Here is a 72,089-nt window from a genome sequence, read left to right as displayed (position 1 = left end):
GCTTGGCAAGGAGAAGTCACCTCATTTTCACAACTTCATGGCATTTTTTCACATCATGAAAATGCCCTCATGTTTGTCACTCATACAATAAACAAAAGCAAGAAAGCAAATCCATCTGCAGAAGAGTGCCATATGAAGCTAAATTAAAATGCTAATGGGTGAGCACAACACAGAGAAAACAGCGCACTGCTGAGAGTGAAGGGAACATGGATTTCATGCAGAAAGGTCCTTCGAACTGCGGTCTGTTCAACCCTGCTCCATTTGAGGGTCTATAGACAGCAGAAGTAGGACAGAAGCAGAAGCAAAAACCAAACTTTTCACGCCTCCTAATCCCAGTTATTGCTTCTTTTGATTCTTTGGCTTGGGTTTTCTTGGAATAAGGTTATGTGAAGTCTGAAGAAACAGCCCCTGGCAATGCTTTTTCACAGAAAATATCCTTTTTCTTTTCTTCCCCCTCCAACCATTTATGTGATGGAATTGCTTTGATATAGACAATAAGATGCAATTACCCTCCAGGGCTGGGAAAGAAGAGAATAAACCACCAAGATGAACACTAGACCAAAACTAAGTCACTTATCCTTACAATACTAGACAGAATGCATGCCTCATATTCTCATCACTATTGAGTCAACTTATTTAGTCTATAGATGTCAGATGCATTAGGACAGTTCTTCTCATTGCAGCGCTATCCCTTAGGTGTTAAACTTGTGAACAATACCTTGGTGAATCAATTTCAAAGATCTTTGGGAGAAAACTGAATTGGATCCAATGCATTCAGGGATGAAATTTGGCAATGAAATGTGTTCCCATTAAGAAGCTGCTGCAGGGGCTTCCCTGGTGGCGCAGTGGATGGGAGTCCGCCTGCCGATGCGGGGGACATGGGTTCCTGCCCCGGTCCGGGAGGATCCCGCATGCCGCGGAGCGGCTGGGCCCGTGAGCCATGGCCGCTGAGCCTGCGCGTCCGGAGCCTGTGCTCCGCAACACGAGAGGCCACAACAGTGAGAGGCCCGCGTACCGCAAAAAAAAAAAAAAAAAAAAAAAGAAGCTGCTGCAGAAATGAAGTAGAACAAGGTATGTGGGAAATTCCAAGCACGTCTGTCCACAGAAAGATGTGAGAGGTATGTTTGAAGAAAAAGTCTTAATTCCCTGCTGCTTTTCCAAATGCGAGAGAGAGAGGGAAAGATAAAGGAAGAAAGAGAGGGAGGGAGGAAGAAAAGAGAAGAGAGGAAAAGAAGAAACCCTCCTAGATGTTGTGCATTTATTGAATAAGTCCAAGCCCTAAGTGTGCATTGATTCTTCAGTTGCCATGGCAGAGGGAATGGTTTCTATGTTGTGATGGCAGTTGCCATATGTTCAACTTCAAGTCAACTGATTCCATTACAAAAGGACAAATGAGCAGAGGGGAGTCATGCAGTCTCACCTAACCCAAGATTCCAGGTAGCACTGAGTTGTCTTATGAGCCTCTGTTCTGACCGTAAATATATGCCATTGCCATGGTCTCTAAGCAAACACATTTGCAAGGGATTCTTACACACAAACCACTACCCTAGCAGTCTGATCAGCACCTGACCCAAATAAAGTACTTATACGTTGAAAAAAAGGCCTATGAGGTGATCTAGAAAGATTTATAGTCGACAAGGGGACACATTCTTTGGGGTGGGGGGGGCAACTGGAGTGACCAATGCCCTCTCTTAGGGAGCTGAACCTCAAGACATGCAGAAGGAATGTGTGAATTCTGGGACCACAGGTAGAACTGAGAAGTGTTTAATATAGGTGATAAGTCCTAAGTGAGTCTTAAGAGTTAGAAGGTGTCTGGAGCCTTTGAAGCAACATCTCAGAGGGTAAGTTGGTCACATTCTTGCCCAAACTCTTTCTCCTTAAAGAACTTCATGTTTCATTGTCTGACTCAATGCAACAATCATGTATGTGATTATGTTGCCAGTTAGGACTGACTATGTCTGCTGTCAGGACACTAATCAGTGTTTTGAATGTCCAAGAGATTACTTTTTGGTATTCTTCCAGGGTTCCACAAGTAGATTGGCTATTCACAGATAGAGGAATTTATTTCTTCCTGGAACTCCATGGTACACATGATTAAGTCCCTGCTGCAGCCATCAAGTGACTCTGGAAGCAGCCAGAACAGCCCAACTATAAAAAAGAAAGGACTTTTGATGCTAAGAGATATGGCCCCAACCTAGGCAACCTACACTGATTTGTTGTCTTTATAATGATTAAATTATGTGAAAGCACCAGATCATAGTGCTGGGTACTTTCTAAATAGACACCATGATAGGCCTTTCATTTATCATGGCATCAAATCAATCAGGAAAAGACAGACAATCCACTAAACAAATGGGCAAAGGACTTGAAAAGATGCTTCACAAAAGAATTCCAAACAGCCAACTAAAAAGTCAAATGCATGCTTAATCTCATTCATAATCAGAGAAATACAAATTAAAACTATAGTAAAATACCACCACACCCCACCAGATTAGCTCAAATTTAAGTCTGGCGTTATCAAGTATTGATGAAGATGTGGGGCATCCAGAGCTCTCTTACGTTGCTGGTAGGAATGTAAACTGTGTAAAATGGTAACACCACTTTGGAAAACAGCTAGGCATTCCCCAGTAAAACTGAAGAATTGCAAATATTATGACCCAACAATCATACTCTACAGTATGTGTTTCAGAGATACAAGTGTATACGTATCTCTCTCCAATGAGAATGCTCATAGCAACATCACTTGGAAGAGTACTAAATGGAAATTTCCCAAATATCTGTCAGTACTAGAATGGATAAGTAAATCCATTTATCCTCAGAATGCTATATAGCATTGAAAATGAACAAACTCAGGCTAAACTTGAAGACACAGTTAACTCTATGGGGTACGGAGTGTTGTTGTCAGGAAAGTACATAATGTGTGCTTAACCGGGATGGTGGCCACATAGAATTTTATTGTTTTATGTATACACACACACGCACACACACACACACACACATTTCACTCCTTGGTAAGTTATATTTCACAACAGAAAAACCTTTAAAGAAAAATCAGTATCCAACAAGTGCCTCAAGTAGAAAGTAACAATAGTTTGCTTTTGTGAAGACTTTATCCAAAAGTTTGGAGTGTGATTCAAACAAACCTCAGTAACCATCTAGGAATGCATTTTTCACTCATCTGTTTCAGCCTTTCTTGGAGCTGCTTATATTGTCTACCTAACAACTCTTTGGGATAACGAGTTTCACAGAGACACATGGCAAGAAAAATTGTAGAGGGGCCAGAAGAAGAGTTCAGAGAGCTAGGGTTCTTTAGGAAGGAAAAAAAAAAAAAGAATTACGTCCTCCCTCTGCAAGGGGGCAGGACTCAGGAACAGAGGATCCTCATCAAACTGTGTGTTTCCTCTGATGAGCTCTTGTTATGATAATTATTATCACTCCAAAGATGTTGATAATTATATTTACACAGTTTTTAAAGCAATATTGTATATTTTCTTCCATTTATCACTAGCGTCAGAGCTGATGAATACTCAGCCAGATGAAATGCAGGCCTGCTGGTTTGTCCACAAAGTGTTCCCATCAACCGTGTAAGTGAGTTTTATAATGTATACATTAGAGCAGGGGGAAAAACACACTCTTTTGGAAAGGACCGATTCTTGGCGCATAATCAGTTCCCACTGAATTTAAATGACTTTTGGTCCTACACTGATGCTGATAAAATACTTTCAAATGTACAGAATATTAACCAAATGTTTATATTAAACATCTCCTTTCAGGTGAAAATGCGCTCAGTGAAGCATAGCTCCCTGGAGCAAGTTAGTGAATATTAATGTTCAGCAGATCATAAGCAGCTACAAGTCCTCTGATGTAAGAGGCCGAGGGGGAGATAAAAGAGCAAGGTTGGTGGATGGGCCCTGCCAGGGGAAGGTACAATCACATTGGACATAAACTCATTGAGATGGAAATGGAGTTTGAAATACATGCAGTTGGGGCTGCCAGGAACGAGGAAGCAGATGTGGCTGAGGAGGAAGAGCATTAGGCTCTGGCCTGTGTTTCCAAACTCAACCATGCTGCAGACCTAGGCTGTCCTCAGACCTGCCTGGGGTCCCATCAGCAGACAGATTACAGGACGTGCCTCATAATTAATACTAGCCAACTGCCAGTTAATCATGGGCCTCGATTTCGGGTAAGTGAAGGTTGCTTATCACAGGAAGCATTTGGACTTATATTAAGTATTACAGTATTTCAAATCTGCCAAAGCACACTGTCCATTTTCAATTACCATTGTTTATCTGCAGGTTTCAGGAAATCACATTTCTTGTATGGGACACATAAATACACAGCAATCCAGTAAATATACGCATATTTCAGAGGGAAGACAGCTTTTTTTTTTTTTTTTTTTTTGCGGTACGCGGGCCTCTCACTGTTGTGGCCTCTCCCGTTGTACAGCACAGGCTCCGCACGCGCAGGCTCAGCGGCCATGGCCCACGGGCCCAGCCGCTCCGCGGCACGTGGGATCCTCCCGGACCGGGGCACAAACCCGTGTCCCCTGCATCGGCAGGCGGACTCTCAACCACTGCGCCACCAGGGAAGCCTGGGAAGACAGCTTTTATCAGCCAGGCTGGAGATCAAAATGAACATCCTGCATACCTGTTGGCGGGGAAAAGGCCATACTGGGGAGCATGAGGTTGAGCTGCAATGCCCAGCTCTGACTAGGATATTGGGATTTTGGTCAGCTAGCCCCACTCTGGATTGCTGTTCCCCTAACCATAAAATGATGATATCAACATTTCCAGTAATCAATCTGAAATGCTTTGAGCAGCTTGGAAGAACCATACTCTTAAGCATGAAGTACTACTTATTAACCTAGCATTAGTAATGCTTTTGAGTCTGACGCATGTTTAAATTCTTTTGTTGTTATGGTTATTGTCTAATTATATTTCTAGCAGCTACTTTTAAAATTACTAAGGCTACCTCTCCTCAGATTTATCCAAGTTCAGAATGAACAATGGTAGAGGGAAACATGTTACTATTACCATTTTACAGATCCCAGAATATCAGACCTGAAACTCTCTCTCAAGAAAAACTTTGTGTCTCTCACAGACACTCTGCGGGAACACCTGCCGTTTGTGTGGACCCTCATCAAACAGACATTTGAAAAGTATTACCGTAGGTATCAGATGCCTTTTTAAATATTTACTCGGGTTCTAGGACATTTCTTGACTACTAAAGGAGAAAATTTTTGTTCTTCTAACCAGAAAGGGATTATAATAAAAAGCTTTGATAACATTAACAACTGAAAGAGCAGAAACCATAACATTATTTATCAGTTATAACTAATATAGGAGACCAGAGAAAAATCATTAAATAATTCTCTTTTTAAATAAAACTCAAAAAAAAAAAAAAAAAAAGAAGGAGAATTTGTGTAATGACCTTGGGGCAACTCTCCTCTAAATTATTCCAAAATATTGACTTTAATTTTCAAACACTATTTCCAGGAAAGCAGAGTACAGAATTTTCCCTAAAATTAAATTCAAATCTCTCTTCATGTACCTGAAGGATCATAAGCTTGCAGGTCCAGACTCCATGGGAGACTGTCACCCAGTGACTATGCTTGGCAGATGAAGTGAATGCTGGGGCTCAGAGAGGGCAAGTGACTGGCTCAGAATCAACAAAGCTAACGGCTGAGCCAAGATTACAATCCCCATTCAAATGCCTTCCCCTTTGGGATTTTTGCTAAATCCCCTTTGGTCCTATTGTAAATCAGATATTTATCAAGCACCCACCAAGCCTCTGCTTGCTTGCAAGGCAGATGCTGGACAATCATCCATAAATACTTATTAAGTGCCAATGTGAAAGTGAGAGTAGAAAAACAAATAAGCACAAGAGTCTTCCTTCTGCTCTGAGAGTTTACAGTCCAGTTGAAAAGTTAGCAAGATGTTCAATAGTTAAATTGCCAGATAAAACAATACAAACACAGTCAACAGACCAGACAAAATGAATTGTAAACTTATGGGGCAGGCTCACTAAGCCATGTTCTCTGTCCACTAGGCCACCATTCTCAAACATTAATGTTTATATGAATCCACCTCAGGATATTGTTAAAATGAGTTTCTGATACAGTATATCTGAGACAGAGTCTGATATCCTGATTTTCTAACAAGCTTCCAGGTGAAACCAATGCTGGTCCCAGGATCACACTTCAAGGCCACAAGGAGATAGAGCTCACTCAAGGGTGTGATACTTTTCACCATAGATCAAGAACAAAGTGCTGTAGCAACAGCAGGGAGGACATGATTCATTCTGCCTGGATGGGAATGGAAGAGGTTGTTTGAAGAGTGAGTGGCATTTTTCCAGGTAGAGGAAGGAAGGATGCATGGGTTGAGCGAACAGCATGAACTAAGCAGCAGAGCAAAGCACGGTGCATTGCACGTTCAGCGAGCAGTGAGGGAGAAGCACACGGTACTAAGGGGTACAGGAAGGAGTGGAGCAGAAAGCAGGAGCCAAGTCTAGAAAAGCTACTGGACTGGACTGTGAAAGTCACTGCACTTGAAAAGTCCAAACATTTAATGGTGGATCCCAGAAATGGTAAACTGATGGGAGAGAAATCGTGGTGGGTAGGTGGAGGCCTTCACGTTGCCCTTTCAACTAAACCATGTGGCCAGCGTGGACCCTGTCTGATCCTGGATTCAGCTCTGTTTTCAAATTTTAATGGGATGTCAGAGAGGTCTTCAAAATCCCATGACTGATAAGGCATAACCAGTCCCTTTCACTGGTTGGGAATTATGCTGTTTTCAAAAAGCACTTAGCATTTCAAGGGTTCTTTTATAGGCATCTCTACAAATCTATAAAGCTACAAACTTTATTTAGCAGTTACAGACAGACTATGACTGCCTACAGGGTTCTTTTCTGCCATTCTGCTTCAGATTTCAGTCCAGCTGTTCTGGGATCTTTCATTTTAGAAACTGGAAAACCAGGGCTATTAATAGGCAGCTAATTTAAATCTGATAATGTGCTGACACTTGGCTGCGTACTTCAGCACAGATGCCCATGTGTACAATGTGTATTTATATCTGTACAAATGTGTACATGCATATGTATAAATAACAGCAAATACTATGAAGTCAACACTTAATATTTCACAGAGCCACCTGGGAGTTATTCTCTGCCTCATAAAGAGAACACTCTTTGACATGTAAAAATCATCTAGAAGGTAATTTAAACCTGCAGGTTCAAGGGTCAGAATTACTAGACTATTGGAGGATTATACACAACCCTTTTCTGGGTGGGAAAGAGATCCATAAAAAAGCACAGAATTCTAGCTATACTTCCCTATTCTTTCCCCCATACAACTTAAATCACAGTCAAACTATCACTATTGATGATACACATCCTACAATTTCCCTCTTCTTGCTCATGTTATTCCCTCTGTATACTGGATAAGAGTTTGGGCTTCGGAATTATCCTTGGGTTCAAGTTCTAGCTGTGTCATTTTCTAGCTGTGCGATTTGGAGCAAATTACTTAATAAACTGAGCAGTTCCCTCATGTGTACAGTGGTGACAGTCTCCTACATCAAAAGACTTTTGTGAGGATCAACTGAGATAATGTAAGTGCGCACTTAGCACAATGTGCAAACCTAACTTCTGGTGAGAGAAATCAGATCAGAGGTTGCCTGCAGTGAAGAGTCACAGGTCGTTGCTTGGACAGAGGCACTAGGAAACTTTCTAAGGTAATAAACACATTGTGTATCTCGATGGGAGCAGTGGTTGCATGGGTATATCTTCTTTGTCTAATAAATGGGAGTAATTATTATTATAATTCCATCCTCTCCATATCTAAATTCTATCCATTTCTCAAAGTTTACCTTAGACACCTTCGCTTCCATGAGGCCTGTGATAGTTTCCCTAATCAGGTCAGATCCTGTTTTACTTTGAACTAACAGTCTTATGTTTGCACTTTTAAGACACTTAGATTCTCCCTGGTGCTAAGGTCTAGCTCTTTGTACATATCTCACATCTTTATGACTAGACTGTCAGCCCCTGGATGAGGCACGTCTGAGTGATTTTGAGGTCCTGCACAGTATAGAGATCCATTCATTCTTCATCGCTCCATTAAATTATTGTAGAAAGAGTGAATTCCTATAACCTTACTTGTGGGACACATGATATCACCTTGAACCCCATTTTAGAACCTTAGTATGTTCAAAGTCCTCTCCAAGATTTCCATAATCAGTTTCCTTCGGCTTTGGCTATGTATGTTGACTCTGTTACCTTGAAGCAATCATAAAATTCCATGCTATTTTTTTATAATTGACATTTGTACACATATTTGCCCTAGACACACATGTGTGAAAGAGACTTTCCTTGAGACTTGGGAAACAGGTTTGCAAAAAGGTGGGGCTCATATCACAGCAATGTAGAGTGCTGCAAACAAAGCCAGCCTGTTCTTAAACATCCTTGCGGGCTCCCTGTCACCAGAGGCTTTACACTGGCCCTTCACCTCATATAGCTGCCCAGGCTTTTACCATCACCTTGTCTGTTCTCTGCTCCTTCCTGTCTCTCTTCTTCCCTCTCAGGAACAGAAACAAATATCTTGCTTTGTCTCAGGTAGAGAAGTTCAGCCGTTATCTTATTTTGCATAAGTCCCAGCCAACTCCTGTATTCTCAGTCTCATCTTGAATTCTAGCATTGACTGACATTATTTTTCCACATCAAGCAGCTTCCTCCCCCCAAAAAATTTTGGTGACAGTATTGAAGATCATTTTTATCCCCATTACAGAATGCCCAAACAAAAGCACGGAGGGTGGGAAGAATGAAATAAACAAAACCAAAGACTGATGGCTCCTTAAAATAGGTCACAATGAGGAAATGGTAGCTGAGAAGCCCACCTCATAAGTCATCCACCTTACTTGCTACCAGCAGTAACATCACACTGGAAGTACCAACTTGAAGAGAAGAGATGGAAATCCTGGAGTTGAAAACAGCTGAGTTGTTTTAACAGCCAATGAGGCTGTGAGAGTAAAATAAAAGCCAAAAAGAATTACTTTTATCTCATGATAAGAAGACTTTTGCCAGTGACCGAAAGAAAAAAAAATACATGGATTTGATAAGAAGGATTTGCCTAGAACAGGTAGGAACAAGGAGATAGTTTAGTTACATCCAAGAGACCTGTAAATTGGGTACAGCTGTGTGAACAGTGCACTAGACATGAAGGAATGTTAACTGGAGAATTCTTTGCTGTCTTCCTGAAACAGAGAATGGAGTGGTCATCCCTTGGGGAAGCTTCCATCTCTACTGATGGCTGGCCAGATACCCATGCCCATTCCAACACCAGCCATTCCAAATTGGTCTGTGCTCGTTTAGTCTAATTTATTAACTTTATAACTAAATACATAATATTGAACACATACCATGTTCTTGACACTGCATAAAATGTAGAATGTAGTCAGGAAACGAGGGAAACTTTTAAGATCAGTGGTTCTCAACCTTGACTGAACAGCTATTTGGCCTTTCTAATTCTGTTTGAACTTATCCTGCTGGTTCTCTCATTAATGAATCAAATAAGTTTTGGGCAAGTATTCTATATTTACATGAGAGTCAAACTTTCAACTTTTAAAAATTATACTTTGACACCGGGTGGTAACAGTGTGCATCCAAGATTGCGATTCACTGCTATAGACAGAAGCCAAAATCCTGGGAGGCATCCAAAGAGAACCACTGTTTTCTCTACACCAAGCATAATGATCCACTATTCCTGTAAGTCTTTGATGAATCACACCTCATAATAATAAAAATTATATTTATTGAGTGTTTACTATTGCCAAGCACTATTCTAAGAGCTTTACATGCATTAACTCTCTATCATTACACAATCCTAAAAGATAGGTACTGTCATCTTCATCCCAGTTTTACAGATGAGAGAACTGAGGCACAGAAAGTTTAAGTAACTTGGCCATAGTCACACGGTTGATAAATGATGGAGCATGGATTCACACCTAGGGAATGTGAACAACATACTTGGTACTGCCTATGCCCTTCATGGCTAAGTCATGCCACTCTTCTCAAGGGAATTGGACAGATCCATCTTGAGGGTCATTTATCCAGATTCATGGAAGCCCTCATCTGGACACCTGAATTATTTTTTAAAAGTCAAGGCAAGCCAAAAATTCATAGCATTATAGCTGCTTTCTTTGGCAAGGCTATAACATATCCCCTCATTTTTCTCCAACCCCTATATTAGGAATCATCTTCATAAGGTCAGGTGTCCAACATCTCAACACAAATGTCTTGTAAACAAATTCGATTGTAAGCCGAATAGAAACCTTGATTGGTATCCAAGAGGAGACACAACATTGTATGGAAATTTGAAACCCTTGTCATGTAATTCTGTGGATTCCCAATGTGCAATAATAAAAATATAAAAATAAAAGGGAGAAATGTTTCAAGTTTCCTCCTAATTTAAAGTCATACCCAAATCGACATTTGGGCAGGTCCATCAAAAAGCACTTGGTGAGAAATCATCTGTGCACTAAGTGTTTTTATACCATGAGCAAAGGTCTGAATTGTAAGTAATATTGGCAAGAACAAGCTATAAGTTAAGATGCAAATCCAAATCGAGTGTGCGGTGTTCTGGCTTCAAGCCTGGTAATTGAATTTCCAGTTTATTATCCTTAATGTTTTTTAATGTGAGTTTGCAATTCAAGTCAAAATGGAAAGCTGCTCCTCCAAATCTTTCCCCTGAAGCACTTCCAGGAACAATTTCTTTTCAGAATCAAGAAATGGTTTGGGGTCAGCAATATACTTTGTAACTTTTTCAAATTCTAGAAAAGTCTGTTCCAGGGATGCCCTAAACCATGGATCCACTGAAGGACACTAAGCCAGAGACCAGGGATTCTAGAGTCTGAACCTGAAACTGGAGCTTCTTATGAAAATGGGAAAGCTAAATACTGTGAGCTGGTTAAGAAGCCATGTCTCAGCTGGGAATTCCAAGGGCCACACATGAGCTTGTTTCAGATGAAATCTGCTGCTCCAACATACTTGGTTTATCCACCCCCAACAGTCTAAGTCTTTTGGTTAAAACAGCTAGACCTTATCGGAAGCCCAGTCTTGCATTTCTTTTTCCTAAAACTAGCCCTGAATCAAGGCTGAGGACTCCATTGCCTTGAACCAGTCTTCTTAATGGAGAAAGAGGTTTAAAGGTGTTGGTTATCTTATAGTGATAATAATAATAACAAAAACAATAACTATAAACCTAACTTAATGAGGGTTTACCATTTTGCAAATTATATTCAGCTTTATGCATTATTTTATTATAAAATATAACTCTTAATAGGCTTGAAAGGTAGGTTATTGTCCCCCAATTTCAAAAGTAGTTTATTCCCCCCAAAAGGTAGTAAAACTGAGGTTTAGAGACTTCAAGTAATTTTCCCAAGGTAACATAACTAGAATGGGGGCTGAGCTAGGATTCGCACCCAAATCTGTGTGCTCTGAAGATTGTGCTCGGATAAGGGACTGTATACTTCTGTTTTTCTTTAAAAATTATTTAAGTATTCTTGTGTGTGTGAATGTGTATATGTCTGTGTGTGTGTGTGTACAAAAGAGCATGAAAGAAGAAAGCAAAAATGTACCACAAGCCCATTGCCTACACATGTACATGGCATGAAAATACAAGTGTAGTAGTAGCCTAAGATGAAAATTAAAAGATTTCCCCAATGGTAACTACTTGTAAATTTTCTTATATATCCTACCAATAAAAAGTATTCTCTATTGACTTGTGAAATACATATGTTTCCTCCTCCAGTTTTTTGTTTTGTTTGTTTCCTCCTTCATATTGTTCTTCATTCATGAGACAATCCAATATACACTGGCGTACCTTAGCTTTTATTTTCATGTTTTATATCTTGGTGCTCTTTCCATATATGTATGTTTATATATATATAAACATATTTTTTAAACAATCATTTAGTATTCCATTAACTTATTTAAATAGCTCCCAAAATTTAATTTAGATTATATAATTTTTTCTAATGAAAAACTTTAGTACAATGAATATTCTTAAGCATATATTTTGACATAGTTCTGTGAGTATATCCATAGGGTAAATATACAGCAGTCAGATATATTTAGTCAAGGATCCTCTGCACTGCTTAAAATTCCTATAGACATTGCCAAACATCCCTCTAAAAAGGCTGCATCAATTCATCCTCCCACTAACAGACTATGAGTAGTGTTTTTTACTGTGTCTACTTTACTTTCACATTCATGTCACTCGATGCTCCCACCAGTGTTATGAAGCAGGTGGAATATGGATGTCACCCCTGAATCTAGCATGAGTCAAGGCTAGAACCCAGATGTTCTAAGTACAGAACGCTTTCCTTGGACAAATTAACTTTAAAGACACAAAGATAAATAAAAGGTCAGTACCCTCTGTTTCTACCTCTGACAGTTGAAGAGAGCAAATACAACTGGGAATTTGTGGTTCAGGGCTCTGGGATAAGGGCTATAACCAAGTTTGGAACCTACTAAAATACCACTTACTTGGAGTTTGGGACTGAGCCATAACCTTCTATTGTTCAAAGGCATTTTCCTTTGTAATAATTCCATGGAAAGAAAAATGACTTGAAAGCTGTATTTATTAAAAAGCCCCAAAGGCATTTGAACATCTATTTACATTTTTCTTTTTTATAGAAAAAAAATAACACAGTTAAGTGTAAATGAATGTCAAACATGTGGTTTACATTTCCTTTAAGATGCATGTGGACTTTAAAAACTAATGGAAAGGGTTTCCCTGGTGGCACAGTGGTTGAGAGTCCACCTGCTGATGCAGGGGACACGGGTTCGTGCCCCGGTCCAGGAAGATCCCACATGCCGCGGAGCGGCTGGGCCCGTGAGCCATGGCCACTGAGCCTGTGCATCCAGAGCCTGTGCTCCGCAACGGGAGAGGCCACAACAGTGAGAGGCCCACGTACCGCAAAAAAAAACAAAACAAACAAACAAAAAAACTAATGGAAATACCTTAGGAGAAACAGACTCCACAATACGGTGAATCTAAAATATGTAGAACATTTGGAGCAGGTTGGTTCTTATAGAGGAGATATTTTGACCTCTCACATGAGATTTCAAAGAGGGAGTCAGCTCTTTGAACCCAGGGTCCACCCTTGTTTGGGTTCATGACTTAGAGGGATATGAACTATTCAAAGTTAAGAAGGCTTTTACCATTACTCCCCGTCCATTTTAATGAACATTTCTTCTGTTCTGGGGATCAAAGAAATAAAGACAAATTAGAGACAGACTTGTCCTCAAGGAGTTGAAGTCCTAGTAAGAAAAAACTAGCTATGGAAAGAGATAACAACAATGCAATGTGATCAGTGTAGTATAACATACTGTCAGGACAGTACAAAGAGGGACTTTCACGCTGCCTGGGGTGAAGGAAGGGTGAGGGAAGACATCGTAGTACCTTCTAATGTCATCCTAATGACATCTACTCAGAAACCTGGAGGATGAACAGGAGTAGTTGGGCAAAGAGCTTACTGACAACATCACAGCACTGACAGTAGCATGTATAAGGGCAGAGACATGGGAAGCTTGGCTTTACAGGGAGTGCTGGTAGTTCCATTTGACTGGAATGTAGAATAGATTGTGGAGGGACTAGTTAGCAAGAAGGCTAGAATAGCAAGCAGGTGTCAGACCACGCTAAGGTGAACTTTATTGGGAAGAGCCAGTAAAGAAAGGGTTTAAAGAAGAAGAGTTTTGAGTTTTAGAAGGATTATTCTGCACTGTGAATGGAACACAGATTGGAGAAGAGGAGTACTGGGGCGAGGAGGATTTGCTCCTGAAATTCCATAAGAAGTGATGAAGACCCAGACTAAGGGACTAGCAGTGAGGATAAAGAGAAGAGAATGGGCTTCCCTGGTGGCACAGTGGTTAAGAGTCCACCTGCCGATGCAGGGGACACGGGTTCGTGCCCCGGTCCGGGAAGATCCCACATGCCGTGGAGCGGCTAGGCCCGTGAGCCATGGCCGCTGAGCCTGCGCGTCCGGAGCCTGTGCTCCGCAACGGGAGAGGCCACAACAGTGAGAGGCCCGCGTACTGCAAAAAAAAAAAAAGTTCACAAGAGAAGAGAATGAATTCAAAAGGTTTAGGCTGGGATGCCTAGGTGTGGTCAAGGGTAAAGGAAGAGTTCATGGTAACCCCTGGATGTTTTATTTGAACTTGGACATTCAATCTCAATAATGGATATTTAGTTGGCAACTGGATAAGTCAATATAGCCTATTAAAAAAGGCACTTACATTAATTCATTTACTTTTCTTCTAAACATATATAGAAGGCAATAGAAATGGGACATATGACTGTCCACATAAAATGTTAAAGAAATCTGAAAATCCTTTAACATTAAGTATTAAGGACTCCCAGCAGACTTTACAATGTAAAAGAAGGAATATCTCACAAAAATTACAGTTGACGATATCACACTCTGGAGAAGGTGTGAGGAAATGGAAACTCATCTTCATTGTTTCTGGAAATGCATATTGATACAATCCAGAAATTTGACTTCTCTGTATAAACCTTAGAGGAACTCTGCTGTACAGGTACATGTACAAGGATATTAATTGAATCACTGTATTTTAAATAATATTCAAAGGTGAATGGATAAATTGTGGTATATTCATAGAACACTATTCTGCTGTTTAAATTAATAAACTATGTTTAAATTTATTTTTAAAGTGGATAAATCTCAAAAGATAGTTTTAACCGAAAAACATCAAACTGCTGAATGATATTAAAATAATCCATTGCATTACTTATAGACACTTACATTAGTAGTAAATATATTATAGTAGATATATAAAAGAATGCCTAGAGACATCTACTTCTAAAGAAAGAAGTAATCAAGGATGGATATTAAAGGGCTTCAAAAATGTCTGGTTTATTAAACCATTTATTTATTTTTTCAACCATTGCACCATTGACATTTTGGAACAGATAATTTTTTGTTGTGGAGGATTTTCCTATGCAAAGCCGGATGTTCAGCATCCCTGGCCTCTACATACTAGATGCCAGTGCCACCGCGCCCCATCGTGACCATCAAAAATGTCTCTAGACATTGCCAAATTGTTCCCTGGGGGCAAAATCACCCTTGTTTGAGAACTACTATTTTTTAGATTGATATTCCTTACATTAATCCTTATATTTTTCTTTTTTTTAATGTTTTACAATAAAAGGGGTGGGGGAAGAAGGGCACTCCTTCAGCTATTATTTTAATCAACTATAGCACGTGCTGGTGTTCAGCCATCAAGATGCATAAAATAGAACCCTGTCCCCATAAGAATTCTTTACCTAGTCAGGTAAGGTAGTGTGGAGGTGAAGAGGCCTTGGAGTGGGACAGATCAAGATCTAAGGATGGGGCTTCCCTGGTGGCGCAGTGGTTGAGAGTCCGCCTGCCGATGCAGGGGACACGGGTTCATGCCCCGGTCCGGGAAGATCCCACATGCCGCGGAGCGGCTAGGCCCACAAGCCATGGCCACTGAGCCTGTGCGTCCGGAGCCTGTGCTCCGCAATGGGAGAGGCCACAACAGTGAGATGCCCGCGTACCGCAAAGAAAGAAAAAAAAAAAAAGATCTAAGGATGGATCTAGGACAGATCTAAGGACAGCTCCTGACTCTGCCACAAATTAGCTATGAGAACCTCAGCTTCCTCATGTCTACAATAAGTATTTTTCTTAAAGTGAGGTTTTATCTGCTGAAGAATAGTAAGCATGCAATAAAGGGCCATCATTATATTGCTCTTTGTTGTTTTCATTATTATTTGTACGCACATAATGAATCATATAAGATTCAGAGCTCCTCAGCAGGTCTGCCTTTGTGTTGGTAGTCACAAGGAATAGGAGAGCAGCTTGTTCACAGCAATTGCCTGTCAGATCCTACAAGCTCAGCCAGCTGACAAGCACTCCCATTTTGCAGTCACATAAGTATAAGTCACAGTGAGGCAAAGGGAGAGAGAGGGTGTGGGCCAAGCAACATGAAACAGCTCACATGGCTCACGACACAGAAGCAGGTACCCAAGAAGTTCTTATATACTCATTTAAATTTCATACTCATTATAAAATCAAAACCCCTCCTTGTTTTTTCTCTCTTTTAATACTACTTAGATTCTCCTCAACTCATTTGCAGGCCCTACAGGGCAATATCTGACAACACCGCCCCTAAGTGCTGCCTATTTGCATACTCAAATAAAAAATAACACATTGTCATGTTTTGGGAAATGTTCTGGAGTCTTGGGAAAACTTGTCTGGCACCTGAGCAGCCTTCCTTAGTAATAGTCCTAATACTAGTTGATTTTCTTCCAAATACGTGCAGGTTGTTTTATATTTTTATAACAGGATATTTGCAAGAACCAGAAATTTAGTTTCCATTATATATCGTTTACTATTCTTCACAAGTCATTGTTGAATTCAGTACTGAAAATACTGACATATGCTATGATCAGCTATATGCCACAACATTACATATGACAAACAGCCAGAAAGTTGCTACAAGGGTTGAGAAAGGAAAAAAATTCTTCCCTCTGGAGCAACCAAAAAGCCTAGAATAGAAAGGAAGCCTCTGAGCTGAGTCACAAGGAATGGTTGTGATTTGGTTAAGTAGGAATGCAAGACAGGTGGTCCATGTCTGTACAAGAACAAACATGAATTAAGGCAAAGCAATAGGAAGTAAGTCATTGTAGAGGAGAACTATGATTCTGGTTTTACCTAGAACATCATAATCATAGCACCACAGAATTACTTAATTAACTTAACAATTCATTCAACAATTAATTGTGTAGCACCTAAAATGAATCCAGCACCTCACTAGGTACTATGATATATATAACCTGGATCCTTCTATAACACCAGGGAACAAATCAATAATTATGGAGTTGTCAGGATCAATTGGTGGGAGGATGGGGGAAATGTTTGTATTCTAGAAATGGAGTAAGGACTCTAGAGTGTCCTTTGTATTACTCTATTTTTATTACTCTAGTGCCATATAGTGTCACTAGTATGACTCAAATATGTCATCTCAAATTTGGCTCTGTCCACTAACATATGAATTTATACATCATCATTGCTTTGTATCCTCCTGGATAGAACATGACCCAAGATGTACCTTCACTAACCTCCCTTTCCATCACAATTCATGGTTCCCAAGGTCTGTCTCTGTCCTAATGGATGAATTCAATTCACAGAATTTAATTGTTTTCAGAGTTCTTCTCATCTCTTGAAATACAGAGTATCACAGTGGGCTGAGAAGCTGTAAGAACAATCTGTATTGCTGCTAAATAATCATATTCACTGGGCTTTATATGGGCTGCACATACCTTTAATGTGCTTTTAAAAACATCAAAACTCATTTAATTTACTTCTAAAAATGAAAAAGGAAATAGAAAAGGAACACATTAATGACTATCCACATAACTTGTTAAAATTTTAACCCAGTTTATTATTTAGTGTACTGTAAATCAAATTAATTACAAATATTGGTATTATAATGTACACAAAATTAGTTTCTAATCTTTACCACTTTAACACAGTTAAGGCACCAAAAAAAAGACTTCTAAGTGCCATCTGAGCATATTATAGACTGCTTAGAATTAAACTGTTATAATTCATATGCATTCTATTCACATACAACTCTCTGACAGATCTATTGTGATACTTAATAATCCAATGCCAACATGGATTGAAATGGTTTAGCAAGCACTTACCAGAAATGAAAATTAGTATCTGCCAAGAGATGACATGATTTTAAAGAAACACAACTTTCCAAGTTACTGTACTACAGCATATGGTTTTCAAAGATTAATCCAAATGTACAAAATCAGTGTTCTATTTGTATGACTGGAATTCTGTAATCATCAATCTAAATTAGTGCACTGTTAGATAATATGGCACCCCAAATCTACCTTGCTGCTGGAGGGCACCTTCGAGATTGAAACGAAACTCTTCCTTCTACAGATGAGAATATAGGGTACTATCAGGGAAGTTGTGTCTTATCCAGGTCCTACTGATAGGAAAGTTTGTCAATTCTAGTCCAGTATTTGCTCCTCCATGCCTCATGGACACTCCAGGGGTCCCTATAGGGCTTCCTATTGTGCTACTGTGAGACAAAAAAAGGAGTGAGGTAGCATCCTCCAAGATGTGATTGATAGGTAAGGAACAGGATCCTCTTTATAAGCCAGAGCTTGGAATTTCATCATCATTAATTATCCTTTGGGGATCTTACAAGATTTAATAAACTATTTTTTCTAAAATTTCCTGTTGATAGAATAGTCCTTATAGAAGAAAAGCTTAAATCAGCAGCTAGCACCTTGGTAGAAATGCTAGCAAAATAAGGAAAGAATTGCCATAAGGCCAGTGAACAGAGAGGTTGGCTGTTTGAACACACAGAAAGGGAAATGATTTGAGCCAAGTGTCAGAAAAATCATTCTCACAATCAGGGCAAAGTTAAATGGATGGAGGCAGGTGATACAGGCAGTAGATTTTCCATTATCAGGTGTGTCCGAGTACCAAATGGCCTTTTACTTGTCAAGGATGCTATAGAGATTATTTAAGAATCAGTTAAGGGTTACCAACAATAACTCTAAGTTCCTCTCTAACTCTGCAATCCCATGAATCACTGAAAGAAAACTGAACAACAGAGATGTTAGAGAGTTGAGGGGTCCTAGAGATGAGAAGTGGGATTAACACTGAAGACAAGTTCTACTCGCTTTGTATTTTTTATAAAGTAAAATTACCTTGAGAACAACTGACTAGAAAGAGAGAAGACATGCTTGAAACTATGGAGTTCCTTACCATATCCTATCAAGTGGCACCCACAAGTGAGGGCTGTGGTACATCTAGATCCCTAAGATGTCAGAGAGACCTCTAAGCCTTGAACACCTTACAAAGGTCATAGATCCTAAGACTGTTTTCAATTCCCATCACCTCTGTAAGGAGGTGTTCAAGTACAGGATTTTTTTTTTTTTTTTTTTTTTTTGCAGTACACAGGCCTCTCACTGTTGTGGCCTCTCCCGTTGCGGAGCACAGGCTCCGGACGCGCAGGCTCAGCGGCCACGGCTCACGGGCCCAGCCGCTCTGCAGCATGTGGGATCCACCCGGACCGGGGCACGAACCCGTGTCCCCTGCATCAGCAGGCAGACTCTCAACCACTGCGCCACCAGGGAAGCCCAGGATTTATTATTTTAATTAGGGGTAGAAAGCAGCAGACTTATTCAGTGGGCACTGAAAATTATGCATTATTATTATTATTACACTAATTGTATATATGATTATTCTATTGTATATATGATTGTATATATGATTATTATATTTCTCTAACCCTTGATCCAAAGGGATTATTATTTTTATGTTTTAGAATTATATACAGGTATGCTTAGTGCTCAGTTATACATACACAAACTAGTTAATGTAAGTATGTATGCATTTATTTATTTTAAATGACAAAGGGCCAAATTTTTATGTACAGAGAAGCTCATCACCTTTAATCCATGACACCCCTAGTGGCTACTGAGTGAACTTCTAATACAGAGCCCAGTATGAACATACTATAGGTTGGAACTTCCCAAAAGTGTGCTACACATGAGTTATGAGCAGGGGTAGAAGTCAGTGTTGTGGGGCCTAAAGTTTATACAATTTGGAAAATCTTTCAAGAAAATGAATTAAAAACTATGGATTCAAGACTTCCCTAGTGATCCAGTGGTTAAGGTTCCATGCTTCCAAAGCAAGGGGTGTGGGTTCGATCCCTGGTCAGGGAACTAAGATCCCACATGCCACACAGCATGGCCAAGAAAATTTTAAAAAACCAAACAAATGAACTATGGATTCAAAATTAGATGCAGGACTTTGGATGGAGCCCGTGAAAGTGAGAATTTCTGAAGTATAAGTTTTGTAAGTATTCCAAACTATTCCAAAAAACTGCAGAGAAAGGAACACTTCTGAACTCATTCTATGAGGCCAGCATCACTCTGATACCAAAAACAGACACACACACATACACACACACATACACACACACAAACACAAATTACAGGCTAATATCACTGATAAACATAGATGCAAAAATCCTCAACAAAATATTAGCAAGCCTAATTCAACAATACATTAAAAAAATCATACACCATGACTAAATGAAATTTATATCAGGAATGCAAGGATGGTTCAATATATGCAAATCAATCAATGTGATATACCATGCTGACAAGTTGAAAAATAAAAATGATATGATTATCACAACAGATGCAGAAAAATCTTCTGACAAAATTCAACACCCATTTATGATAAAAATTTTCAACAAGTGTGTATAGAAGCAACATACATCAACATAATAAAAGACATACATGACAAGCCCACAGCTAACATCATACTCAATGGTTAAAAGCTGAAAGCAGTTCCTCTAAGATCAGGAACAAAATAAGGATGTCCATTCTCAGCACTTTTATTCAACATGGTATTGGCAGTCCTAGCCACAGCAATCAGACAAGGAAAAGAGGTAAAAGGAATCCAGTTTGGAAAGGAAGAAGCAAGTAAAACTGTCACTGTTTGCAGATGAGATGATATTATTCATAGAAAATCCTAAAGACACCACCAAAAAACTACTAGAACTTATTAATGTATTTGGTAAAGTTCAGGATACAAAATAAATATACAGAAATATGTTGCACTTCTATACACTGACAATAACCCATCAGAAAGAGAATTTTTTTAAATATCATTTCTAATCACACCAAACAATAAAATACCTAGAAAGAAATCTAACTAAGGAGGTAAAAGACCAGTATTTGGAAAACTGTAAGACAATGATCAAAGAAACTGAAGATGACATAGATGGAAAGTGTTCATGAACTGGAAGAATTAACATTGTTAATATGATCATGCTACCCAAGGCAATCTACAGATTTAATGCAATCCCTATCAAAACACAAATGGCATTTTTCACAGAACTACAAATTATTCTAAAATTTGTATGGTAAACACAAATGACCCTGGATAGCTAAAACAATCTTGAGGAAGAAGAACAAAGCTGGAGGTATCACACGTCCTGATTTCAAACTATACTGCAAAGCTACAGTAATCAAAATAGTATGGTACTGGCACAAAAAAAAGACAATAGATCAATGGTACAGAATAGAAAGCCCAGAGTGAATCCATACTTATATGAGCAATTAATCTATGACAAAGGAGGCCAGAATATACAATGGGGGAAAGACAGCCTCTTCAATAAATGGTGTTAGGAAAACTGGACAGCTGCATACAAAAGAATCAAACTGGACTGCACAAAAATAAATTCAAAATAGACGAAAGACTAAATGTAAGACTTGAAAGCATAAAACTTCTCGAAGAAGACATAGGCAGTAAGCTCTTTGACATCAGTCTTAGTAATATTTTCTTGGATATGCTTCCTCAGGTAAGGGAAACAAAAGCCAAAATAAACAAATAGAACTACATCAAACTAAAAAGCTTTGGCACAGCTAAGGAAACTACCAACAAAGTGAAAAGACCATCTACAGAATGGGAGAAGACATTTGCAAATGATGTATCTGATAAGGGGCTAATATCCAAAATATTCAAAGGACTCATACAATTCAACATCAGAATTAACAAACAACCCAATTAAAAAAATGGGCAGAGAATCTGAATAAACATTTTCCCAAAGAACACATATAGGTGGTCAACAGACACATGAAAAGATGCTCAACATCACTAATCATAAAAGAAATGCAAATCAAAACCACAATGAGCTACCATCAGAATGGCTATTCTCAAAGACACAACAAATATCAAGTATTGGTGAGAATGTGGAGAAAAGGGAACCCTTGTGCACTGCTGGTGGGAATGTAAATTGGTGCAGTCACTATGGAAAACAGCATGGAGATTCCTCAAAAAATTAAAAATAGAACTACCATATGATCCACTAATTCCACTCCTGGATATTTATCAAAAAAAAAAATGAAACCACTAATTAGAAAAGATATATACACCCCTATGTTCATAGCAACATTATTCATAATAGCCAAAATATGGAAGCAACCTAAGTGTCCATCAATAGATGAATGGATAAAGATGTGATATATATCATATATATATGTGTATATATATTATCATATATATCATATATATTATCATATATGTGTGTGTGTGTGTGTATATATATATATATATACACACACACACACATATAATGGGGTATTACTCATTTTGAATTCATTATGAAATGTATAGAAACACCGAATTACTATGTCGTGTAACAGGAAGTAACACAGTGCTATAAGTCAATTATACTTAAAAAAATAAAAAACGGAAAAAGAGGTAAGATTTGTGGTTACCAGTGGCAGGGGCTTGAGGGAGGGAAATTTGGATGAAGGTAGTCAAAAGGTACAAACTTCCAGTTATAAGATAAATAATTACTAGGGATGTAATGTACAACATGATAAATATAATTATCGCTGCTGTATGTTTTATATGAAAGTTGTTAAAAGTAAATTCTAAGGGTTCTCATCACAAGGAAAATTTTTTTAGTCCTTTAATTTTGCAGCTATAAGAGATGTATAGATGCTCACTAAACTTACTGTGATAATCATTTCATGATAAATTTAAGTCAAATTACTATGCTGTACACCTTAAACTTATACAGTGCTGTATGTCAATTATATCTCAATAAAACTGAAGGAAAAATAATAAATAAATAATTTTTTGGAAAAACTCCTATGGATTCAAAATTAGGTGCAGGATCTTGCATGGAGCCCACGAAAGTGAAGTTTCACAAGCAACCCAACAAAGAAACCTCTGGTTGACAGGTGTGGCAAGAATCTGACCCACTCATCTCTCAAATTGGCCTGGTAGACTCGAGGTGGACAGCAGCTCCGGACTAACTGCCTCCATTCAGCCATGGATCTATTTACCCCTTTTCGCTATAGCCATTGAGCACTGTTCCTGGTAACTTGAAGACAACTGCGCTTTCTGTGACTACAAACACATTATCTTCTTTACTTTAAGCTAGAACTGGAAGGGAAGACAGAACACACCTCATGTTTTCTAACTCTCCAAGGAATTATAATCTCTTACCCAATTTATACCTCAAAACAATTCTGTAAGGCAAAACAGGTTGTATTATCCTTGTTTGATAAGAGACTAAACAGAATTTTTTGTCATTTTTAAATGAATGTCCTTTTCATGTGCTTTTTTCTCCCTCCTTTTCTTAATCTCCTGTCTCTCATCTCCACTTCCACCAGAAAATATCAAATGATATCTTCATCATTTCACAGGAGTGTTTTTAATGTGATTGCCATTTGTGTTGTGAGAGCTAACTACGTGAGCATGTTCACCTATGCAGAAGGAATCCCAGTACCCTTTTGAGTCTTTCAGTAAAGACTCCATGAGCACATAAGGCATCTTGTAAAAACACTTAATATATTTGCTATATACTGTGGTTCTGAATGTGTCATTTCCAAAATGCTCATTTACCAAGAAATCTGCATAATTAGCAGGTGCCAAAAAATGCTACAGAAGAGTATTTCCAATCTGCGGAATGACAATTCTTTTTCCCCATGAAGGCTGCAATGGCTTAACAAAGAGATATTGAATTTTCTGTGCTGAAAAGTCACATATGCTCCATCTGGGCATCAAACACTATGGTATTTCCAGCTTCTTCTGTTCTTTCTAGGAAGATCTGTGAGGCAGGTGAGCTTAGGCCTGTAAAAATCTGGGTTAGCATGGAGAGCTTTTTGTCCCACTTAGTGAAATTAAATGCTAATTGGTCCCAGAGCTGCAGACAATTCTGAGATACAAAACAGTGTGCATTGTGGACATTTCTCCTTGGACTAGTGTGAAGTGTCCTCAAAAAGCACAGACGCTGGCCTACAGTAGGTATGCTCCTTGTTGAACTGTTGAAGGAAATAAATAAATAATGAATGAATGAATGAATGAATGAATGAACAAATAAAGAGAAAATCCCCCACTGGTTTCAAAACTAACTTTTGGCCTACCAGAAGCTGTTAGTGATCACAGTATTATTCACAACCAATAATATGAATATTATTTAACTCGTATGTATAAATCTCATCCAGCCATTTGAAGGGTAACATCTCCACCTTTGGCCTTTCCACACCTCAGAACTTTTACCTACACTATTTGACTAGCTCCTTTGAGGGTAGATATTTTTATTCTCATTTTTCAGGTAAATAAATAAGCTCACTTGATGAGATTGGATTACTCATTATTATAAACTGAATATTTGTGCCCCCCAAAATTCATATTCTGAAACCCCAAGCTCCAATGGGATGGTATTAGTAGGTGGGGGCTTTAGGAGGTAGTTAGGTCATGAGGGTGGAGCCCACATAATGGGATTAATGTCTGTTGGGAAAGGCAATCTCTTGTACACAGTCTTTTGACCCCCACTTAGCCACAGAAGAATGGACCTTGGTCCTGTAACACTTCCTTACCAAGAGATAAAGAGCCCTCACAGCCTGTGTTGGACTTGTCACCTTATGTGGGAATATCTTTCCCTGTTTCAGGCTCAATGTGTACTCCTTTGTTCTGTTTAAGCATGTGTGTCATGCGGCACCTGACCAACCCCACTACCATATCTGTCCTCTTTGAGAAAGAAACAAGGTCTGTCTGCTACAGCACAAGAGGAGTGTGTGCAGACTGAATGCTGCTGACAGGGACCTGCTGGCCCCGGAAGACCGATGCCCACAGTTGAAGCAGATCTTGCTCTGTCTCTTCCCTGTGTGAGTAAAGCATTGTTCTATCCATTGCTTGCCTGGTTTGTCTTCTCCTTGGTGACTCCAGTACCGAGATGCAGTGAGCAGAAGTCCTTGAACTTCTACCGCTGATAGTGGATAACAGATGCTAGACAGTATCCTCTGCCATGTGAGGATACAAGACGAAGTGAGTGCTCTCCAGACACTGAATCTGCTGGCACCTTGATCTTGGACTTTCCAGCCTCCAGAGACATGAGAAGTAAGTGTTTGTTGTTTAAGCCACCCAGACTATGGTATTTTTGTTATAGCAGGTCAAACTGACTAAGACACCTGTATAAGTTTGAGAACAAGGAGAGCAAATAAGTTTTACTGAAAATGTCATCTTCAATCCATTGGTACTGGCTTCTTGGAGTGTGATGCTAAGAGGAGAAGCTACATCCAAGTTCAAAAGAAAGGAGAGGCCTGAGTGATTAGCAATGTCTGCCATGAACACTGAAGAGGGAAGTAGTAAGTTGGTGTGCCACATTTTGCTGATCCTAACTGAGAATTAGACTTTACTCACTCTACGTTTCTAACGCTCTAGTTTTTTTATGGAAAAGAACCATCACTTTTCTTTAATCCTCTAGAACTGAACTTAAGAACATCTTAGGTGCTCAGTGTGGATTCATTCATTAAATCAACTAAATTAAAATGGCCTTCCATCACACTAGATAGCAAAGATCAAGATTCTATGACGGTAACAAGAGCAACAATAACAGCAAAAACCACAAAATGTTTTGGGTTTTATGAGCACGATTTGAATCTAAGACATGCAAATTCTCCATAATGTGCAACATTATTTCCCCAATGAAACCAGAGGAATTTAATAAAATAGCATTCTTTCCCATGGAATGATCTCTCTCCCCTATCCTCTCACTTTTAGTTGAAAATCAAATTTGAATGCTGGGTCTTCTTGTGCATCTTCAAGATTTATTCATGAGTCACAGCTGAGTGCTGTACGTGTTGTATTTATGTGAACAAACACACATAAAAAAAAGGAATCAGTTCTATTATCTAGATAGATGTGTGTTTGTCAGCATCTGAGAGAATATCCATCCTGGAAGGTATAAGTATTCAGCCACTCTTTTAAAAACATCAGTCTGGCATTGTAAGACATATAACTACAGCATAAACAATGACCTTTATATGTGTCTTTCCTCCTATTATCTACACACTGTGAAATAGAAACAAGTTGATATTGGAAATCTCTGTTAATATCGGTTTAGAAGCTATTTATTTCAAATGTATTCTGCTTGGCTCACCAACCATAATTTTATTAACAGTGGCGATATACCGAGACATTATTCAAGGGAATTCTGTTCATTCACTCTACCCCACTACCCTCAACACACACACATATCCTTTTGAGAAGAATCAGAGGACTCTGTTTTTTTCTAACAAAGGATCCTATGGTCACTTAAAATCTTTATAATATTTTTTCAATTAAATTTCTAAAACCTTATCAGGAGTATGCCATCTTCAAGGGATGTAGCTTTCACAGGAACTATACTCTATAAGCTTTGTAGTATTTCAAATGACTTAGCCACAGTGATTAATTTACCCTTCCATTCTCTAAAAGGTAAGTGGCACTTAGAACAACAAAAAAAAAGGAGGTTTATTTTCAGCAGAAATTCTTCTAGGATTTTTCTTTAGATGTAGGTCATATTATATTGGTGCTCTAGACAAACTAAATTCCTGCTACCACTCCTAGCAACACTGAATGACTCCCAACATTAGAAAAACTGGTGGCAGAAACACTGTTAATTACACTCCACGAAAAAGAAAATCATAAGATAATTTGGATACAAACTTCGGAAATTAATCAATTTTGTGCCAACTGGCCATTTCATATCATCCACCTTAAAAAAAATCCATTGACCATAAAAGCGCTCTGCCTTCTTCACAAGAGAAATCATGACACAATTTTCCCACTAACTACCTGAACACTTTACAATGCACGTGTGTGAGCTGCCACTGATCTTCCCCAGGCCGATAACATAATAGAGCCAAAATGTACTGTTTTCTAAACCAAGCATAAGCCTACAAATGATCTCATTTCTTCAACACCTAGTTTCCTATTACCACTGTAACAAATTACTAGAAGCTTAGTGGTTTAAAAAACCCCAAATTTATTTTCTTGTAGTTATGGAGGTCAGAAGTCTGAAAAGAGTCTTACAGTGATAAAACCAAGGTGTTGACAGGATTGGTTCCTTCTGGAGACTCTGAGGGGAGAATCTGTTCCTTTGCCTTTTCAGATTCTAGTGGATACCTGGGTTCTTTGGTTTGTGGCCCCTTCCTCTTTCTTAAAAGCACCACTCTAATCTGCTTCTGGCATCACATTGCCTTTTCCTCTTCTAAGTCAAATCTCCCTCTACCTCTTTCTTATAAGGACACTTATAATTATATGTAGGGCCCATCCAAATAATCCAGGATAATCTCACCATCTCAAGACCCTTAAATGAGTCACATATGCAAAGTCCTTTTTGCCATAAAAATTAACATTCACAAGTTTTAGGGATTAAGACCTAAATATCTTAGAGCGTTATTATTCCACCAACCACATCAACTAATTAAGTTCCTTGCCAAAATAAGAGGGAAATAAAATTGACTTCTCTTTTAAAATTAGACACCACTCACAAAGAGAGTATACAGAATAGACGTAATAACTTTCATGTAACTTGCAGGTTAGAATATAAATCTAACCTGTAATATCAAGCGCAGTCTTTAATATGGTATTTTAAGCAGTTTCGTGGAAGTGAATAAGGATCAGTGTTATACAATTAAGAACTTGGAAGGAGACCCTATGAACAAACAGGGTTTTTAGTTCTAAGCAACTGTATCTAACTTCAGCTAACTTAAGGAGAAAAAATATTCATTAAAGGATCAATAAATCAATGAGAAGCTAGAGGGTTCAGCTCTGACTCTGAGGAAAAAACCAAGAGAGACTGGACATAGGAAATATGACTTAGGTTACATAATAGGAACAGATTGATTCATATGATGTTTCTGGACTTTTGCTAAACATGCTTGGGTTTTTAAAGCTAAGATGCCTAGGGTTTCATCTAGAAACATGCCTTACTAGTAAACTGAGACAAGTTAATTAAAATCTCAGCCTCAGCCTCTTCATATGTAAAATGAATAACATAAGAGTACTCAATACATAAAGTAATCATGAGAATCAAATGAGATATTACATATAAATTACTTACAATGAACAATACCTGCCACATACTGTGGAAAATAAATTGGAAAAATCACTGACCCTTATTATTCTTGCAAACCCAACCATGATTAATTTCTTAACTGTCCCTGAGCCTTTGCCTCACCTTCCCAAGATTCAAACTCCTGAATGGGATCACTTGAATCCCCTAGCTCTTCAAGGACAGAAACAAGAAAAAATCTTTCTCTCTATTTCCATAGGAAAGCAAAGCCCTATCTCACCCTTTGAGCAGTATCCCTCTAAATAAGAAGACGATTTGGACCTTGAATTGAAGATAAAGGAAAAACAAATGGCACCATGGCAAAATCCAATTTAGAATAGGAGCAGCCAACTGGAAGTAACCCAGGGCCAGAAGCCACATCCAGCAGAACAATCCAACAGCCACTTGACCATTCCCCCACCTTTGCCTGTTAACTTGGTGGCCTTAGTTCATTATCCCAATCCTTGTTTAGTTGGTTACCCCTTGATAGAATTTAATTCTAAATTTGATTTTTGGTATACATTAAAAAAATAAAACACAAAAATATACTAATATAATTTATGAAACTCTATTGTACATGTTCATTGGATATTTTTAATTTGGATAAATATTGTTAAAATTGATGTATTTCCTTTTTTTTCTTTTAAATGGATGAATTTCAAATTTGGAGATGGAACACATGATAAGGAGTTGGAGAACAGACTTTCAGTAGTGATCAAAGGAAATTTTACATTTATTAGAAATGATTTTATTATTTTATTAAAAGTTTTAAATTCACAGAAGGCAGACAGTAGAAGCAAGAAGAACTACACCCTGTAGCCTGTGGAACAAAACAACATTCACAGAAAGACAGACAAGATGAAAAGGCAGAGGGCTATGTACCAGATGAAAGAACAAGATAAAAACCCAGAAAAACAACTAAATGAAGTGGTGATAGGCAACCTTCCAGAAAAAGAATTCAGAATAATGATAGTGAAGATGGTCCAGGACCTTGAAAAAGAATGGAGGTAAATATTGAGAAGATGCAAGAAACGTTTAACAAAGACCTAGAAGAATTATAGAACAAACAAACAGAGATGAACAATACAATAACGGAAATGAAAAATACACTAGAAGGAATCAGTAGCAGAATAACTGAGGCAGAAGAACGGATAAGTGACCTAGAAGACAGAATGGTGGAATTCACTGCTGAGGAACAGAATAAAGAAAAAAGAATGAAAAGAAATGAAGACAGCCTAAGAGACCTCTGGGACAACATTCAACGCAACAACATTCGTATTATAGGGGTCCCAAGAGGAGAAGAGAGAGAGAAAGGACCAAAGAAAACATATGAAGAGATTACAGTCGAAAACTTCCCTAACATGGGAAAGGAAATAGCCACCCAAGTCCAGGAAGCACAGAGAGTCCCATACAGGATGAACCCAAGGAGAAACATGCCGACAAACATAGTAATCAAGTTGGCAAAAATTAAAGACAAAGAAAAATCACTGAAAGCAGCAAGGGAAAAACAACAAATAACATACAAGGGAACTCCCATAAGGTTAACAGCTGATTTCTCAGCAGAAACTCTAAAAGCCAGAAGGGAGTGCCATGACATATTTAAACTGATGAAAGGGAAGAACCTACAACCAAGATTACTCTACCCAGCAAGGATCTCATTCAGACTAGATGGAGAAATCGAAACCTTTACAGACAAGCAAAAGCTAAGAGAATTCAGCACCACCAGACCAGCTCTACAACAACTGTTAAAGGAACTTCTCTAAGTGGGAAACACAAGAGAAGAAAAGGACCTGCAAAAACAAACCCAAAACAATTAAGAAAATGGTCATAGGAACATACGTATCAATAATTACCTTAAACGTGAATGGATTAAATGTTCCAGCCAAAAGACATAGGCTCCCTGAATGGATACAAAAACAAGACACATATATATGCTGTCTAAAAGAGACCCACTTCAGACCTAGGGACACATACAGACTGAAAGTGAGGGGATGGAAAAAGATATTCTATGCAAATGGGTATCAAAAGAAAGCTGGAGTAGCAATACTCATATCAGATAAAACAGACATTAAAATAAAGAATGTTACAAGAGACAAGGAAGGACACTACATAATGATCAAGGAATCAATCCAAGAAGAAGATACAACAATTATAAATATATATGCATCCAACATAGGAGCACCTCAATATATAAGGCAACTGTTAACAGCTATAAAAGAGGAAATCGACAGTAACACAATAGTGGGGGACTTTAACATCCCACTTACATCAATGGACAGATCATCCAGGCAGAAAATTAATAAGGAAACACAAGCTTTAAATGACACAATAGACCAGATAGATTTAATTGACATTTATAGGACATTCCATCCAAAAACAGCAGATTACACTTTCTTCTCAAATGTGCATGGAACATTCTCCAGGATAGATCACATCTTGGGTCACAAATCAAGCCTCAGTAAATTTAAGAAAATTGAAATCATAGCAAGCATCTTTTCTGACAACAACACTATGAGATTAGAAATCAATTACAGGGGAAAAAAATGTAAAAAACAGAAACACATGGAGGCTAAAGAATACATTACTAAATAACCAAGAAGTTACTGAAGAAATCAAAGAGGAAATCAAAAAATACTTAGAGACAGATGACAATGAAAACACGACGATACAAAACCTATGGGATGCAGCAAAAGCAGTTCTAAGAGGGAAGTTTACAGCAATATAATCCTACGTCAAGAAACAACAAACAACTCAAATAAACAATCTAACCTTACACCTAAAGGAACTAGACAAAGAGGAACAAACAAAACCCAAAGTTAGTAGAAAGAAGGAAATCATCAAGATCAGAGCAGAAATAAATGAAACAGAAACAAAGAAAACAACAGCAAAGATCAATAAAACTAAAAGCTGGTTCTTTGAGAAGATAAACAAAATTGATAAACCATTAGCCAGACTCATCAAGAAAAGGAGGGAGAGGACTCAAATCAATAAAATTAGAAATGAAAAAGGAGAAGATACAACAGACACCACAGAAATACAAAGCATCCTAAGAGACTACTACAAGCAACTCTATGCCAATAAAAGGGACCACCTGGAAGAAATGGACAAATTCTTAGAAAGGTATAATCTTTCAAGGCTGAACCAGGAAGACATAGAAAATATGAACAGACCAATCACAAGTAATGAAATTGAAACTGTGATTAAAATCTTCCAACAAACAAAAGTCCAGGACCAGATGGCTCCACAGGTGAATTCTATCAAACATTTAGAGAAGAGCTAACACCCAAACTTTTCCAAACTTCTCAAACTTTTCCAAAAAATTGCAGAGGAAGGAACACTCCCAAATTCATTCTATGAGGCCACCATCACCCTGATACCAAGACCAGACAAATATACTACAAAAAAAGAAAATTACAGATCAATATCACTGATGAATACAGATGCAAAAATCCTCAACAAAATAGTAGCAAACAGAATCCAACAACACATTAAAAGGATCATACACCATGATCAAGTGGGATTTATCCCAGGGATGCAGGGATTCTTCAATATACGCAAATCAATCAGTGTGATACACCATATTAACAAACTGAAGAAGAAAAACCATATGATCATCTCAGTAGATGCAGAAAAAGCTTTTGACAAAATTTAACACCCATTTATGTGAAAAACTCTACAGAAAGTGGGCATAGAGGGAACCTAACTCAACATAATAAAGGCCATATATGACAAACCCACAGCAAATATCATTCTCAATGGTGAAAACTGAAAGCATTTCCTCTAAGATCAGGAATAAGACAAAGATGTCCACTCTCACCACTATTATTCAACATAGTTTTGGAAGCCCTAGCCATGGCAATCAGAGAAGAAAAAGAAATAAAAGGAATATAAGTTGGAAAAGAAGAAGTAAAACTGTCACTGTTTGCAGATGACATGATACTATACATAGAGAATCCTAAAGATGCCACCAGAAAACTACTAGAGCTAATCAGTGAATTTGGTAAAGTAGCAGGATACAAAATTAATGCACAGATATCTCTTGCATTCCTATACACTTATGATAAAAAATATGAAAGAGAAATTAAGGAAACACTCCCATTTACCATTGCAACAAAAAGAATAAAATACCTAGGAATAAACCTACCTAGGGAGACAAAAGACCTGTATGCAGAAAACTATAAGACACTGTTGAAAGAAATGAAAGATGATACAAACAGATGGAGAGATATACCATGTTCTTGGATTGGAAGAATCAATATTGTGAAAAAGACTATACCACCCAAAGCAATCTACGGATTCAGTGCAATCCCTATCAAATTACCAGTGGCATTTTTTACAGAACTAGAACAAAAAATCTTAAAATTTGTATATAGACACAAAAGACCCCGAATAGCCAAAGTGGTCTTGAGGGGAAAAAACAGAGCTGTAGGAATCTGACTCCCTGACTTCAGACTATACTACAAAGCTACAGTAACCAAGACAATATGGTCCTGGCACAAAAACAAAAATATAGATCAATGGAACAAGATAGAAAGCCCAGAAATAAACCCACACACCTACGGTCAACTAAACTATGACAAAGGAGGAAAGGATACACAATGGAGAAAAGACAGTCTCTTCAATAAGTGGTGCTGGGAAAACTGGACAGCTACATGTAAAAGAATGAAATTAGAACACTCCCTAATACCATACAGAAAAATAAACTCAAAATGGATTAAAGACCTAAATGTAAGACCAGACATTATAAAATTCTTAGAGGAAAACACAGGAAGAACACTCTTTGACATAAATCACAGCAAGATCTTTTTTGATCCACCTCCTAGAATAATGGAAATAAAAACAAAAATAAACAAATGGGACCTAGTGAAACTTAAAAGCTTTTGCACAGCAAAGGAAACTACAAACAAGACAAAAAGACAACCATCAGAATGGGAGAAAATATTTGCAAACGAATCAATGGACAAAGAATTAATCTCCAAAATATATAAACAGCTCATGCAGCTCAATATCAAAAAAACAAACAACCCAATCCAAAAATGGGCCGAAGACCTAAACAGACATTTTTCCAAAAAGGACATACAGATGGCCAAGAAGCGCATGAAAAGCTGCTCAACATCACTAATTATTAGAGAAATGCAAATCAAAACTACAATGAGGTATCACCTCACACCAGTTAGAATGGCCATCATCAGAAAATCTACAAACAACAAATGCTGGAGAGGGTGTGGAGAAAAGGGAATCCTCTTGCACTGTTGGTGGGAATGTAAATTGATACAGCCACTATGGAGAACAGAATGGAGGTTCCTTAAAAAACTAAAAATAGAATTACCATATGACCCAACAATCCCACTACTGGGCATATACCCTGAGAAGACCATAATTCAAAAACAGTCATGTACCGCAATGTTCATGGCAGCTCTATTTACAATAACCAGGACATGGAAGCAACCTAAGTGTCCACTGACAGATGAATGGATAAAGAAGATGTGGCACATATATACAATAGAATACTACTCAGCCATAAAAAGAAACGAAATTGGGTCATTTGTAGAGACGTGGATGGATCTAGAGACTGTCATACAGAGTGAAGTTACATCAGAAAGAGAAAAACAAATATCGTATATTAACGCATATATGTGGAACCTAGAAAAATGATACAGATGAACCAGTTTGCAGGGCAGAAATTGAGACACAGGTGTAAAGAACAAATGTATGGACACCAAGGGGGGAAAGTGGCAGGGGGTTGTGGTGCTGTGATGAATTGAGAGATTGGGATTGACATATATACACTAATATGTATAAAATGGATAACTAATAAGAACCTACTGTATAAAAAAATAAATTTTAAAAAAAAGGAAAAAAAATTTTTAATTCAACCTGAAGCCAATATGCGGAAATATTTATAGCACTTAATTCTGGATGGCAAAAACACATGTTAATTACATTTTTATACTTTCTCAACTTCTTAATTTCTCAAAAATATTCATACCATGTTAAGGTATAATAAAACAGCAAATAGTCACAAAATGTGTTTTAAAAGCCCAAGTATTTAGTAATATGTACAAATCCATAAAGTGGAGAGGAGGTAGAATTCTTTCCAGTTGTACGAAATGGAATTTAATAAAGAGTTCATTAAATTCATCGTATTTTGTCCAATGAAAACAGAAAAGTCATACAAATATGAAAAAGACCACACAGCATGGAAAAGGAAAAAGGTCTGAATACTAATCACTGTAGTGTGACATTGCAACAGCTCTTTGTTCTACTCTAACACAAAGGTCAAGGGCTCTAGAGAACAGTGGACTTTTCCTAATGTGATGAAGTGGGAAAACTCCCCTCCATGAATGCAGTGTCAACCAACCCTGGTCAATGAAGGGCATTCTGACAAAAGCAGACCAGGAAGAAGAGTGAGGCGAGAAGGGCCATAATTTATTAAACACTCTGCTACAAAGATCATAGACAGCTTAAAACTAGAAGATATCTTAGAGGCTAATCCTCTTTGCATACAGATGAGAAACCTGAGGCCCAAAGAGAGGTGACCAGTGTTACATAACCAGCACCTGGCAACACAGAATTGCACCCTGGCACTTCTGCCCCCCTGACCAATGAATGTTAGCTCCCTTAACACATCATACAAAGGGCTTTGGCACTTGGCCCCTGCCCACCTTCCAGTTCCAATCTCCTACTACGATCCCATGTTCTAATTTGGATCCCCTAGCAAGGCAGCAATTCTCATTCCTCTCTTCCTCTGCACAGATGTTCCCTGTGCAAAGAAGGCCAATAGAGCTTTGCTCATCCTTCAAGACTGAGCCCCTCCTTTCTTTTTTGAGGCCCTAACTCTCAGCTTGAGCTGGGTTCCCTCATCTGTGCTCCCATAATATCCGTTACCTCTCCTTGTCACAGCTCTTCACATTTGCTGTGCTCCCTCTCCCACTGCACCTTGACCATTGGAGAGAAGAGAGAACAGATCTCTATGCCCCTTTTAAATGGAAGGATTTATTGTCAAGATCTTTTTGCACTGTGTGTCTAGGGACCCTCCTAGAAAAGGAGAGTGGAAAAGCCATCACCACAATGATGATTATGGAAGCTCACCAGCTCTGACATTCTGTCATTATGAATCCCATCCTCATTGCTAGCTTTGGTTGAGGTACCACTTCCATTTGAAAGCCTTTTCCTCATTAACTCAGTCTGCAACACCTGATTGGATACTAAACATCCCAACAAATGACTGTCACTTCTTTTTCAGTCTGTCTCTTCAACTAGACTGTTAATTGCTTTAGGGCAGGAACTTACTCGTGCCTTTCAGGACTTTTATACAAAAGTATGTAATAAACACTTGTAGATGATAATTCTGTTACTAGAATACTGTTATAGTGGCTCTGTTATTGTTAGTATCAGGTTAAAAGATGATAAGGAATAAAAAGTGTGTGTGGGGGCTTCCCTGGTGGCGCAGTGGCTGAGAGTCCACCTGCCGATGCAGGGGACACGGGTTCGTGCCCCGGTCCGGGAAGATCCCACATGCCCCGGAGCGGCTGGGCCCGTGAGCCATGGCCGCTGAACCTGCGCGTCCGGAGCCTGTGCTCCGCAACGGGAGAGGCTGCAACAGTGAGAGGCCCACGTACCGCAAAAAAAAAAAAAGTGTGTGTGTATGTAATAAAGCTTAGAAGTAAGTTGATCTAAGCGAGTCCCTGCTAGTAGCCTAATGTGGCACTATTTAGGGTGGCACTGTTGATGGACCAAAAGAGGTACTGCGCAAGAAGGTTGATAGAGCAGAGAAAGGGAACAAAGCAAGGAAAGTTCTTGCTTTTTCGAAATTGGTAAATCTTATATGTGTGATAACTTCTCATGTACAACAAATTCGTTGCCTTTCCTGTTGTCTCTGGCTGGGTCATTGTTGATAATAAATCATGTAGTTACATATCCACATTGCTTTGCCTCTTCAACTGGTAGCATGGGACACAGAAGAAGCCATGGGTTGGGAAAAATTAGATTCTTGCTCTCTTAGTGCCCTGTCAGCTGTCTTGGCACTAGAGCCACCATGCTGCTTACTGCCTGTCTGTGTCAATGTTCAATAGTGTTGACCCTCCTATAGAGGGAGAGTGGAAAAGGCATTACCATGAATGGCATAAAATTATTCTGTGATAAGTAAATTAGGAAAAATCTGGGCCAGTTAAACAAGTTTCTTTACTGCAGGACTTCTCAGAGCCTTTAGTATGCAGATAATGCCTCCAACAAGGGTCTATAAAAATTCATAGAGCTTCCCACACTATGATTTTCCATTTGGCAGGAGTAGTATTCTATGAAACATACTTAGAGGAATGCTGTGCTAAATCAAATAAAAATCAGGTTAAGGAAAATTAGCATGATATGGAGGGACAAGAGAAAGGCTCTCACCCACCATTAAAGTTTTTGTTTCTTTGTTTTTTTAACACATTTGTTTTACATGATCTACCAGCTAGAAAATAATGCTGTAGACAAGGAAAAGTTATCCCCTGTGGAATCATTTTACCTAACATCTCTGTTGATTTCTTGTTCCAATGTTTCCCCCTTTGGGAGGATCCACATGCTCTAGTCTAATTGAGAATTTGATTGCTAGCTAATTTAGGATTCTGGGGCTCTACTAGAGATGGCTCAGTTCTTGAAACAAACTAAGTCCTCATTGTGTGTCGTTATCAGTGACTAAATGATTGGATAAATGGTGAAATAGCTTTCCATATGTACATCCTGATCAGATTTTTTTTTTTTATTGATAACCCTGTTCATTGGGCCCATCAGGTCCTCCCTTCTCCCATTAAAAAACAAAAAACAAAAAACATGTTTTCTTACACAGATAGTACATTAAGAAATTATATTAACAAGAAAACAGAAAGACTCAGGAAACTGAACTTTGATCATCGATTTTGTCCCTGAAAACTAAACTGCAATCGGTCAACTAAACTTAATGCTCAGATCTTCAGCCCAAGTCCTCCCAAGGTCAACAGCACCTTTATGGGGCACCCAGAGCTGAACTGCTCTAATGTACTGCAGACAGAGGTGTTTTTACGCAACATCTGTGGTGGCAAGTACTTACAAACCACACTGGTTCCCCCCAAAACCAATGATGTACAGTGGAAAGAAATAGTATGTTTTGAAATAAAACACAAAGTACAAGATATTCCTTATTATTAAGTAATATAACCTGAAAATGTAAATAGTACATAGTCTTTTAGCTTGGAATTTCATGTGAACCATGTACCATCCATTATCTGACCATAGTTTGTATTTACCAAGGACAATAGTGTTCATACCTACTGAGGTTTAGTTCCTTACATAGAGTTATTTGAATTTTTTAAAACTATACTTACTATGGAAATTTCCAGATAAAGTTTAGAGTGATTTTCTTATCTGATTAAAGAATAATACACAAACAGTACAGAGAGGTTGGCTGCAAATCTTGCATAATGGCAAAAACAAACACCATTCTGAAGAAACAGAGATAAAGAAAAAATGGAAAACAAACTTCAAAATATGTCACAGGGAATAAATTCCTACCAAGAAATATGCTCTCTTCTAAACTTCTTATTTACAACTTTGAAAACACATTTTATTTCAAGCAGAGGTAATATAGCAAATGCATTTTACAAGGAAACATATAAACTTATACATACCAACTTTTAAACTTTATGAGAGCAGTTCTAGAAGCCTGGTATAAAGATGATATCTGGCAAAATAAAGGCTTGGGGAGGTATTAATTGGCCCCAATGGGTCTTCCTTCTGGGGAAAAGAGAAACTGAAAACTAAGATGAGAGTCTTCCCAAGGCTCATTATATGGTTTCTGACTCCGAGTTTTAGTGGCCAGTATCATTCTTCATTTTTATAAAACGTTTACTAATTCCTTCCCTATTATCAAGCAAGGGCACTGATGTCTGTCCACAAATATCTGCCTCAGTCTAGCATTCGGTATCACCTCAACAAGCCAATGTCAGACCCTTGTCATCTCCTCCTTCCAGAATCTCAAACCTCCCCTCCAAGGGGAGCTAGTGACTCATTATTTCCCATCATAGACCAGCATACTTCAATCAGCTCTCTCAGTTAATATGTTTCAGTATAAGGCACAGAAAGGCCAATTCAGAGATGCATTTATTATATCATGTAACTGAGAATTTTGGAGTCGAAGTAGGCTTTAGCATGGTTTGATTCAGAGATCTCTTCCACTCTTTTTCTCTGATTCCCTTGACCATGTCCTACTCTATGTTGGCATAGTTCTAGAGATGGCTTCTCTCATACAGCAGTTCTGCGCCTCACATCTGCACACTGTACTAATCAGAGAAAGAGAGACTAATCACCAAGGCCTGGAGCTGAGGGGTTAGGGGGGATGGAATGATGATTGATATAGGTCATATGATCCACTCCTAGAAGTAGGAGTGGAGTAAACTTCCCCAGAACCACGTGGGTCCATAAACAAAAGTCAGGGGCTGTTGAGAAGATAGAAATGGAGATGAATGTTAAAAGAGGCAATTACCAAGCACCTACCATAGCACACTTCTCCCTCCACTTTGTACTTTCCCTTCACTCCTCTTGTCAATCAAGTTTCTTATCATCCATCCTTTGAGGCTCGACTCATATAAAACCTCCCCAGAAAATCTTCCCCAAGTCATTAGCTCTTTCTTCCAACCACCAATATAATACTTAACAGTTCATACTGTATTACCCAGAGTGCTGGTTTACACACATACTTAACTGAATTTCCATTATTTATGGATAAAATATTTCATTTCCTGAAGTCTTTTTTTTTAATAGATCTTTATTGGAGTACAATTGCTTCACAATACTGTGTTAGTTTCTGTTGTACACCAAAGTGAATCAGCCATATGCATACACATGTCCCCACATCCCCTCCCTCTTGAGCCTCCCTCCCACCCTCCCTATCCCACCCCTCTAGGTCATGGCAAAGCACTGAGCTGATCTCCCTGCACTATGCTGCTGCTTCCCACTAGCTAACTATTTTACATTCGGTAGTGTATATATGTCGATGCTACTCTCGCTTTGCCCCCGCTTCCCCTTCCCACCCCATGTCCTCAAGTCCATTCTCTATGTTTTTAAAGCACTTTGAAGAATGAGTGGTGCCTTTTACTTCATATACCCCCCATAAATCCTAGTACAATACTGGAAACAGGGTAGACACACAAAAAGTATGAAATAATAAAAAAAAAGCCTTCCAAACAGATATGCCATTCATAAAGGCATATTGCTCCATTGCTCAAAACTCTATGGCTTCCCATCACCTATAGGATGAACTCTAGGATTCACAGCATAACAGATTTTGTAAGATGGTATTTTTCAAACTGTAACTCCATTTTTGTCCTACCAGCTTTTCATGTTTGGCCATCACCTAGCCCCATTCCCATTTAGTCAGCTAGGCCATTTCCATGTATATTGCCTCAGGAAAGGTGAAACCAGGAAGAAAACAGAGGCAGAAAACACAGAATTCCTTTTTTGTTTTCCAAAGGCATAATCCTTACATAATTTCTCCAACAACAAAAGAGTCCCCTATGTTGGAGAGACAAAAGAGAAAGAGATGAGAGAAGAGAGATTAGTGGGGTTCCAAAGGAAGAGGGTTAGCACATCAGGGCCACAGAAATATAGATGATTTCAGGGGAGGACCCACCAGGGACATTCATTGTGGGAGCTGAGTGGGTAGCCCATAAGGTTCCCAGTCTCATCCCAGTGAGTGCCCTCCAGAAGCACTGCTCCAGAGGCTCTGCCATCTTGCTTACCTCTAGCTTCTGGGAAGGACCTCCTTTGCCATAGGTGGTTAGTTCTGCCTGAGGACTGACTAGACCTGGGACCAGAGATTTTGTTCATTCTTTTTCCACATGTATACAGCTCCATGTGGACAAACCTCCTTGCAGTGTCAAGGGTAAAGAGGGTGAAGCATGGGCATCTCTGTGGTGATATTGGTAGTAAAAGTAAAGCCTCCCACCATAACCTTTACCCTGGGAAAGAATGGGATAAGTGAGGGGTGGGAACTGTTTCTCACCAGGACCATGGTTAAAATAAAACCTCCATCTCCCACCATCCCCTCCCCAGTGGCAAAGCTGAGTCAAAGAGTTGGAACATAGATGGGTCTTTTTTCTCCCAAGAACCTTTCCTTATTTAGCCAAACTTTTTCCTATGTTGAGGGTATGTAAATGTGACCAAGAAAAAGATGGGCCACACTTTTGACTGCCTCAGGGGCCATATTTATTCATTCAATTTTCATTCAACACAGTATTATGTTTGCCCCCCAACAAAATACTTACCCATTATGCTAAGTGTCGGGAATAAAAAGATGAATGAGACGTGATATTTGTCATCAGAAAATCCACAGACAACACATACTGATAATTACAGATAAACAGGTAATTACAGTGAAATGTCTTCAGTGGTGTTAAGGGATTATAATAGAGGAAGGAGATGGTCTTTGCTCCATGGTAAGAGGTATAAGAAATGCGTAGAGACAAGAGATACGGAATTTGCCAACCTAAAGAGTGAATCTTGTGGCACCTCATTGAGCCACAGGCTTGGAAGAGACTCTGAGTGATCACTGACTTCAACCTTCCAGGGATCTGCAAGATCTAACCTTAGCATCTAGCCTGGGAAAGACTGAGAGCCACTGAACAGCCCAGTCCCTTCTCAACATCCTGGAAAAACAAAAGAACTAGAGCAAATCCAACCCCCATGTACCTATGAAAATAAAACCATGAAAATTTGACTTCTTTATGGAGTCTTTCTATTATACTTTTTAAAAAAGACAAGAAGTTAGCACTAATTCTAGAAACTTCGATCCTACTTCCCAATCTCCTCAGTAATGGTTGACAGCTTTACTTTTTAAATCCAAATTATATTGAATACAGGCTGAACTCCCTGTAGAATGGCCAGGTAGTTGTTCTGACACCAAAGGAAGTATCACATACACCATACATAGATTATCTACTTTCCATAATGTATATTTAAAATAAACCAAACCAAACACAATCTGGTCTTTCTCCCATGCTTCAAAAGATTCCCCAGGACATGTTCCCAGTTGAAGGTATTCCTAATTTCATGCAAAAGTTTCCCGCTTTCCAGTAAATAAAATTCTGAAGGAAAAAATCATATTTTACCTTGTTTCAACAGCAAGATTTCTCTGTAATGATTAAAATAATAGTAACAACTGAGTGAAGAAGTAAAGCAAAGCTCTTCTTTGGAAGGTACAGTCTTCCTAGTGCAACTTACTTCCTAGTGCTTAATATGGGAAATGCTGGATAAGAAAAAAAAAAAAAGATGAAGCGGAGGAGAGCCACTTGGAGATGGCCAGGGAAGTTCCATGCACTGTTTCACTGCATCCAGGCCAGCTCTATGAAAGAAATTATTTGGAAACTGAGGCTTAGGCATGAAGTTGTTTATGCCAGAACACACAACCAGCAAGTGGAGGTGCTAAATCTAGAACCTCAGTCCCTGCCTCTCTCCCCTATAACAGGCTTCCTCTCCTTAACCTTGTACTACCTCTACTTAGCTGGGCAGAAGCCACTCAGAAGTCTTATAAACAAAAGGCACTTTTTGGAGCAGAATAAAATGTCACAGTTGTGAGCTGCATTCTTCCGATTCCTTTTTTTAAAAACTTTTTTTTTTTACAGCTTTATTGGAGTATAATTGCTTTACAATGGTGTGTTAGTTTCTGCTGTATAACAAAGTGAATCAGTTATACATATACATACGTCCCCATATCTCTTCCCTCTTGCGTCTCCCTCCCTCCCACACTCCCTATCCCACCCCTCTAGGTGGTCACAAAGCACCGAGCTGATCTCCCTGTGCCATGCGGCTGCTTCCCACTAGCTACCTATTTTACGTTTGGTAGTGTATATATATGATTCCTTTTAACACCATTCTGTTTTTTGCATCCCTGTGTTTTGCCCTCGGGTAGTTTGGGGATTGATAGAGAGATCCTCGTGTGAAGATGGTGATTTGCAAACCGTCCTACTGGGTGCCTAATAAAATGCAAATCGAAACATGGGGAGAAGAGAAGTTCTCTGTCCTTCTCTCTACAAATAAAGTGTTACATGCCACTTGCGGGGATCGGGAGCACCATGCTGGGCTGCATCTGCTCTTTCTGACAGCTCCCCAAAGAGCCCTGCTTCTTCTATTTTGCAAGCCAGCAAGCTGTTCTTGGAGAGTACAAAAAGAAACCTGCTGCAGAAAAAACCAAAGTTTCTCTGAAAAGCGAGAAGAAATTCAAAATCACCTAAAAAAAAAAAAATCAAAAGCTAAAATCTATGATAGTTGTCGACTGAAGAAAAGCACATAACCTAAAAGTTTTGAGTTAAGTTTTACTTGGGGACCTTACTGAGGACTATAGCCCTGGAGACAGCCTCTCGGATAACTCTGAGGAACTGCTGCAAAGAGCTATGGGAGGAACCAGGATATATAAGATTTTTTTTTTTTTCTGAAACAAAACATGTAGTCGAATATCAAAAGATTACTGCAAAAACAGACGTCTCAAGTTAATGAGTTTAGTGGTTCTCTATGTATGGGGAGATGCAAGAGCCTGGGCTCACTGAAATTATTCCTTAGATACACATCTTAACTATCTAGAGCCAGTATCCAAAGCACAGAATTCTTCCTGTTTTTCTCCATCCTGAATTCCCCTTAGGGAGCCGGGGAGGCAGTCACAGTGGCTGATGACTTGATCCTTGTAGAAATGGAATGGATGTCAACATTCTTTGTTTACTGGAATAGCAGGTAATATTCCTTTCCACATAGCAAAACCCAAGCTCATGTTCCCAATAAAGGAAGCCCTTTTCAGTTAGGAAGAGGAAAGTTTGCAAACTCATTGAGTACAGGGACCGAATGTGTGGATATGAGAGAAGTGACCAGGCTGGAGATGGTGGGGAAATGGAGAAAGCATGCTCTGTGTCACAAAAGCCATTGTTCAGCTCTAGCCAATGATGCCTTGAGGATGCACAGTCCCAGAGCTGGTGGAGAGTATAGTTTTTAAAGAGACACTAGAATTTGTAGATTTTTATGTGAAGTCTCCCAGTTTTCAAGTTTTCCAAATTATTATTATTATTATTTTGCCAGGCAAACTGAATAGGGTTCTTGAGAGTCAATGTTCCCCTTTCAATTTCCAGGATGGAGGAATGCTGGGACCACCTCAAATATATGAGTGTGGTCTGCAAAGGGAGACGTCCTCAAGAAGAAAGAGAAAGCCCCAAGAATACGCAAGAAGACACCTGGTGCTGTGGAACTGTAGACCCTGGGCTGTGAAATCCTTGAACATAGTGGGGAAATTATAGCAAAGCTAACTTTGCATTCATTGAAAGTTTACCATGTGCCAGGCCCAGGTCTAAGCTCTTCAAAAACATCATCACATCACATCCCGACTACCACCCTACAAAGTAGGCACAATTCTCATCACCAATTTACAGATAAGAAACCAAGGAGCAGAACAACAGCTAGTAAGTGATGAAGAAAGAGCCTGGGTATCCCTCTCCATGGGATTTAATTGAAACACATCAGAGTTCCAAAAATGTCAATTCATACATGATGAATAAATTCTGGGCAGATCCTTCTCCCAGAGGAAAGGAGGAGCCCACTATTTTTAAATGCTGACATAAGAGATCTCTTGTCCATCATGTTCTTAATATTGATGTTTAGATTATGTTAATACCTTTCATGCATTCTAAGGGGCAGGTCTTACTTTGTAAAAATCAAACCTACATTCAATTGTAATTGTGTACTTCTCTTTAGTTTGAAGGCTTATTATTCAATGTACAAAGTCAGATTAAAATTTTAAACTGTGACACAACTAATCAAATAATAAAATGCTTTATCCTTTCTTTAAGCAAAACTGAGTATTCTGCTGAGAACCAGCTTCTAAATTCTTTTAGTATGTTTTGTCTGTTCACAGACTTTGACAGTTAAATTCATTTCCTGTGTTCAGCTCACTTCTCCCAAATAGACAATGAGCTTTTTGAGAAGCAACCAGGAGGCTTTGGAAAAAAAGAGCCAGGCTAAAAATGGCTCCAGCCATATCTTATTTGGTCTGGATTTCAAGAAATTGAGCATGCTTACCAAGGAAATTTGGTAAGGAAGGCTTCAGTGTCAAAGGAAAAACACATGTAGATATTTTTGAATAATTAGGGGGTAGGTCTAATTAAATGAGAGATTAGAAAGTTGTATGTGACTTATTTGAGTAGCACTACTACCGGTAGCAAAAGTCACTAGGAGAGAGTTTTCAGTTCAACATATTGAGGACTTGAGAAGAGTCAGGCTTTTAGGAAATGTAAAACTGGCTTCCACAATGGTGGGTCTAGACACCATTTCTGTTGCTAGAAGTTTCCAACTAAGACCTGGAATATCTATGGAATAAAAGATTCCAGCTCAGTAGGAAGTTAGACAATAAGGCCTTAGGCATTTCAAAAGTTTTATTATCTATTTCAGAAAATTGTTAATTTTTATTAAGACATGTGAGTGTATAAAAATGGTTCAAAGAAAGATAATATAGGGATGTATAATAAATGTATGGGTTAAAAAATAATAAAAGAATGATCTATGTACCAATTACCCTGATAAGAAATAATATGTTACCAGAGCCTTAGAAACCTCCTGTACATTCCTTTTTATCATATCCTTTTTCTCTCTTCCAAAGGCAACCAAGGCACCTGGTTGTTTGAATTTTAAATGTTTACCAATTGGGCAAGTCTGCAAAATAGTGATATTTTATTTTGCATTTCCTAGCTTACTAATGAGATTATCTTTTCATATGTCTATAGGCTATTCAAATATATAGTTTATGAAACATCTGTTTTTTAGCTTTTGTGCATTATTCTACCTTTCCTTTGCTTCTTTTTATGATTAGAGCAGTTTTCAAATATATCTTAGATACTAATCCTTTGTCAGTTATAGATGATGCAAATTCTTCTCCCAATTTGTGGCTTATTCTTCATTCCTTATGGTGTCTTTTAGTGAGAAGAACTGTAAACAAATTTAATATAGTCAAATTCATCTATCCTTTCCTTTATTTATAGCACTTTTTGAGTCTTAAGAAATCTTTTCCTCCTCTGAAATCATAAGAATATCCTCCTATATTTTCTTCCAGATATAATTTGGCTTCTCATATTCTAATTTATTTCATCTTTAAGAAAGTCATGGTTTCTATCTTAGGTGTGGAATTTTTCACTAGTGACTTTTCCCTCATATTTTTCTTCTTTTCCCTTCCCAGAAGAACAGTTCTTCTTAACTTCTCCCTATTACCAGTGTTTCTAGTCCTCTCTTACTACTCTCCACCTTTCTAACCCTGTTTTAAAAGCCCCCCCCAAAAAAAAGCCCAATAGCCCATCTACAGGAGGTTGAATAAATAAATTTGGGGTACATCTATACAATGAGGATGTCGTGTGTCATGGCTTTAAAAAAATGAAATAGAACTCTATGCTGAGCTAGAAGAATATGTGATAAAAGCAAGTAGCAGAATAGTACAGCTGTGAGTGTGTGAGAGTAGGTGTGCATGTGAAGAATTATAGAATAAACATCAAACTTACCAGGGGCTATCTCAAGGATAAGACACAAATTATATTACAGGCTTTCCCTGTTTAAATCCATAATGCTTGATGGCTTTGCAATGAGCATGTATCACTCTTATAATTTGCAAAAAATAAATATAATAAAATATGAGGCACAAAAGAAAACCTCCTACATATCATGTATTTGCTAAATATCTGCTCATGCAAGGGCCATGTCCCACACTGGGGACACAACAGAGACAAGGAGGTCCCAACCTTCATGGAGATCATTGTAATAGACTTGCCTCCCAGTACCCATCCCTTCTGTTGTGCCCTTCCTAACTGTCCTGCCCTATCACATGAGTCTTCCTTTCTCTGTGCTCCTAAAACACCCATCCTCTTGTCCACTTTAGCTCACAGTAACAGATTATCTGATTATCACTGTTTCTTCTTATACAAACCTCATTTCCCTGAACAAATTAAGTAAGGCTTCCAAAGGACAAACACTATTTTTCACATGCCAAACTCTTCCCCCAGCAAGCATCAAAGAGTAGAGAAAAAGAGAGTGGGCACTCAATGGACAGTTGTCGACTGACTTGGATGAGGTGGAAGTTGGGATAGGCCTTTTGGGGAAAATCAAATTTTATATTTTCACTTTAAGGAATGGGGATGATCCTGACTTATATTGCACTCTGAGAATAAAAACTCAATATCCTGCACGAGCAAAATAGGGCAACTGTCAACGTAACTATTAGAATATTGTAGGCAACAACTGCTTGTCTGCATGCTTGTTATCCACTTTGTGGATTATCTGTGGCCACACTGATATCCTCAATTGGCTGTCCCCTCTCTGACCTGCAGCCTTCTGCTTGGTTGCAACACTGGTGTGTGCCCAGGGAACACTGACTCATTTAAACATCAGCTCAGAGCAATGTAATTAGGAAGATAAATCTGCTGCAAAGATACCACACATTGTGTATTCAAACCAAACAACAATAACGTTATCATCTATTGTTTTAGGTGATTCATGACTCTGCTCACCTCAATAACCATGAATAGTCATAATTTTCTCAGGGGAAATATTTTTTCTTATAAGAATATATATTTATTCTTATAAAAATACATATAACCTAAAGATACCATATGACCCAACAATCCCACTCCAAATTGACTTGGCATTCACCCAAGTGAAATAAAAACTTATATTCACACAAAGACCCGTACACAAATGTTTATAGTGGTTTTATTCATAATCCTCCAAAACTAAAAACACATGTCCTTCAGTTGGTCAAAAATAAAATATGGTATAACTAAACAATGCCATACTACTCAGCAATAAAAAGTACCAATACCTCCTTCAACATAGATGAACTTAAATGCATTGTGCTAGGTGACAGAAGCTAGACACAAAAATCTGTGCACTGTATGATCTCATCTATATGACACTCTGGAAAAGGCAAAATTATAGAGACAAAAAAATGGACAAGTGTGCACGCAGGGCTGGGGTGGAGAAGAGGTTAAGTACAAAGGAGGAAGAGAGAGCATTTGGAGGGAATGGCAGCGCTGCTCTGTTTCTTGAATGTGGTGGTGACACAACTATAAGTGTTTGTCAAAACTCATAGAACTGTACCCTGATAAGAATGACTTTTACTGTATGTGAATTATAACTCAATAAACCTGACTAAAAATAAGTTTACCACTCCCTGAATCACAGATTTTTCCTTCTTCTACAGAGTCCCTGGTATAACACCTCAGAGTGAGAAGCTCTCCTTAAAGGGGCATTTGATAAATGCTCTTCAGAGTCATGGCGGAACAAGCCCTGTCACCTCCATTTTCCAACTATACTACCGTAGGTTTGCAAGTTATTCACTGAGGCTCATCACCTAGCCTTTAGGAGGAACAGTCTAGATAGAGCTTTATTTTTCATGCACTTTTATTTTAGTAACTTGAAAAAATTTAATCCAGAGCTTTTCATTTGCATGAGCATTGTTTGATAAAGTAGCTTGAATTAGTGGAAGAATCACACACCTGTACCAAATTTTCATATCAACCACCTCAAAGACTTTGAGTCAGGGAAGAATTCATATCCAAAAATGATCTCTCATTTCATCATGCACATTGGCATGAAGGAAATAAAACATGTTAAAGGAAACAGAAAAATAAAAATAAAATCAAAGAGGTGGCATTTACGTTTCTCCACTTACATCTGATTATGAAGCAGCTCTCAGAAGACTAAAAATATGTCAAGTTAGTGGTGAATATGTATCAAAACCAATCCTAACTGTCCTCTGTTATGTCTAGCCAATGAAAGGATATATCGTTTCAGGCATTCAGTAGTATGCCTCATGCTCTATCAGAACATTTTGTGGGTGAAATTCCACCCAACCAACAGTCGTGAACATCCATGAGATGCCTGTGACCTGTGCTAGAAACAATCTAATACATAAAGATGAAGAAAACTGTGGGCCCCAACCTTAATGAAATTGAAATTTAGCAAGAGAAACAGGCATGGACACAACTCTATGTAACACACAGCAAGGTGCAGTCAACGTTATAATAATATGAGGTCACAGAAGACAGATTAATTTTGATGGAAGAACTGGGAAGCCTTCATGAAGGAGGTGGTATATGGTCTTGGTGGGGTTTCAGCAGGCAGTGATGGAGGCACGTGCTGCTCTGTGATTGGGGAACAATGGGAACAGCAAGGGGTAGCATGTAACTAGAGAATGAGTGAGTTGGGTGTAGCTAAAGCTAAAGGGTAGAAGTTGGAGAAATGTCCTACAGAGATAGTGGAGGGCATGAATTCCATGAAAGGGGTGGGGAGGAACTGAAGAACAGCAGGATCAGACTAGCTTTCTGGGCTGGGCATTAACAATATTTTCTGGGAGGCAGATAAAAAAAAAAAGTGATTAAAAGCCAATGCTAAGGAGCCAGGCAACCCTGTAGTGGAGTCCCAGGCCTGCTGCCTCAGAACTCAGACTTGTCTTGCATGCAGTGGTGTCTATACAACAGGCATTCTTCTCTCTTCACTGCTAATAAAACCTTGATTTTGTTTGGTCAGCTATCTATCCAGCTTCAGGAGATGAATTATTAATGGTCTAAAACAGCAGTTTTCAAAGTGTGGTCCACAGACCCTTGGGGTCCCTGAGACCGTTTCAGGGAGTCTGCAAGAAATAAACTACTTTCAGACTTCCCTGGCAGTCCAGTAGTTAAGACTCCGCACTTCCAATGCAAGGGGCATGGGTTCGATCCCCGGTCGGGGAGCTAAGATCCCACATGCCGTGTGGCACGGCCAAGAAAATATTTTAAAAAAAGAAATAAACTATTTTCATAAGAATACTAAGACATTATTTACCTTTTTCACTGTGGTGAAAGCAATGGTGGGTAAAACTGCTGGTACTCTAGAATGAATTAAGGCAGGGGCACCAAACTGCATGGTAGCCATGTACTACCATAAAAAAAAAAAGCCAGTTTCACTTAAAAGAATCCTTGATGGAACAGTAAAATTACTAACGAATTAGTAGTAATTCAATTAAATCCTGATCTTTGAATACACATCTTTTAATTGTGTGTGATGAAATGAGAAGCACACATGAACCATTTCTGGGCATACTGAAGGACTATGTCTCAAGGAAAGGCAACCTGTGCAAAGCTCTGAGTTATAGGCTGAACTAACCACTTTTTATCATGGAACATCATTTTTACTTAAAAAAACAACTAAAAAAACATGGTTATCCAGACTCAGGTATTTGGCAGACAATATAAACCTCACACTTCAAGGGAAACAACTGATAGTATTTGCTGCCAATAACAAAAAATGAGCTTTCAAGTGAAAATTAGAATTTTGGAAAATTTGTGTATGCCACAGAAAGCTTGACAATTTCCCAATATGTAAAGATTTGTGATGAGATCAATGGTGATACTGATGAATATGATTTTTTACATTGTTTAATAAAATACAACACTTGGAAAATCTGCATAACTCAATAAACCAATATTTTCCAAATGACCAATGCATGAGGTTACAAAGTCATAAAAGGTGGGTAAAAGGTCCCTTCAAATTACAAAAGAGACCAGTGAATTTTAATGAAACAGAATTCAAAATGTTTATTGATATGGTTCCAGATTTCGCATTGCAACGAACCTTAAAAAACTTCCACTTGGTGAGTTTGGGGAGTGTCAATAAAGAATAGCCACGCTTACCTAAAAAGGGCTTTTAAAAATATCCTAACTTTTCCAACTAAATATCTGTGTGAGACTGGATTTCCCTCATATACTTCAACTAAAGCAACTTATCACAACAGATTGAATAGAAGGAGCTAGGAGAATCCAGGTGTCTGCTGTTAAGCCAGACATTAAAGATATTTACAAAAACATAAAGCAATACCACTCTTCTTGCTAATTTTTTTGGAAAACATTTTTAAGTAAAAATATTTTAATATTAATATGAATTTTGTTTCTTGTTATTTTTAACACCTTAATCTTTTTCATTTATCAGTTTTAATTTCTAATATGGTAAATATCAATAGATATAACTCATATAAAAAAAGCTCTCTGTTTTTAATAGTGAAAACAGGTCCTGAGACCAAAATGTTTGAGAACCACTGTTCTAAGCCAATCAAGGCAACCTCACTTTTCTTTGCCTCAAATTCACTTTGTCAGCTTCCCTGGAAGGTGAGCATGATGGTATGACCTAATTCTAAGTAATGAGTTGAAAAAGGGAATCTTCTGGGGTCATCTAGGAAGGATTTTCCTCCCTGAGAATTAAAGAACAGTATAGAGAAGAGGTCCTTTGCCACTTCCTCTCTTATTTCCTGCTTTGGGTGTTTTTCTATGAAGATGTGATGCTTGGGGCTGTTGCAGCCATCTTTCAATACATTGATGACTCACTGAAGTTGTCAGAAAGAAAGTATCAAAGGAGACTGAGTCCTTTGGGACGTTACTGAGCACTGGTAAGGCCTGCTTTGAGATTTCCTGTAGAGTAAACAATAAGTAATTTTACCAGTTTAAGCCACCTCTGGCCAGGTTTAGAAAGTATTCCCAACTTTTCCTCCTAGGGATATTGCCATCATTAAATGAGATAATACAAGTTAGTTACTAAAAACAGTGCTTGACTCACAGTAAGCACTCAGTAAATGTTAATGATCACTATAGGTTTGTTGTGAAGATCAAATAAGGTAACATATGTAAAGTGTTTAACTGAATTCTTACCTACATAAAACACTATTTGTGAGAAATCTTTCTCAGTGATACTCACGTGTGTATACTTGAGCTCATATTGTCTTGTTATTCTTTTTCTGGTTGAAATAGGTTAGATAACCAGACAGTTTAACCACTATTACTGTAGCAAGAGAGAAATCAATGTTTCCTGATGGCAAAATACAACTTCTAAGGTATTCACATTAAGTTTTATTTGCAGTTGTCATATTCCAAAAGGCAAGAAGCTTCCAAACCATGCAATTATCTATAGTTTCAGTGAACATGCAATTGTTTTCTATCTGTAACACTGTTATTTTTGAGGCATCACTAGGCACTTAGCTTACATGCATAGATAGATGTTAACCACAGGAAAATCTAGAATAGAAACTAACATTCAAAAATCTGAAATAAATAAGAGCATTGTCAGGCACCCAAAAAATACTAGAGGGAGAAAAAAATACAAATAGCAGGAACCCAGATTAATGTTAGTTCAAGTGAGAAAACTTGGGTGTTAAATGAAATCTAGAGTCAGGAATGATGTCTCTGCCTCCCCAGAGCTATGACTATATCTTAAGGCTGTATTGATAACAGTATCTAGAAGAACAGATTTAGAAGTCTTAGTTTACATTATTCAGACTATGCCTGAAATGCTACATTATGGGAATCTCTTCTTACATACAAATTTTGTAACTCAAGGATATTTAGACCCATGCCACTTGACTTCTCTAGGAGAACTCACCCTAGGGCCACTGTTTGGTAAGGGCACAATTATGTCTAACTTGGACTTAGCCTGGCATGGGTTTGAAAGCTGTCTCTGCCATTTACTGGCGGCATGATTGTGACTCTTTAATCAATACAAAATTTTGTGTTCAATTTTAGGAGGTTCATTTACACACCCCTCCTGTACCAAGCCCATCCAAAGACCCTTTATGCTTAGAACTTGTCCATTTACCCTCCCAGTTAAAGTGACTAAAAACATACTGGTTTGCCCAGGACTGAAGAGGTCCTGGGATGTGGGTCTTTCAGTGCTAAAACTGGAAAAGTCCCAGGCAAACTGGGATGAGTTGGTCACCATATTCCCAGATGAAAGACTGGCTAGAAGCTACCCACACAGGATATTTTTGCATCATTTTGATTTTCCATTGGAACCCCTGTAAGGAATGATAAAGAAAAGGAATAGGGGCTAGGCGACTGGAATCCATTCTGCAGCCACTTTGACAGAAGCCCCCACAAAAGAAAGAGTAAATATGGGTAGTTATCCAGGTGAGAAGTGAGGCAACTGGGGCTTTGGGACCAATAATCAGGAAGGAAAGGAGATCACAGGGTGGCTAACTGGCCCTATGCCTAACAATGCATTCTGGAGCTCAACAATAGAAAAGCCTTAGAAGGGTTGCCACCAAGAGCATCATGGTAGGAGCAAAGGCTTTGGAGTTCCATGGACTCAGGTTTGAAATTCATCTGCCATCTACAAGGCCTGAATATGTAACCTAATTGATTTGAGCTTCAGTTGTTGCATCTATAAAATGGAAAAATATTACAGGGTTCTCATGAGGACTCAGTAGATTCATACTTATCTAAGTGCTTGGCACAAGCCTCCGGAATTATAATTATGATCATTATTATTTTCTATGAAAGATACTTGTAGCGACTGATGATGTTCAGCCTGAAAAAGTGGTGGATGGGGCTGAAGGGTCATAACAGTTGCCTTTAAATACATGCAGGGCTACCACACAGAAGCGGGATTCACCTTTCATATAATAATAATTAAAATAAAAACACTCAACGCCCAAACAAGACTCTCCAGTTTCTAAAGTGCTTTGATATATACTAGGGATAAAACCAGAAGCAGTGGATTAAAAAGCTACAAGAATTGAGATTTTTAGATAATAAAGGAAAATGATTTTTTATAACAAAGGACTATCTTGAGATCCAGAGAGTTCCCATTCTGGTGTGTTAAAGCTGGCCTACATCTGGAATATTAGAAGAGGTTAGACTAGACCACAGTAGCACTTTACATTATTTGGCAGGCAGTTTAGAGGACAGGCAGCCTGCCTTGGTTCAAATCCTAGCCCCATCACTGAATAGCTGTGAAACCTCGGGCAAAACACTTAACCTCCCTGAGCCTCAATTATCAACTCATTAAATTGAAGCCAATATGTGCGCCTACCTCAGAAAAATGAAGAACAATCAGTGACCTAATGCACCTAAAGCAGTTAATAGGGTGTCTAGCACATACTGGGCACTCAATAAATATTAGCTACTTTTAGCTAAAAATGAAAATTTTAGCTGGTGAAAATTTGGCATATTTTAAAAGTGTGAGAATTTCATTGTTCTTTAATCTTTGAAAATTGCTAAAATATTAGCAAATATATTAGTAAATATATATATATACAGTTAACCAAATATCTCACTGCATGGTACATCCCATTTCCTGATCACTCTTGGTTAAAAAAAAAAAAATGAGGAGCAGCAAAGTGTACTGAACAGCTTCAATCCACAATGTATTGCCTGTCTTATGCACTGTGTCACTGTTTCTCCAAAGATAGTCACCTACGATGTATAGTAACATACAGTACTTAATGGATCAAGAGATTTGATATGGGCTTTTAGTAATAAATCCATGGTCCAAGAAGGGGGAATTTTCTTACAACCTTTTCTCCCCAAAGAGCTATTAATAAAAAATATCTCAGAGGATGTATTTCTACTAAACCAAGATTCCTGGGATGGTAAACCCTTACTGAGTCCTGCTGAGCTGTTTATCCCTACTGAAAAAAAGTCCAGAATGATTGATGAATCCTGCCAGGAGACTGTCACACATTTTGCCTTGCGCCATTATGTACATTTCATACGTAGTAAACTTTAATGTGGATATCTTTCAAGCTCTACCTGGAAATGGGCAAGTGTAAAGGAGGCCTTTCAGTTTAATAGCCCTGCAATTTGAGTCCCCATTCTGTATCAACCATGAGATCACTTAGTGGGAATGGTGAGAGCCCTCCACCACTCATCACATCTGATCTACCTACCCAAACTGAAGCCAAAGGAGACCTGTAAATTTGGGCTCCAGGGCAGAAAGTCCAGAAAGCTGGCCTCAACAGAAATTTCCCCTGACGGATGGTTAATTTGGAAGCACAGCCCTACATAACGAAGGGGCTATTCAAAGGAAAAGTTGAACTCTCCTGAACCAAGGTTATAGCTAGTAATTATTTCACAGCTTGCAATAAATATGATTGAACAAGTGAGGTTTAATATATCAAAGGGTGACTAGCAATTCCAATAGTAATGGCATTTCATTCTGTATCTGGAGAGAAACAATTTTGAGTTTATGTCAAATGACTCATCCAGGCAAAAGAATTAAAAAAAAAAAAAGGACACTACAGTGAATTTCGGAGCTTTCATTTCTCAGCCAATCTGGGTCAACAGCTTTCTGGTATTCTGAACAATTTTCTTTTATTTTGGAGGGACACTGACATACACACATATTTAAAGTTTATTCCAAGTATCTATAAAACTTGTGATGGTTATTGACAAATCAATCAGGTATCTTAGTAGAAACCAGAAATAAAACTTCCCTGCTCCCTTTTCCTAGTTCACCTTGCCACATTTTTGAAATGTAGCTAAATGCTGCCCCTAAATTGTCCATCTTGTTCAGGATTCTATGACAGGTATTGGTGTTGTTAATTCGAGTTCACGTTGAATAATTCACTTGCTGCCTGATTTCGGAGTCGGGGAGGAGCTGGATTTACATTTCCTCTGGCCAGTCCACTGAGATGCAGTCGCAGCCGAAAAATAGGATGCTAATAATCTGAGTCTCCAGAAGAGGCAGCCGCCAGAGGTGGCCTCTCTTTTTCCCGAATCCGAATGTACAATTTTCCTGTAGGCCAAAAGAAATTGCTCCCTAGTCAGACTGGACACCCTGGAGAATCCCATCGGAAATTATTTTTGCTCTTTCAGAATCTACACATTACCAAGGGAAAGACTTCCTTCAGAGGCCTGAGACCTAGAATGACTAGCAAAAGGGTGTGTGTTATATTTTGCCACTTTTAAAAAATATCACTCAATTAACCAACTCAATAACTTGCCCAGGGTTAAAATTATCCTTCTTATGCGCAGAAACTGCTCTCTTCACACCTATTACTTAACCAAGGGAAACTCAACTTTTTCTTCTTTCCATGGAAAACAATCCTTAAAAGCAATAAAATAAAGCCCACCCCCTGTGAATTCAGGAGAAGTGGGAGCCTTTGGGGAGGAGGGAAGCAGCTGTGGAAGTCAGAAAGTCATTTGGAGAACATGTCATTCGTTCTGCCCAGCTCAGTAATCTTGACAGTTAAAGGGGCAAGGCATGCTTTGCCCCATGATAAAACGTGAAATGAAATCGTACATTTATAAATAAGTGATCTGGCTCTAATTGGCATTTCTAAGCCCTCTCCAGGTAGTAGCTTTCTTGTTAACAAGCTACAGCATTTGACACTGGTGATATAGGAGCCTCAGAAGAGAAATTGCAAGTCTATTTCTAAACTCCTATTTAGTAATAGAACCTGAAAACTTTCTTCTAATACCTGCACCTCTGGACTGACATACGGAGAAGTTAACAATAAAAGTTTCTGAGCACAGCTAAGTCTGAAAATAAGAACCAAAATATTCTCAAGGAAGAAAAAGTCGATTTTTAAAGGTTGCACATCTTTGGAGAAGTAACTGATTTATTGGACTGGGGTAAGAGATATACAAAATGAGGCTGGAGCATCTTGTAATAGCAGAAAGTAAGGATGTGCTAAAAAACTAAAAAGCGTAACAAAACAAAAAACCCACACTGATGTGGGTATATCAAAGGGAAAAAGGAGTCAACTGAAAGAGTTCCCAATAGACAGTGGTGGGACAACTTGGGCAGCAATATAAATAAAATAGTATTGGATTATAACTCAAAGTATAATATAAATATCCATGAGTTCATATGGATATAAATAGTTGAGCGAATAAATGAGGGGAGAAGCAACAAATTTCTCAAATTCATAAGAACTGCAAGTAATTTATATAACTACTCTATCCTCAAGGAGGTGGAGCCTGACTTTCCACTCCTTAAGTGTGGGCTGTGCATAGTAACTTCCTTCCCAAGTGTAAAGAAGGGGGGTGGGGTGGAGACATCTGACAAACAATTCCCCTAGGCCAAAAGGAATTGCTCCCTAGTCACACTGGACACCCTGGAGAATCCCATCGGAAATTATTTTTGCTCTTTCAGAATCTACACATTACCATAGATAGATATGTGAATGATAAGATCTAGGACTTATTTAAGGTGAGCAACCTCAAAATGAAGAGTAGAACCAATCTAGTACTTCCAGTCTTTTTAGTACCTGAACTGTATCCCTGAAAGTCAATCCAGTTGTCACCCAATCAATTAAGAAAATAGCTCTAGATTTCACATAGACCCACCTCCACCTCAATTCTTGGCCATGAGGCAACTAAAAGGTGAGGATACTTTGCCAAGAATGTCTTTCCTCTTTGTGAATAGTAATTGCATGGATCTGCATCTCATATTACAAATTTCTACTACTGAGCAAACCTATTCATTATTCAGCCCCTTAAAAAATACTTACTGACACCTCTGTGTTACAGGAACTATTCTAGGCAATAAAGACAGCTAGCTGAAAATGAGACAGGCGATCTCTCAGGGACCTCACATTCTGGGGGGGAAAAAGTAAGCAACAAGCAAGTCACTTAATTTCCAGTCACTCCCACTAGTCAATGACCACCAGACCTTTTCAGATGCACCCACCACCAGCTTCCAAGCTTTCTTAATTTCCTATGCTGTGATTCTATCTCTTGGATTTAACGTACGAGATCTTTTGCTCTTTCTGTAGGCAGCTTGAGGAGAGAAAATTTCTTCTATCAGCAAACTAAAGCAAGGAGAAGCTGTTGAATTCATAATTCAACTTCCTTATTTTTACAGATGAAGAAAGTGAAGCTTGGTGGCATTAGACAACCAACATAGCCAGGAAATGGGACCCTAAAACTAACAGTCTCTAATTCAGGGTTTCTTCTATGATCCCCAGAGCACCCACTGTGATGTTGTAAAATCTACAGATTTGTGAAAACGTTTTCTCACTCTGATATTCCATATAAATATCCAGATAGATATTCCATCCCTAAAGACCTCCAGAGAAACATATCAGCTTCTACTCTACCTACACATTCAAGTATTGTGCAGTTGACACCCCAGAGAAATCTGACTCTTTTCTGCCTGTTAGCAAAGCGGCAAGGAGTTAGAGAGTGAAAAGGATAAGAATGAGACAGAAAATTTGCAGGCTGTGAAAGAGGTATCTTGAATTTTTTCCTTTAAAATACTGTGACATCATATCCATGGCAGACATTATTTTCCCTATGATTGCAAGTAATCTAATTATTTCAGCATGTTTTACATCAGCAAGCCAATGTAGCACCTAACGAGAAGAGATGCTGTGACACACTTAGCAAAATATTACCCTGTAATGCTTTAATCAATTATAGCATGGATGGCTGGTAAAGTTGGCAGGGCCCTGGAACTTCTGACCTCTTGGTCCCTGTTAATACCTGATGCTATTTTATCTGAGAATCTAATTTGGGTTTGTCAGTAATTAAAATGCATGAAACTCAGTCTACTTAACCCCAGGTCTACCCTTCTGGATCCTGAATCTCTTATGAAGAGCTCTTTACCTCAACATAATGTCAATGGCTGTCTTGGATATTTATATGTGTATGGATTTAGCAACAGAAAGAAGAGGTGTGTCTCAGAATCCCATTTTAGAGATGGAGAGATGGAGATGCAAAAAATGTTAGTCAGCTAATAACTATTTGAGGAGTACCCACAGAACTATCATTACCTCTTTGTCAAAAAATGGGAATTGTGAAGAAAATGAATAATCATTTTAAGCAATATCAAAACAATATGGTTTGTAGGCATTAAAGTGATATTTCTGAAGACTGTGAAGTGAAATTGAAGATATAAATATATGTAAGATAGTCAACCATATTAAAAAAAGAAGAAGAAGACTGGAAGGAAATATATATCACAATAGTGACTATACCAGGGTGTTAGGATTTTTTTCTACACTTTAAACTATTTTCTAATTTTTAAATTTCCCACAGTAATAAAAAACAGGGACTTTCCAGTGGCCCAGTGGTTAAGACTCTGTGCTTCCACTGCAGAGGGTGTGGGTTCGATCCCTGGTCCAGGAACTAAGATCCCACGTGTGCAACCAAAAAAGAAAAAAAAAAAAAATCTTAAAAAGTGTTTTTAGGGCTTCCCTGGTGGCGCAGTGGTTGAGAGAGTCCGCTTGCCGATGCAGGGGACGCGGGTTCGTGCCCCGGTCCGGGAAGATCCCACATGCCGCGGAGCGGCTAGGCCCGTGAGCCATGGCCGCTGAGCCTGCCCGTCCGGAGCCTGTGCTCCGCAACGGGAGAGGCCACAACAGTGAGAGGCCCGCGTACCGCAAAAAAAAAAAAAAAAGTGTTTCTAAAACGTCAAAAAAGATAATAACAAAATCTTAGGAGATGATCCCAGTCTCCTGTGTTCTTTCTTTTTTTTCCCTCAATGCACCAGAAGAGAATTTGGTCTCACTGCCACCTCTCTTCCTTCATTCTGTTGGTTAAGAGGAGAACCTGTCATAAATCTGGTAACACTTGAGATGATCTATGTCTATTCTTTGTGTTCCACCCTGGGGCCTTACATTGAAAATAAAGCTGTTGCCTCCCTTCCTGTTTGCCACCAGATCGCTGAGTGGCTTTGCTTAGCACTCTTTTCCCAAGGCACTTATTGCATGAGTGATATCCATGATGGAACCTATAAATTTACACGACAAATCAAAGAAATGTTTCCTTGCAAGGCTTTAAGAGGCAATATTAATTAAATATGTCTTTTCACATGGGATCATATAATATCTATTGCTGAAGTAATTAAGAATGAGGACATAAACTCATTAGATGTGTATTGTAAAGATGAAAACGCTCAGAAATTATTGACTGTTCATATATTACCACCTCAAGCCATTTAGAGACAATGCAATCAGCTAAGATGTAATGCACCAGAGGTTTGAGTGAGAATAAAAATAAGTATTAATACATATTCCTTTATTCTTCGTGTAAATTCATTAACTAGCCGACTCAGGAAGTCCTCTAAGAAAGCCATTTAATTTTTTAAAATTAAGTGAATATGTCTGACTTTTCTGTTTCTCATCCAGTTTTCACAAATCTTAAAACCCACTTATTCTTCATGATCATTTTTTTGTTTGTTTCAAGGACTAAGGAAATAAGCTATTGAGTAACTAACATTTTAGGCAGATCTACAATGTCACAATGTACAGCACCGTGCCTACTTAATAAATTCACCTTTGGTGACTCACTTTGGAAGATATTCAGAAACCAAGATAGAGCCTGTATTGGGCCATGCAACTGGGAAGATTTCCCTTCCTGCCATGCATTTCCTTATCACATCTGAGTAATGCAAACATTCTCCTTAGATCACAGTGCTAAATTTACCTTTAAGACTTAGTCTCCAGAGAGTTATGGTTTCACCTTCACTGTCTTAGAGGCCCAAATATTTTTGGGCGATGAGAGTAAAGTGTCTGACGGCTCTCACATACTATATTTTTAATTTTCCTTTTCATAGAATGAAAGGGCATTATTGTTTCTTTCTGACTAGCAATAATAATTTTGGATTACTAGAAGAGTCTATAGAGTGTTCAAAACAATGAATTTACCATTTTTAAAAAGACCATATCAAAAGTGTTACTTTTCATTATAAGCCTTGTAAATCTATTTAACTTTTGAAACTATGTCATTGAATTATTTGACTAAGTAAAACCTAAGAGGAGAGAGAGGAAGATAGAGAGAGCAGAAAGAAAGTTAGGCATCTAAGTATTGTCTTATAAGTTTAAGAATAATCACCAAAAGACCTGCGATACAAACCATAAATCAAATCTTCCAAACTAAGAGAGGAAATCAAAGGGAATAAACAAAATCCTATCCAATCTACAAGAAGTATGAAAAAAAAAAGCTAAGAAAAAGCAAGGCCAACTGAAAACCAAAGACAGTAGAAATAAGTTTTTTTTTTTTAAAGTGCAATGATATTAATTCAAGGAAATGTCAGATTGGATAAATAATGAAAACCCAACTGTTTTCTGCTTAGAGACATTGAACTAAGAGAAAATGTTTTGGCAGGTTAAGAAGAAAGAGATGGTGAAAGAAAAACAATTATAAACAACATCAAAACCTGGTATAGTGACATTATTATTATAATAAAATAGCATTTAAAGCAAGCGATACTAATAAAGCTAAAGAAGGATACTGCCTAATAAGATAACCACAAAGAAATAACTATTTAATAAAGAGAAATAACCAAGAAGGTATTAAAATCATATGCATCAAACAAATGCAGTTTAAAAACATAAAGCAAAAAAGGGTTTAATTTCATACAGTGAGAGATTTTAACACACTTTGTTTATAAACTAATAGATCAAAATTACCAAAATCAAGGATAAAGGAGATATGAATAACATAGTAAGATTTATTATTAGTGACATAGTTCCCACTTCAAGTGATTCTCTTTAGAAGGTCACCTCTGTTTATTTATAAACAGGTCTGTCTATATATCTAGAGAGGAAAAAGAAAAACTTTTCAAGTACACTTGGAACAAGGAATAAACATATTCTATAGTTAAAAATGCATTTCCCTTAATCCATGATTTATTTAGGGTGAGCATTTTAGTTTCATGTACGTGTAATATATATTATGAACATTACATACACATATTATTATGCATATTATACATACATGTAACTAAATGCCCACCTAAATAAACAATGGGTTAAGGAAATTAGATTGTAATTTTAGAATATTTAGAACAAATGACAACTATAAACAATATATATAAAAAACTTACAGGAGGGGCTTCCCTGGTGGCACAGTGGTTGAGAATCTGCCTGCCAATGCAGGGGATACGGGTTCGAGCCCTGGTCTGGGAAGATCCCACATGCCGTGGAGCAACTAGGCCCGTGAGCCACAATTACTGAGCCTGCACGTCTGGAGCCTGTGCTCCGCGACAAGAGAGGCCGCGATAGTGAGAGGCCCATGCACCGCGATGAAGAGTGGCCCCCGCTTGCCACAACTAGAGAAAGCCCTCGCACAGAAACGAAGACCCAACACAGCCATAAATAAATAAATAGATAGATAGATAGATAGATAGATAAATAAATAAATAAACTTACCGGGAATTCCCCAGCGGTCCAGTGATTAGGACTCAGCGCTTTCACTGCTGGGGTCCCGGTTCAATTCCTGGTCGGGGAACTAAGATACCGCAAGCCACGTGGTACAGCCAAAAAAAAAAAAAAAAAAAACAGTCACTTACGGGAGATATATAAGATGTATATCCAGCAATGGACTTATAAAAACAATATATAAAGAACTATAAATCAGAAAGAAAACAACAGAATAGACAAAAGGGCAAAACACTTCAACAGACACTTCACAAAATATGATATTTAAATGGTCATTACAATTATGAAAACACGTTTGATTTCATCATAAAAATACAATTAAAAACAAAATTACATAACACCACACACCCAGAATTCCTAAAAGGAAAAAGACAACTGTTGGCAAGAATTGACTTAAATTCTTTTACACTGCTGGTGAGAAAGTTAATTGATACAACTTTGGAAACTATATGACACTACTGACTAAAATTAAATATTTGCCAACTCTGTAACCAAGTAATTCTCCTCCCAGGTAATACAAAACAAAAATGCATACACGTGTTCATTAAAAGAGATATACAGAATATTTACGGCAACTATTAATCAAAAACTGGAAACTAACCAAATGTTTATCAACAGGAGAATGGATGAAAAATGGAATCTTAGACAACAACAGGAGTGAATAATTTTCAACACCATGTAAAACATGAATGAATCTCACAAGCAAAATGTTTAACAGAAGAAGCCGTTGCATAAGACAACATGACCTATGATCCCATTTACCTAAAGTTAAATAACAAGCCAAACTAATCAATGCTTTTAGAAATCAGGATACTAACTATTCTTGAGTGGGCAGTGACTAGAAAGGTGTTAAAGGGGGCTTCTAGAGTGTAAGAAATACACTCGTGTATTCTGGGTACTTGTTACCCAGGTATGTTAAATTACTGAATATTCATAGAGCATTGTACTTATTATTTGTACATTTTTTCTTTATTCATATTGCACATCTGCAAAAGTTTATTTTTAAAATTGTGGGATACAGCTAAAACACTACTTAGAGACAAAAGTATGGCTTTTAAATGCATGTATCAAAAAATAAGAAAAAATGTAATTAAATTGTACCCCCTCCCCAAGGAAATATGTTCAAGTCCTAATCCCTGGTACCTGTAAATGTGGCCTTATTTGGAAATAAGGTCTTTGCAAGATGTAATCAAGTTAAGATGTGGTCTTATTGGAGGAGGGCAGGCCCTAAATCCATTATGACTGGTGTCCTTACCAGAGAATAAGAGACAGACATAGGAAGAAGGCCATACGAAGGCAGAGACAGAGATTGGAGTGACGCTATCACAGACCAAGGAACAGCCAGGGCTACCAGAAGCTGGAAGAAGCTGGAAAAATGAGTCTTTTCCTAGAGGTTTTATAGAGAACATGATCCTTGATCTTAAACTTCTAGCCTCAAGAACAGGGAGACAATAAATTTCTATGCTTTTAAGCCAGCCAGTTTGTGGTACTTTATTACAGCAGTCCTATGTAACTAATACAGTAATGAATTCATTAAATGAAGCTAGAAAGGTAACTAAAACTAAATTCAAAGGACGTATGAGTTAAGAATAATACAATAATTAAATAAAGTTAATAAACAACAAAATAAATAATAATAAAATTAATAGTAAGTAATAAATGAGAGAAGAACAATCAAACAAAAGGAATAGAAACCAATAACAAAAAAGCTGAATCTTTTGGGGAGGGGATACAAATTTTAAAACAACTTCTAAACTAATTAAGAAAAGCCACTCACAACAGTATTAGGGATAAAAAACTACCAAACAACAGATAAAATAGATTTTTAAATACTTTAAAATATTTTTAATTTTTATTTTATAATAATTTCAGAATTTTTAAAAATTGGAAAAATTATGCAGAGTTCTGGTATAACCCTCATCCAAGTTTCCTTAAATGTTAATATCTTTTCCAATGTTAACACAGTGTTTATCTTTTATCTAGACCTTTATCTAGACCACAATCTAATTCAAACTCATAACACTGCACTTAGTTGTCATTATATCTTTAGTACTTCCATCCTCAGTTCCACAGTGTCCTTTCTCTTTTAAGACTGTGATACTTTAAAGAGTTATTTTGTAGAATATTCCTTAATTGGTGTTTACCTTATGCATTCTCACAATTAAACTCAGGTTATGCATTTTTTGGCAACAAAACTACAGAAGTGATGTTGTGTCCTTAACAGTGCAACATAACAGCAATACATAATATCAGTATGTCTTATACCGGAGATGTTAACTATAATCACAGGGTTAAGAGAGTTAAGGTAGTTTCTCCAGTGGAAAGTTACCTTTTTCCCTTTGTAATTAATAAATATCCTACGGGGAAATACATGGAGGCGATACAGATACACTGCTTAGCATAATAATTTCTCCCACTAATTTCAACATCTATTGATGATTCTCGTCTGCAACAATTTTTACTATGATGCTTGTAAAATGATGATTCTCTATATCATAATTCATTCTACCTTTATTAATTGAAATCCTCCTTAAGGAAAAGCTATCCTTTCTCCACTTATTTATTTAAACAATTATTCAATTATTTGTTCCCATCAGTATGGACTCGTGGGTATTTGCTTTATTCTATGGATTATCACCCAATACTATCTATTATTGTTTATATTGTTCATCTAATTATCCAAGATATGGCCATTTGGAGCTCTTGGATGAGTTTCCATGTATTTTCAACATGACATTATGTTTCAGAACTTCCTTTCTTTAGGACATCACAAGATGTTTTAGGTTCATCTTATATTTTGCTGACCTTAACTTGGGAATCAGCATTCCTCCAAGAAGGTCCAACTACTTTTATTGGAAAATAGATTTAGTAACAAAGATGCTAAAACTAATAAATACCATGATCCACTTTATAATAGTTTTTTTTTTTTTTTTGCAGTACGCAGGCTTCTCACTGTCGCGGCCCCTCCCATTGCGGAGCACAGCCTCCAGATGCGCAGGCCCAGAGGCCATGGCTCACGGGCCCAGCTGCTCCGCGGCATGTGGGATCCTCCTGGACCGGGGCACAAACCCGTGTCCCCTGCATCGGCAGGTGGACTCCCAACCACTGCGCCACCAGGGAAGCCCCTAATATTTTTTAACTTAGATGAAATCTATAATATATTGGCGGGGAAGGTAATCCAAAATAACTTGAGAAGATATCTAAACAAACTAGTCGTAATTAAATATCAATAATTTTAATCTAATAGGAAAAAGAGATCTCTCCCTTATAAAGACACCATGCCCAGACATTTTACACTAATTTTTTCATGAACAACAAAAAGATAATTCCTGCATTTTATCATTTTACAGTTTCAGAGACTAGCAATAAGAAGGTAAAGCTTCCCTGATCATTCTTTTTCTTTCCATTAATTTATTATTAACAGCTTTATTAAAATATAATTCATATACCATATAATTCACTCATTTACAGTATATGATTCAACAGCATTTCATTTATTCACAGTTGTGCAGCCATCTCACCACAATCAGTTTTAGGATACTTTCATCAGCCCCCAAAAAACTTCATACTCTTTAGCAGTATCTATTTTCTGTCTCTATGGGTCTGCCTATTCTGGACATTTCATATAAACAGAATCATAAAATATGTGCTCCCCTGTAACTGGCCACTTTCACTTAGCATAATATTTTTAAGATTCATACATGTTGTAGCATGCATAAGCATTTTATTCCTTTTTATTGTCAAATAATACTGCATTGTATGGATATACCATTAGTTAATGGACATTTGGGCTGTTTTTACTTTGGGGTTATTATAAATAATGTTCTTATAAGCATTTCTGTATAAGTGTACATTTTGTGTTAACATATGTTTTCATTTACCTTGAATATAAACAGGAGTTTAATTGCTGGTCACATGGTGCTCATTGTTTAACTTTTTGAGGAACTTCCAGATGGTTTTCCAGTGTGGCTGCACCATTTTGCATTCCTACCAACAGTGTATGATGGTTCCAATTTCTCCACATTCTTGCCAGCAATTATTATTATCTGTCTTTTTTATTATGTCCATCCTAGTAAGTGTAAAGTGGTATCTCACTGTGGCTTTAATTTGCATCTCCGGACAGCTAATAATGTCAAAGCTTATTTTCATGTGCTTACTGGCAATTTTTATACCTTTTATGGAAAAATGTCTATCCAGATCATTTGCCCATTTTTCAATTGGGTTATGTGTCTTTTTATTATTGAGTTGTAGGAGTCTGTATATAGTCTAAATAGAAGTCCCTTATCATGTATGGGATTTGCAAGTATTTTCTCCCATTTTGTGGGTTGTCTTCCATATCCTTGTGGATCTTCAGCATAGGTGTTTTACCTATTCTTTAAAGTAGGATATGGATGCTTCCACATCCAAATTTCACATTACTGTTGAAATGTCTATTTCTGACTTTCATTCTGTCAGCTTTTATGGGGCTCTATTTTTAGGGCATGTATGTTTATAATTGTTACGTTTTCCCAAAGGACGGACCCTTTTACCATTATGTCCCTTGTTTTCTCTAGTAACGTTGTTTTAAAAATATTTTATCTTAACTATTGTAGTCTCTCTAGCTTTCTTATGGTTGCTATTTGCATGATACATTTTTTCCATTCTTTTTCTTTCAATCTATTTGTATCACTGAATCTAAAGTGTGTCTGCTGTAGACAGCATATAATAGGATATTATTTTTCCTTCTCCACCCTAACAATCTTTGCTTCATGATTGGATTGTTTAATCCACTCATATTTAATGTATTTATACAGTCTGCCATTTTACTTTTTGTTTCTATATGTCTGATGTCTCTCCCTTCTCTTTCTCTTTTACTGCTTTCTTTTGCATGAAGTGAATATTTTCCAATGTAACAATTCAATTGCTTTAATGATTTTTTTCCCTATTTTTTTGAGATATTTTCATACTCATTTCTCTAGGGCTTTATTTCTGAAAGTAGTTTTGCTGGATATAAAATTCATCATTGATAGTTTGTTTGTTTTCTTAGTCAGAGCTTGTTGAATATGTCATCCCAATGACTTCTGGCCTTCATGCTCTCTGATGAGGAGTCAACTTTAGTCTTACTGGAATCCCCTTGTACATGATGAGTCATTATTCTCTGCTGATTTCAATATTATCTCTTGATATTTGTCTTTCAGCATTTATACTATGATGTGTCTGTGTGTGGATCTCTTTGCATTTACTCTGCTTACAGTGTGTTGTGCTTCTTAGATGTGTAATTTTTCATCAGACTGGGAAAACCTTCAGCCATTATTTCTTCAAGTATTTTTCCAACCCTTTGTCTCCTTTCCTCTGGTACCCCTATGTACATGTTGGTGTGCTTAATGATATCCCACATTCCATGCTTTGATCATTTTTCTTCATTGTTTCCCCTCAATGTTCTTCAGATTGAATAATCTCTATTGATCTATGTTCCCGTTCACTGATCCTTTCTTCTGCCAGTTCAAGTCTACTATTGAGCCCATCAGTGAGTTTTTCATTTCAGTTATTATACTTTTAAACTATAATTAATTCTTGAACAATGAGGGGATTAAGGACACTGACCCTCCATGCAGTCAAAAATCGGTGTATAACTTTACAGTTGGCCCCCCCATATCTGTGGTTCCACAGCCACAGATTCAACCAACCACATATCGTGTAGCACTATAGTATGTATTTATTGAAAAAAATGTGCATATAAGTGTACTCATGTTGTGCAAGGGTCAACTGTACAGAATATTTTGTTCTTTTTTATAATTTCTATCAATATTCTCTATTTTATGCTACACTGTCATCATACTTTACTTCTTTAACCATGGTTTCCTTTAGTTCTTTGAATATGTTTAGAATGGCTACTTTGAAGGGTTTGTGTTAAATCCAATGTCTGGTTCCTTTCACACACAGTTTCTGTTGTCTGGTTTTTTTTTTTCCAGTTTATGTATCATATTTCCCCATATCTTTGCATGTCTCATCTTTTGTGCTGTGGGATGATGGGACATTTTAGATATATATTGTAACAACTCTGGATACTGGTGCCCTACCTCTGAGGACTCTTGTTGTTGTTTGTTCATTTTGTCAGTGAATGGCTGGACTATTCTAAGTCTATTCCCCACCGTTGTCCCTATGGTATGTAGCCTTTGGTGTTGTTCCTCTGGAGGCACAGCTTTGGGTATGCCCACAATCACCCTGGGATGACAGTGGTTTGAGCAGGACTCCCTTTGATTGTATCTTTCCATGATCACACCCAGCTGTTAGGCTCCATTAATCAACAGATAGTTGCTGTATATTGTTTTTGACAATGGCCTGGAACATAAATGGTTCCACAGTCTGCTCCAATTAAATGTGGATCCCTCTGCATGGGTAGTTTTTGAGGCCAGTGTTTGAGGTGTGTTCTGACCAATGGAGAGCTCTTAGATATCTCTTTCTCTGATTCTCTTTGGTAAACTAACTGGCTTAGTATTTAGCTTGTTCCTTTTACCTCCAAGACCTTCATTGTCTTTGAGAGCACTTTTAGGTTTGAATTTCCCCCACACTGTTTCAAATAAAGTCATTTCCTTTGGGTAGAGCTTTAAAGTTCTCAGTCATGAAGGCCTACCTCTCCCCTTGGACAAAATTTCTGAGTCACCAGCTCCAGAACTGGAAACAAGGACAGAGGCCTGCTTCTCTCTGAATAACAACTCTCTTTGCTTTAAGAGCAGGACACTAGGTAGGGCAGTAGCCTACATTCTTATTTGCTTGTTCTTCCTGGTACAGAACCTCCACTCTATGGATTAGCTAGAGTAAGGATGATAGTGGACCCAGGATTTTCAGCATTCCACGGCTGAAGTAGAGCCTCCACCCTATTAGTAGTGACTGGGCCAAAGAAGGGAGCCCCCAGCCTTCAACCACATTCACCTGGAGCTTAGCCTCTGAAACTGTAGCTGGGAAAGACAGGAAATGCTAGTAGCCTACCCTTCCCAGGAAGATAACTTAGATCTCAATTTACAACTTATGGGATAAGGAATCCTATGTTCTTGGCTGTATCTGCCTTGAGTATGGTTTCAATCACACTGAGCTGAGAAGGGTAGAGAGGGAACAGGTCATGATTCAAATGTCACAGATTCCCAATGCTCTTACCAAGTTTTAGTAGATTTTCTTGAATATTTCTTTATTTACTATATGCCCTTAGGAAAATTTCTGGAGACTTTATATGGTTGTTTTTTTAAAATAAATTTCCACAGTTATGTTTGTTTTGCTGAAGAGCAGGTTCATGGAACTAATCACATTGCCATTCCAACAGTGGAACTCCACTAACTCATTTTTATAAGCTACTAAAACCATATGCATAAGCAAGCAAGATCAATCAGGAAAAGTAAATTATAGGCCAATCTTAAGTAAAAGTTCCAATAAATTATTAATAAAATGAAATTGGAAGTTTATTTGTTAAAAATAATAATCTTACTTGGACGTGATACATTATGCTAGGAATTCAAGGATGGTCCAAGATCATACCTATTCATCTTAAAAGATAAAAGCAAGTTGCAGAATAATACATGCCATATGGTCTCTTTCATATACATTTGAAAAGTATAAAAAATTCTATGTGTTTTAGTGAATGTGGTATACCTGTAGCAATGTAGTAGAAGAAATGGACTGGGAAGAAAGAAAAGAGAATGTGATAGTAGAAGTGGACATAGGAGATTTCAAGTTGATCTGATGGATGTTTATTAAAGTATAAAGAATATTTTTCTCTATTTGTATATGTTAAAATATAGATAGATAGGTAGGTAGATAGATAGATAGATAGATAGGTAGATAGATAGATAGATAGATAGAGCAACTAACCCAAAATGCAACTCAACATGCTCCTATATTTGCAGAATCTAGTCACAGTATCAAATATAGGGCATACATGTTGAAAAATCCAGGAAGGTTTATATTATGCATTTTACAAACTTTTAAGACAAAAAATTATTTTTCTGCCTGCTTACACACCATATGACTCTGAGCAAGATTTTTTTCTTTCTGGACCTCAATTCCCACATATGTAAAACATGGCTAAGAAACCTACCTCCCCAAATTTTTATGATAACTAAAGGATTTCACATATGTGCAGTGCTTCATCCAACTTCCCAATTTATAGTAGATGTTCAGTAAATCCAAACCTTGCCTTTGGGCTCTTCCCCTGCACATGTGCAGAAAACACTACTGATGAGTCCTCCTGGGTGAACAAGGTTAGAGCCAAAAAGTCAGACTTACACCACAGTTCCTAGTACAAGCAGAATATCACCTCTGGCATTTTGAATGCCCTACTCCCTGGACCATTTTCTCCTTGAACCATTTGTCTCCTCAATGCAAGGCAGGTTCGGAGCCCCATAGTCTTGAGTTAAGTTCTCAGCTCTGTCATTTATAAGCTATGTGACCTTGAGCAAATCATTTAACTTCTCTGTGCCTCAGTCTCCTAATCTATAAAATGCGGTTAATAATCCCTACCTTTACGAGTTATTGTGAGAATCGCAGATCACATATACTAGCACCTGGCACATAGGAGATACTCAATATATTAGAATCACTATTATTATTATCATGGTTATTGTTCCTATTACTATTATTACAAAAGCACCTTCCATATACATATTAAAAAATCAACACTGATGTATATATTCTAATCAGCACTATATCATCCTCATTAAAAGACCATTTATAAAATGTGGCCACAACATTGGTTACCATCACGAAGATACAAACTGAGTTTTCAAATGGGCATACAACATTAATCTCTCCTTAATGGATACTTCCTCCTTCCAGCTTCACTTCCACTCTACAATAGAAGAATTTAATGTCCTGTGGCTAGTGGATCTTAATAAACACAGAGCTTTTACTGGGTCCTCCTGCCTAAACTCAACTCCAAAAGTGGAATGTTACTCAAGTCAGAGTTATCGACGGAAGAGAGATTTATTTCAGATTGTCTCACAAAACAGCAACAAGGCTTGGCTCTAAACCTGTCTCAACTTTGCTCCAATTGCCCTCTGAATTACTGACAGAACTAATTAACTCAGCAATTTCTTAGTGATAATTACTATTTTTTCTTAGGCAACAGACCTGATCCCCAAGCCCAGATTTGCTAAGAAACCTAAAAGAGATAGCAAAATAGTCACATCGAAGCCAAAAACTCTACCTAAACATCCTGTCAATTAAAATCTTTTATCCCACAGAAGGGACACATGTCAATTTTAAACAAGAATTAATCTTTTCATTCTTATTTTCCTTTTGAAGCTTAAGGTTAGAACGTACAGAAACTGATAAAGGAGACACTCAGGAACCATTCATTGCTTTGGGGTCATGGAAGGCTTTAAAACACCCCCAGAAACACACAGATAAATCTTTTGATTAAATACTTCCAATTCTTTAGAGGCATTTTTAGCAAACACAAATGTTTATCCCAATATGCTTTCAGTGCTGTCAGTACAAGCCTGGCATGTTTATCATAAGTCCAAAATCTGGGCCGTTTTCAGAGAAGGCACCCAGAAACCGTATTGTCTGCATTATGCACAATCCTGGAAGCAAGATCAATAGCTGCAGCTCACCAATGAAGCTCCAAAGCCCAGCAAGGAGTCTTGTTTGACACAGTTTAGCGAGAATGATGTGCTCCTTTGCCGAACCCAAAGGGCGGTATTCTCAGGTTAACAAAGATGATAATGAAGTAGAAGCCTTCGGGCCAGAGAATACCACCTGGGAACCATTCTTACTGGGAAGGAGTTGTGTGCAAATACTATATTCAAGAGACGAAAAATCACAATGGAGTCACTGAATACACCAGAGTATATACCAGTAGAGGAAAAGTGTTCACAACAGAGCATCAGCCTAGGGAGGGGCCCGTCTACCCCCTCCATTCCCATCTGCCAGCCCATCTGGAGACCACCAGGTCTTATACAGACTGAGGGCCTGGGGGCTCTTGGTTCTACCACCAGGAAGGCAAGACCCGTGGGGTTCTTCTTGAAAAAAAAAAAGAACCAGATAAGGACCATGATGAATTTATCAGACACAACAAGGGGGATTATGTACAAGGGGTCACTTGTTAACCACTGGGTATGTATACAGATGGTCTGGAAAACTTAAACAAGGCTAGTCTCTGACAACAACATCACCGTAACCAGGGGACGAGTTAAACCCTTCTGAGAGGTGCCAGCACGAATTTAACCACAGTCGGAAGTGATCTTTAAGTAGGAAGACACTTTAAGTAGGAAGATGTTAAGCTGGAATACCCTAACCAATATTATGGGTAAACTAACTAATGATTAAATAGGCACCTAACTTAAACATAGACATAATACTACTATTAGTAATAATAGAAGGAAACCATCATTTCTTGATTGTCTACTACATGCCAAACATCACTAGGTGTATTATTTCACTGATTCTCCAATGGACCAAAAGATGGGTAATATTTATACCCATTTTACTGATGAGAACTTAAGCTCTTAGGACAGGACCAGCAGCATCGGATTCACCTAGGGACTTGTTATAAATGCAAATTATCGGGCCCAACACCAGACCTCGTGAAGCAGAAACTCTGGGGCTGGGACCCAGAAATCAGTTTTAACAAGCCCTCCAGGTGATACTGATGCATGCCAAAATTTGAGAATCTCCGCCCTGGAGCAAAGGTTCTCAGCCTTGGCTGCACACTGAAATCTGAACAGTTTCTAAAACTACTGATGCTTGCGTCTCATCCCTAAATATCTGATTTAATTGATCTGGGTGCAACCTGGGTATAGGACTTTTTTTTTTCTTAATAGATCTGTATTGGAGTATAATTGCTTCACAATACTGTGTTAGTTTCTGTTGCACAACAAAGCGAATCAGCCATATGCATACACACGTCCCCATATCCCCTCCCTCTTGAGCCTCCCTCCCACCCTCCCTATCCCACCCCTCTAGGTCATGGCAAAGAACCGAGCCGATCTCCCTGTGCTATGCTGCTGCTTCCCACCAGCCAACTATTCTACATTCAGTAGTGTATATGAATGGATAAAGAGGATGTGGCACATATATACAATGGAATATTACTCAGCCATAAAAGGAAACGAAATTGAGTTATTCGTAGTGAGGTGGATGGACCTAGAGTCTGTCATACAGAGTGGGTATAGGACTTTTAACTCAGGGGACTTATATATAATGT

This window comes from Hyperoodon ampullatus (genome assembly GCF_949752795.1).
Source record: "Hyperoodon ampullatus genome assembly, chromosome: 18".
Classification (NCBI taxonomy): domain Eukaryota; kingdom Metazoa; phylum Chordata; class Mammalia; order Artiodactyla; family Ziphiidae; genus Hyperoodon; species Hyperoodon ampullatus.
This window is presented reverse-complemented; position numbering follows the sequence as displayed.